The 71,136-nt window shown below is 37.8% G+C and overlaps 5 protein-coding genes and 1 pseudogene across 7 annotated transcripts; 3 read left to right on the forward strand and 3 right to left on the reverse strand.

Annotated features, from left to right (window-relative positions):
• Nucleotides 1-9,841: 9,841 nt before the first annotated feature.
• LOC142640032 (uncharacterized) lies at nt 9,842-12,361 on the reverse strand. Its single transcript, XM_075814143.1, has 4 exons — nt 11,915-12,361; nt 11,305-11,569; nt 10,965-11,115; nt 9,842-10,289 (listed from the first exon to the last, which is right to left on the reverse strand). Exons 1-4 carry the CDS (start codon nt 12,359-12,361, stop codon nt 9,842-9,844), a joined length of 1,311 nt encoding a protein of 436 aa, XP_075670258.1.
• A 5,433-nt stretch (nt 12,362-17,794) lies between these two features.
• LOC142638671 (phosphoglucan phosphatase LSF2, chloroplastic) lies at nt 17,795-21,580 on the forward strand. 2 transcript variants are annotated; one of them, XR_012845040.1, is made up of 6 exons: nt 17,795-18,164; nt 19,291-19,496; nt 19,726-19,896; nt 20,173-20,384; nt 20,470-20,541; nt 21,236-21,580. XR_012845040.1 is itself a non-coding variant. In XM_075812727.1 (5 exons), exons 1-4 carry the CDS (start codon nt 17,879-17,881, stop codon nt 20,374-20,376), a joined length of 867 nt encoding a protein of 288 aa, XP_075668842.1. In that variant the 5' UTR covers nt 17,796-17,878; the 3' UTR covers nt 20,377-20,384; nt 21,236-21,580. The 2 variants fall into 2 exon arrangements, 1 of the variants encoding a protein (XP_075668842.1); XM_075812727.1 differs by lacking the exon at nt 20,470-20,541 and having other exon boundaries at nt 17,796-18,164.
• A 516-nt stretch (nt 21,581-22,096) lies between these two features.
• On the reverse strand, nt 22,097-28,599 carry LOC142637997 (uncharacterized). Of its 2 annotated transcripts, XM_075811982.1 has the most exons (13): nt 28,379-28,599; nt 28,095-28,259; nt 27,602-27,700; nt 27,361-27,486; nt 27,182-27,250; nt 27,012-27,108; nt 26,800-26,911; nt 25,518-25,734; nt 24,807-24,920; nt 23,246-23,377; nt 22,949-23,029; nt 22,540-22,656; nt 22,097-22,432 (listed from the first exon to the last, which is right to left on the reverse strand). In XM_075811982.1, exons 1-13 carry the CDS (start codon nt 28,553-28,555, stop codon nt 22,346-22,348), a joined length of 1,593 nt encoding a protein of 530 aa, XP_075668097.1. In that variant the 5' UTR covers nt 28,556-28,599; the 3' UTR covers nt 22,097-22,345. The 2 variants fall into 2 exon arrangements, with proteins under 2 accessions (XP_075668097.1, XP_075668098.1); XM_075811983.1 differs by lacking the exon at nt 28,379-28,599 and having other exon boundaries at nt 27,602-27,680; nt 28,095-28,133.
• Nucleotides 28,600-33,695: 5,096 nt separating this feature from the next.
• On the forward strand, nt 33,696-36,555 carry LOC142637864 (uncharacterized). Its single transcript, XM_075811815.1, has 7 exons — nt 33,696-34,121; nt 34,884-34,932; nt 35,025-35,127; nt 35,234-35,329; nt 35,419-35,493; nt 35,920-35,989; nt 36,140-36,555. Exons 1-7 carry the CDS (start codon nt 33,807-33,809, stop codon nt 36,212-36,214), a joined length of 783 nt encoding a protein of 260 aa, XP_075667930.1. The 5' UTR covers nt 33,696-33,806; the 3' UTR covers nt 36,215-36,555.
• A 12,130-nt stretch (nt 36,556-48,685) lies between these two features.
• On the forward strand, nt 48,686-50,116 carry LOC142640033 (uncharacterized; annotated as a pseudogene).
• Nucleotides 50,117-65,712: 15,596 nt separating this feature from the next.
• Nucleotides 65,713-66,403, reverse strand: LOC142640034 (uncharacterized). Its single transcript, XM_075814145.1, has 2 exons — nt 66,227-66,403; nt 65,713-66,042 (listed from the first exon to the last, which is right to left on the reverse strand). Exons 1-2 carry the CDS (start codon nt 66,401-66,403, stop codon nt 65,713-65,715), a joined length of 507 nt encoding a protein of 168 aa, XP_075670260.1.
• Nucleotides 66,404-71,136: the final 4,733 nt, after the last annotated feature.

Genomic DNA, 71,136 nt, shown 5'->3' on the forward strand with positions numbered 1-71,136 from the left:
TTGTGGCCCAAATTCGTCCTTACCTCCCTGAGTTGGTCTCTCCTCTTCAAACAGCCTTTGTTTTGGGGAGACAAGTCGTGTACAACGCAATCATTGTTCAAGAGTTGGTCCATACTATATCCAAGAAAAAGGAGAAAGGAGGGATTATGGCTATTAAGTTGGATTTGGAAAAAGCTTATGACCGTTTGGAGTGGGGCTTTATCCGAGATACTCTAAAGCTTTTCAAATTCCCTGACCGGCTAGTTTCTCTGATCATGAGCTGTGTTTCTACTACCTCCATCTATGTTTTATTCAACAAAAGGACCCTTGATCCTTTCCAGCCCTCAAGAGGGATTCAGCAAGGTGACCCGCTGTCCCCTTACCTTTTTATCTTGTGTATGGAAGTTCTTGGGGCTTTAATCGCTGAGAATGCCAAGCCAATCTTTGGAATCCGATTAAAGCATCTCAGGGTGGTCCCTCTTTCTCACACCTTTTCTTTGCTGATGATCTTATGCTGTTTGCAAAAGCTGACTACAAGAATTGTATTGCCATAAAGGAGGTGTTAGAGTCTTTTTGTGAGTTGTCTGGTCAAAAAATCAGTGAGGAAAAGTCTCGGGTATTTTTCTCCCCTAATATAGACTCTTGTTCTAGAGAGGAGATGTGTGGTATCTTGGGATTTCGATCTACCCAGTCTTTGGGCAAATACTTGGGGTTTCCTATTAAACACATGGGTTCCCTTCAAGATTTTGGATTCATTATTAATCGTGTTTAGAACAAATTGGCAGGGTGGAAGGCCAACCTTTTGTCGTTTGCAGGAAGAGTAATTCATACCCATTCAGTGACATTTACCATCCCCAATTATGTTATGTAGTGTACTACCCTCCCTGCAAAAATTCTTCAAGGGGTTGATAGACTTAGTTGTAATTTCCTTTGAGGTTCGTTTGAAAATAAGAAAAGAGTGAACCTTATAGGTTGGGATAAGATTACTAAGCCAAAAGAAGAGGGTGGTCTAGGCATTCATACGGCTAAGCACAAAAACATAGCTCTTCTCACCAAACTCAATTAGAGATTTAATTCGGAAAAATCCTCTCTCTGGGCTCGTGTTCTATCCCATAAGTATCATCCCTGGAGGAGGAATGCCCGCTCCCCTTTTAAGTCCTACTCTTCCTCCCCTTGTTGGGCAGCCTTACGGAAGGGAAAAGCCACCTTTATTAAGGGTACAAAATGGATAGCGGGTAGTTCCAGTGGGTCGTCCTTTTGGGAAGATAAGTGGCTGAATAGGGGACCCCTTCGAAGCCTCATTTCTGGCCCTCTTAATAGAGGTGAGGAAAATATTAAACTTGCAGATGTTGGTAATTTCTTCGGCTGGAAGTTGGAGCTTATCTCTTTCTCCTTCCCTAAGCAAATTGTGTTGGAAATGAAGGCAACTCCTTTCCCTCTCCTAGACCGTGGAGTTGATCGTCTCTGTTGGCAGTCCTCCACTAGTGGTGAGTTTAAGTTTAAAGATGCTTATCGTATTGTGTTAGAGGAGGAGCATGGCAGGAGCTCTTCTCTATTTAAAGGAGGTTGGGTGTGGATGGTTCACTCGATTTCGAAGGTGCAATGTTTCCTTTGGAAATGGTGTCACTTGAGCATCCCAGTCCGAGCCACCCTTAGAGATAGAGGCATGCAATTAGATCCAGTCTGCCCTGTGTGTAAGGCTGGAAATGAGTCCATTGAGCATGCATTGAGGGACTGCCCAGCAGTTCAGAGTTTTTGGAATTCATTTTCTCCTCCATTCCACCCTTTGCTTTTCTATGAAGCTAACATCATTGATTGGCTTCGTCTGAATTGTCAAAGCACTCGCAAATGTGGGGTTTCTGAGATAGATTGGGGTATTATCTTCCCTATGGCTGTGTGGTCTATTTGGCTTCGCCAAAACAACTTGGCTTTTGAAAGGGTAGGCAACCATAGAGATATGCAAAGTCAGACCTTAATGAAAGCTACAAAGGTGGCTTATTTGGGTATTAATGGGAAGACTGTATCAGGCCGAGTAAGAATCCAGGTAAAATGGACTCCCCCTCCTCTTCATTGGTTCAAGCTAAACTCTGATGGGTCTTCTTTGGGTAACGCGAGCCTAGTAGGAGGAGGAGGAATCATTAGAGATAGCGCTGGAAACTGGGTGAAAGGATATGCTCAGGATATTGGGGTCACCACGAGTGTGGCAGCGGAACTATGGGCTTTAAGGGATGGAATCCGTTTGTGTATTGCCCTCAACCTGCCTGCTGTGGAAATAAAGTTGGATGCTAAAGTTGTGGTTGATCTGGTCTCAAGTAATAGCAGCAGATTAAGTAGCACAGATGTCATTGTGACTGATTGCAAAGAAGGCCTTAAGAAAATTCCCTTGGTCCATATCAAACATTGTTTTAGAGAGGCTAACAAGTGCGCCGATGCTTTAGCTCGTCGTGGCGCTTTACTTCCTCAAAATTTTATCATCTTTTTAAGACCCCCCCGCCCACCCCCTGATGTTGTAATGCTTCTTAGTTTAGATGCTGCTTGTTGTTTGTTTGACAGATTTGTATCCTCGGCTGTAGAGGCTTTTTAGTTCAATGAATTTCTCCTTTTGACCAAAAAAAAAAGAAGTGTTGTTAAGTAAGTGGCGTACATTGCGAATTACCAATGGGGCAAAAGAAAAGCCAATGCCCTGCCAATTCTCAGTTGGTGCGTGCAATTTCTTTGTGGCTCACTCATGGAAGAATCAATAAACCAAAATAAGCAAAGAAGAGAGGAATTCGGTGTTCAGTTCAGTTTATAAAGGAGCAAAGTGGAAAGAAAAATACTCAATGCAGTACTAACTAAAGAGCTTTTTCTTTTCAATAATTCTTGTGATAGAAAATTCCACAAATTTGAGGTGGTTTGTATTGATTAGTGTATAATAAAAATGTGGAGTTGGAAAATAAATAAATAAAAACAGCACCTTCTCATGCAAGCATTAGTCAAAAGTTCAGTCCGTTCAAGCAACAATAGGCCAAGCATTAGAAGTTTAAGAACACTAAACAAGAGAGCGTGCATCAGTTAAGAACTTTAATCAATATGTACAACACAAATCCACAAAACGGTTCTCTTGTGTGTGTGTGTGTGTGTGTGTGTATATCTATATATATATCAACAAAACAAATAGAAATCCCTAGTTTACTGGTCATTGGCATCATCAGGCCTGGTCAGGTGGCATCTAGGACAAATGCATTGAGCTCAACCTAGAGAAAAGTGTCTCCATCATAAAGCTACTATCTCCAAATAGATTGCTGACAAATATCAGTAGGCCTAGAAGACTGGTAATATGTAATAGCTTGAGCTTAAAAGGATAAACAGCAGGCTGTGAGCTTTGAATATCAAAAATTTTCAAAATAGATGACTGGCAAAGATCTTGCAGGCGACGCTCTATGCTCTGTCTCTGCTTAATAAGATTGCAGCATCTAAAGCGTTTTTAAGAGACGCTATCTTAATCTGTAAAGTTGCGAACTCTTGAGCGAACATGTCACTTGTCTTGGTGATTTCAAACACATCACACGGCCTCTTGTGCTCTCTTTGATGTTCTTGCAGCAATGGCGGCGCCACGTGCATCTCAGGGTGTTCCCAGGAACACCCTGACCTAAAAAAAAAAAATTTATATATAATAATTAAAAATGTTTATATTTGATCTGAATAAGAACACCCTCAATAACAAAATTAGAACACCCTCAAATTAAAAAATATATATATTTGTTCTACTTTCAAGCAAAAAAAAGCCCAAAAAAATTTTTGAACTAAAAAAAAAAAAAAAAACCAAATCCCAATAGAGAGCAAATCACCACTAAATCACTTCTAAATCAGAAATCACTAAAGGCCTAAAGCAAACCTAAAGACAAAGCAATGCATCAGCTCGCTCGTCGTCGGAGATTAGTCTAGTCCAGAGCACATCGTCGCTCACTCGCCCCTCTTCATCGTCGCTTGTTGCTTGCCCCTCATCACAAATCGCAGACCGCAGATCGCTTGGCTGCTCTGGTGCTCGGTGCTCCCTCCCTTAAGGTATTTCTCTCTCTTTTTTTACCGAGTCTCTCTCAATCTCTCACTGAAATGAAAACTATGAAAATATGAAATGAAATTAATGAATGAGAGTCTTAGTCTCTCTCTCTCTCTTTATTCTTTAAGAGTCTAACTCTCTCTTTTGAACTGTGAGTCTGTGATTGGCTCATTAGCTGACCGAATCTTTAGCTTTATTAATATTTTGCTTTTTGCCTGTTTTTTGACTTTTTGAATTTAGTTTTATCTAATCCGTTGGTGTTGGTGTGTGTGTTGTTGTTGGTGTTGATGTTGGTGAGATATTGTCTTTTAGTGTAATGTGTGTTGTGATTTGTGATTGTGAAATATTCTGATTGGCAGTTGGCTCTTGTGATTGGGGCATCAGGCATGAGGCTTGTGTTTGTCTGTTGAGTGGGGTGGGGGTAGATGAGCACATGGGGCCAGATAAACAACTAATAAACAATAATTAATCATTTAATTAACCAATACATTATAAAAGACAAACAAATTAAATTATGTTAGGCTAAACAACAATTAATAATTTAATAATTAAAGAAATAATAATATAATAAATTATAGTTTATAAAAGACAAACAAATTAATGAAACAACTAAACAACAATACATTTGGGAAAAATTTCTGAAGTCGCCACTGAGAAAAATTATACTTCTTAAGGAACACATTGGGAAAAATTTTTGGAGCCGCCAGTGTCTTGCAGGCGACACTCTATGCTCTGTCTCTCTTCAGTCAAGGCTTGGCTTGCGAGATCAAAAGCAATTTTAAGAGAGGCAGTCTGAGTCTGGATGAACTTGATGATTTCAAACACAACACACGGCATCTTGTGCTCTATTTGATGATCTTGCAAGTGATGCTCAATGCTCTGTCTCTCCACAATCAAAGCTTGGCCTGCAACATCCAAAGCATTTTTAAGAGAGGCTATCTGATTCTGGGTGAGCTTGATGATTTTAAACACATCACAAGGCCTCTTGTGCTCTCTTTGATGATCTTGCAGGCAACGCTCAGTGCTCTCTCTCTCCTCAATCAAAGCCTGGCTTGCCGCATCCAAAGTATTTTGAAGAGGGGTTAGCTGACTCTGAGTGAGCTTGAGGATTTCAATCAAATCACAAAGCCTAGTGAGTCTAACAGTAACAGTCTCTACATCACTACCCAACGGATGATCAATGAGCTTTCTCTTACCTACCAACTTGGACCCTGCCGTCCTAATGAAGAAGAAGCCTTTGATGCGAACTTGATTTGGGAAGGGGGTATTGATGACACAATGAGCAGAATACATGAATTTATTGTGAATAATCCATGGGCATGCTCATCATCACAGCCATTCTTCACTCCATATGTCTTCCCGAGTGCCTGAAAAATTACAATACTAATAGCACGTTTTTTGTCATCTGCGACAGGATAATTATGCATACAGGGAAAGTTATCACTAGGCAGCTCAGGATTCCAGGACACAAGAAAACAAAAGATTCCATTCCCCAAGTGAAGCAAGCTTGATGAAGTGGAGGAGTCAACCAGTGGAAGAAGATTATGGTAGATAGCATCCATACCCAACTCCTTGGAGGGATGATAAAGAGCTCCCTCCTCAGCTAATAGGTCAGCTAATGGGTCTTTTATTGCAGCTACAATGTTGTGTTGACATCCATAAAGGGTACTGATGAAGCCGAATAAATCACCAGTAAGCTGCGAGTACTCCTCAAATCAAAGCAACGCCTGCAAAAAAAGAAAATAGAGGACCTCCAAGAGAGCACCGGTGTGGTGCCGGCCAAAAACCCTCCGAAGGTCAAGTTAGTCTCCTTTTTCAACCCTAGAGTGCCAGAGTTGAGATAATTGTGCGTACCTTGATGCTAGGGTTTCTGGGATATTTATATTGGCGTAGGGTGTCCTTTCCTTTTAGGATTCTACTTCCTTCTTGAGTTATTTTCCATATAGAAGTCTTCTTATTATGGTCAAACATGTAACGCAAGAACTCCAGGTATACACGCTTGTGTGGAGATAAGGCAAAGCCGAGTCAAACACTTCGTGTGACAAACAACTAAGGAGTTATAATCAATCAAATATCGGACAGGTTCTTAATGATCGACACCGTCCTATATACACTGCAACAACATTAATTCGTCTACTTCCACTCCATCCACCTAGGATGGAGGAAAGATCCGTCTCATGTTTTTCATCCTCTTCAGTTGCCCCCTTCACTCCTTGGATCCGTCTTTCGACACTAGATGGATTCATGGAGTGATGCATATGTCAATCTACTGAGATAGGACAGATCCAGCTTACGAAGAACACGTGGCTTGTATTTATGACGAAAGACACGTGGCCTTTATTGATTAGTTGTTCCCCTGAATCAAGGCGACTCTTCGTATTCTGTGCCCTTCGTTCTATAAAAGCCTCCCTTCTTTTCCTTCATTCTTCTCTTCCTACAAAAAATTTGCAATCAGAGCGCCTCCGTCATCTCGATCCGGTATGTACTTTAAACCCTTCTTTTGTCTTTCTCTTTATTTTATTATTTTGTATATATGCACTTTCTTTAGATCCGTCAGTGTCTTAGGTTACACCGTCATAAATGTAGGTAATGTCTAGTGCGTCAAGTAAACAATCGTTTGTCCGCGACGGGGCGGGCTACGATGAGAGATTCCCGTCAGGTCCAAGAGATCCTGACACTTCAAGTGAAGAAAGGAATCCGTCCAGTACCTCTTCTTCCCTAGATGATGCAGGTCTGGAGACGGAGAGTTCAAAGTCATCAAGTAGTAGCTTAGATGGTGTGGATCCCCCCGTTCAATCTGTGATTGGTCCGGATGGCCTTAGAGAGTTCTTCATGCTACCCCTCTGGACGATGAATGATTTTAATTCTTCAATCACTGAGTCCCACCTCAAAACACTTAGGTCCAAGTATCAAATACTCGATAACATCTGTCTGCGTCTCCCCCACAAGTCCGAGAAATGTTACTACAGGGGGGTCGACGGTGTTGGGATCTATGAGCAAGCCCTAAAGGCAGGGCTCAGATTCCCTTTGAGTTCTCTCCACCGTCGGATGCTCCAATACCTTGGCCTGTCCGTCACTCAGATCTCACCAAACGCCTGGAGAGTATTCATTGGCGTAGAAGTCTTATATGGGGCCATGTCTGACGGTGCTCGAAGGTTGACAGTGGAAGAATTCTTCCACTGTTACCGTCCGACGGAGATCGTCAAGTCAAAAGGAATGTACAGTTTCATACCCCGGAGCCCGTTGTTGAGGCTCGTCAGTGATACACCGGACTCCAATAGGGATTGGAAGAGTAGGTATTTCTTTTTGGAAGGGGACGAATGGATGTGTCATCCAAGGGGTGACACGTATATGCCCGTTGACATTACATGGGGCATAATGCCTCCGTCGGGTATGCTATTGCTTTAGTTTCTGTCTAATCGAACTTTGAAAGTCATTTTATTTTTTCATAGTCTAATCGTCTTTTTTGCAGCTAGGGACCGTTCGCAAGTTACCTTAGAGCAGTGGAGTTTCCTAGAGAGAATTTTCAACAAGATGAAGCTTCAAGAGAGGACGTGGGCACAACTTGTCACTCTTGATACTCTGCATTGGTATTGTGACGGTCCTGCACCTTTATCTGCCTCCCGTCACTACGATAACAGAGTTCGCAAACGTAAGTCCGTCGTAAATATCTCTGTCATCTTTTATCGTGATTATATTTTACTCTTGCCTTTCTCACCGTCTTTGATTTGCAGAGATGGACGCTGCCAAGAGAAGGGCCTTCATTAAACAACAAGCAGCGAAGAAAAAACAAGAGGTTGGTCAAGCCAAGGGGACGGCTCCATCTCTTCCGTCAAAACGGAATCAACCGGAGAAGGTGGACCGTCTGCCTAAGAAGCAGAAGACCACCCCAGAGCCCGTCGTGGCGTTGGAAGCTAAGAATACACCCGTCAGGCATGGCAAGGGTAAGGGCCTGATGAAGGGTCCAATTCCCACCGGGGGGAAACCGCCCGTTCTCTTTCGAGAAGACTCAAGTTATGCCCTAGAGAAACTCTCATCCATCCTGACGGCTGACGATTATGAGGACCTTGGCAACCACGCGACGGAGGCGATGGGAGAGACGGGCCTCTTTAATATTGCACAGGTACTTTCGAACCCATCATCTTAGCTTTTGCAAACTTCCTTTTCATCCGTCGTTTACATAGTGTTGTATTTCTCGTTTTTAGGCCATGCTTATGATGAAAGGGCTGATGGGCCGTTGTCTCAATCACGAGACAACAATGGACCGTCTCAGGAAGACGAATAAGACGATGGAGGACGAGCTTCATGACCTAAAAACCTGGAAAATCAACACGGATAGGAAGCTCAAGTGCTCGGAGCAGGTTAGGAGTGAGCTGGAGAAGGAGAATGAGCAGTTACGTCAAATTTTGAAAGACAAGGAGAAAGAACTGACGGAGACTAAGGCTCAACTCCACGATGCAAAAGAAGTTGTTGTCCAGGAGTATCGTGACTCCGAACTTCTCTTGACAGAGCTTGGGAGCTCCTTTGCTGACGGATTCGACGACGCCATCCGCCAGGTGAAGTCGTCGTATCCCGATCTGGATGTCTCCCATGTCTCCATCGACGCTCAAGGGCAAACACTCGCGCAATCTGTCCGTTCAGAAAGCACAAACGATGTGTTTGCCGTCACCGCTCCAGCCGATGAAGGTCAAACTCTCCCTCCTAGTCAACCAGACGACGGTCAAAAGATTGAAAACACTTCGCCTAAGCATCAATAGTAGTTTTTTTTTTCTTTTTTTCGGTCAAAAACTTAACCATTGTAATTATTTTGTCGAACCGTCGTTTTGTAATTGTGCACATTTCATATCAAATCTTGTTAGCGTATTTGCTCGCTTTTTATCCGTCGAGTATTTTTTATTTATTGCTCTATGCAAGTTTAATCATGTCGCAGAGGTCCGTCCAATTGTGAGTTGATTGTAATGAAGACATTTTTCATTTATGATGTCAATCCGTCTCACAATTGGTACGTTCAACCCTTCAGGGATCATTCCGTCCATTTTATTAGACGGTACCCTATGTGAAGTTACATGATAACAAGGTGCTCTTTAATAGATATCCGTCCCTTATACTAACAAAATAGGGACCCATCCACCATGGGGACCTAATTTTTATCCACTTGGATGATCCGTCCACTATATGGACCTGGTAGATCCTTATAATCCGTCCACTCTATATGGACTTATTAGGTCCGTCTACTATGTGGACTTGGTAGATTCTTATCCATTTTGGATAATCCCGTCCACTGTGTGGACGCAGTAGATGTCCATCCACTATGTGGACTTTGTAGATTTTTTCCATCTTGGATGGTCCCCGTCCATCGTGTGGACTTAGTAGATGTCCGTCCACTATGTGGACTAAATTTTTATCCATTTCTTGGTAATCCATCCACTGTGGATTTAGTAGATGTCCGTCCACTATGTGAACTAGATTTTTGTGCATTATGGAGGACCCGTCCACTTTGTGGATTTCGTGGGTCGTCACTATTTGGGGTTGTCCGTCCACCTTGTGGACTTGGCGGTTCTTCATCCTTTAGGATGATCCGTCCACTATATGGACTTCGTAGGTCTTCATCCTTTTGATGATTCGTCCACTTTGTGGACTTTCTAAATTTTGAGCACCATACATTTCATATGTTCTAAATAAAAATCCTTCTCATTATGTCAGATCAGCCGACCATATTGTTCATGGAAAAGAAAACTTAGGTTCTAATTAAGTAAAAACTACAACTGTTTAAAAATGAACTAGAAACAAGAAGGTAGATGTTGTCTTATGCCCGCTACACTACTGGTAGTACTTCTTCAGGTGCTCTGTGTTCCACGGATGGCTCAATTTCCTTCCGTCTAACGTCTCCAAGTAGTACGTTCTTTTCCTATGCCATGAAATAATTCTGTACGGCCCTTCCCAGTTAGGACCCAGTTTTCCTTGGGAGGCATCGTTTGTAGCACCGAGTACTTTTCGCAATACCAGATCTCCCACCTGGAAATCCTTGTGCTTGACCTTGGAGTTGTAATGTTTTGCCATCATGTCTTGGTATCGCGCCAGTCTTTGTGCAACTACTGCCCTGATCTCGTCTACAAGGTCAAGTTCTAAATGCGATGCTTCATTATTCTTGCTCTCCTCGTAGCTCTCCACACGGTAGGTTACTAATCCCACCTCTGCCGGTATGAGGGCCTCGGTACCATACACCAATCGAAACGGCGTCTCTCCTGTTGGTGTTCTCGCCGTTGTCCTGTACGCCCATAAAACACTTGGTAGTTCATCCGGCCATATGCCCTTTGCCCCCTCGAGCCGGGTCTTGATAATCTTCAACAAAGACCGGTTCGTAACTTCAACTTGTCCGTTGGCCTGTGGGTGGGTGGGCGACGAGTAGTGATTTTTGATTCCCAACTGAGAACAGAAGTCCCTGAACGTGTTGTTGTCGAATTGCTTCCCGTTGTCTGATACGAGCACCCTTGGAATTCCATATCTGCAAATAATACTTTTCCATACGAAGTTACGGATGTTTTTCTCCGTGATAGTAGCTAGAGCTTCTACTTCCACTCATTTAGTGAAGTAATCAATACCAACCACCAAGAACTTCAGCTGCCTTACCGCTGTAAGGAATGGACCCATGATGTCCAACCCCCATTGTGCGAACGGCCATGGAGCCGTCATAGGGGTGAGTTCTTCCGTTGGCTGCCTAATGAGATTGCCAAACCGTTGACACTTGTCGCAAGCTCTAACGTACGTATTGGCATCCTTTTGCATTATTGGCCAGTAGTATCCTATTCGGAGTAGCTTGTGCACTAGAGACCTTGATCCTGAATGGTTCCCACAAATTCCCTCATGGATTTCCCTCATCACGTAGTCTGCTTCTTCACGGTCGAGACATCTTAGATATGGTCGGGAGAATCCTCTTTTGTACAGGACGTTTTTAACCAGGACAAATTGGGCAGCTTTAACCTTCAACTTCCTTGCGTCGTCTTTGTTATCTGGCAGCTTGCCGTCTTTGAGGTATGCCAAAATCGGAATCTTCCAACCATTCTCAGTGCTTACCTCCTGCATTCTAATATCATCTAATAGTGATGAAAATTGGACAAAGGACAATACCTGTTCCGGCGTGATCATTGGCTCGGCCGAAGCAGCCTTTGCGAGTCGATCCGCTTCTTGGTTCTCCTCTCTTGGGATTTAAACAATCGTAAATTAGAGGTCATTCGTTCGACTCTTCATTTCCCCGAGGTACCTTCTCATCCTCTCATTCTTACAATCATAACTCCCATTAACTTGACTAGCAACAACTTTAGAATCGGAGTAGACAACCGCCTTCCTAGCCCCTGCTGCTATCGCAAGCTCCAGTCCCGCAACTAGGGCCTCGTACTCCGCTTCGTTGTTAGTAGTGGCAAAATCCAAACGGATCATGCATTCAATTTTGTCTCCTTCCGAGGTGTAGAGTACAACCCCGACACCCCCAGTGTTCTTATTGGAGGATTCGTCTATGTGAACTTTCCATGTGGGCATCTCATCTGCCCCCTGCTCCTCAGCGGTTGTGAATTCCGCAATGAAGTCTGCCAGTATTTATCCTTTCACAGCCGTTTGCGGCTGGTATTGTATATCGTACTCACTTAGCTCGATTGCCCACAGAGCCATCCGTCCAGCAGTTTTAGGATTGCTCATTGCCTTCCGTAAGGGCTGATCCGTCAGGACATTTATGGTATGTGCTTGAAAATAGGGCTTGAGCTTTCGAGCTGCAGTCACAAGGGCGAATGCAAGTTTTTCCATCCTCGGGTATCTTTCTTCTGCTCCTCTTAGTGCCCGGCTTATAAAGTACATGGGCTTTTGTATCTTTCCTTCTTCTCTGATGAGAGCAGCACTGACCGCTGCTGATGAGACGACAAGGTATAGGAACAATTCCTCTCCCGGCGCAGATGGGCTAAGCAGTGGCGGAGCGGAGAGATATGCCTTCAATTCTTCAAATACCCTTTGGCACTCATCCATCCATTCGAAAGACCTTCTTAGTGTTCGTAAGAAAGGAAGACATCTGCCCGTTGCTCTAGATACGAACCTGTTTAAGGCTGCTATCTTCCTTGTCAAGCTTTGTACTTCCTTTACCGTTCTTGGAGGAGATAGTTCCATAATCGCCTTTACTTTCTCCGGGTGGACTTCAATGCCCCTCTGGGATACCATGAATCCCAAGAATTTCCCAGCGGTGACTCCAAACACGCATTTGTTTGGATTCAACTTCATTTTGTACATCCGAAGAGTATCGAAAGTCTCTTGGAGGTCCCTCAGATGTTCAGACACCTTTGCGCTCTTTACCAGCATATCGTCCACGTAAACCTGCACGTTTCTGCCAATTTGGTACGCGAACATTTTGTTCATCAATCTCTGATACGTGGCTCCCGCGTTTTTAAGCCCAAAAGGCATTACTTTGTAGCAAAAAAGTCCCTGGCTTGTCACGAACGAGGTTTTTTCCTGATCAGCTTTATCCAATTTGATTTGATTGTAACCGGAGAAAGCGTCCATGAAGCTCAAAAGTTCATGTCTTGCGGTGGAGTCTACAAGGGTGTCGATGCGTGGGAGTGGGTAATTGTCCTTGGGACAGGCTCTATTCAGATCCGTGAAGTCGACGCACATCCTCCATTTCCCATTGAACTTCTTGACCATTACTACATTCGCCAACCAATCAGGGTAGTACACCTCGTGTATGAAGTCTGCTTCTTGTAGCTTCTGCACCTCTTCTGTTATGGCTCGATCTCGTTCTGGGGCAAACACTCGCTTTTTCTGTCGGATTGGAGAGAATGAGGGTGATACGTTCAATTTGTGAACTATGACTGTTGGATCTATTCCTGGCATGTCCTCGTGACTCCATGCAAAAACATCTTGATTTTTTTGGAGGAATAATACGAGCGCCTGTTGGACTGTTTGGTCGGCGAGGGTGCCGATTCTGGTTGTTCGATCGGGCCTAGAGTCATCCAGTTGAACTTCTTCCAACTCTTCCACCGGTTCCGTTGTTGTTCTCGGTTCCTCGATGTTCATCGCTTGTAGGTGATTATCCATTTCCATCATGGCAACGTAACACTCTCGTGCAGCCACCTGATTTCCCCGCAGTTCTCCAACTCCGTATTCGGTAGGAAATTTGATCATTAGATGGTAGGTAGAGGTTACAGCCTTCCATGCATTGAGAGTGGGTCGTCCGAGGATGGCGTTATACGCTGAAGAGCAATCAACCACCAGAAAAGAGACATCCCTGGTTATCTGCTGTGGGTAGTCTCCAACCGTCACAGACAACACAACGACTCCTAAAGGATAGACCCTTGTTCCTCCAAAGCCCACAAGAGGTGCATTCGTTGGGACCAGTCGCTATTTAGCAATCCTCATCTGCTGGAATGCGGGGTAATAGAGGATATCTGCTGAGCTTCCGTTGTCCACCAAAACTCGATGCATGTTGTAGTCCCCTACCCGTACGCTAACCACGAGCGCGTCGTCATGTGTGTGGTGAAGGCGTCGTGCATCTTCTTCCGAGAACTCGATGTTGGGGTTATCTTGTCGTGTCGCCTTTGGTGGGGCACCTGTTGACTAGACGCTTTGAATCGTCCGCAAGTATGTTTTTCGGGCCTTTTTGGATGACCCTGCCGAAGTATTGCCCCCTACAATCATCCGTATATCTCCTACGGGTGGCCTGGGACGCTCATTTTCCCGTCTGGGATTCTGCTCTTGGGGTTGATCCATTCTCTCCTTCCTCACGAACCTTTGTAACCTTCCTTGCCTGATGAGGGCCTCAATCTGTTGCTTCAAGTCATAATAGTCCGTCGTATCGTGGCCATGATCGCGGTGAAAACGGCAATATCTGTCTCTCGACCTCTTGTTCGGATCTCCCTTCAACTTGCCCGGGAACGTCAAGATTCCTTCATCTTTGATCTGCATCAACACTTGGTCAATTGGGGCTGTGAGGGGGGTGAAGCTAGTAAATCTTCCCGAAGGCGGTTTGGGACGCCGGTCTTCTCATCGCTCTCTGGTTCTTGCCATTTTTCGTCCTTTGTCCTGTTGCGCATCTTCCAATCTTTCCCTTTTTCTGGGCTTATTGTCTTCTCGGGCTAGCAAGGCATCCTCTGCGTTCATATACTTCGTCGCCCTGTAAAACACGTCGGACATAGTCTTTGGGTCATTCTTGCATAGAGAGAACAGGAACTTACCCTTTCGTAGCCCGTTTGTGAATGCTGCCACAAGTATCTTGTCATCTGCCTCGTCTATCGAGAGGGATTCCTTGTTAAAACGGGCTATGTATGATCTTAATGTCTCGTCTTCTCGCTGCTTAATACCCAATATACACGCAGTAGACCTCTTATGCCGATGACTTCCGATAAAGTGTGATACGAACTATGCGCCTAATTCCTTAAACGTGTCGATGGAATTAGGCGTCAGTCTACTGTACCAATTCCTCGCAGGCCCTTTCAAAGTGGTGAGAAAAGCCCTGCACATAATTTCATCGAGTACGCCTAGAAGATGCATTAGGGTTCTGAAGGATTCCAAGTGATCCAATGGGTCCTTAATCGTAATTCTCCACATGAGGCATGTGAAACTTTGGAGGAAGAGGGCATGAATTCATAAGCGCTGTGAAAGGTGAATCCGTCCTATGGACTAGGTCGTCCAGGTCGCTGGATACTCGCCCTCTAAGGGCGTTCATCATCAAATCCATTCGCTCCCTCATCTCCTGCATCTCAGCAGCGATGTGGGTCGGCAAGGTGTCCGAGGCGGATGGTCGGTTGGTCTCTTGCCGCTTCGGTCTAGTTGGAGCGTTGCTGCCCTCAGGTCCTTCCGCGTTCCTTCCTTCCGGACTAGCACCCTCCTGGTCTTCCTCTGGTGCGCTTGGGTGTGCAGTCATTTGTCGCAACTGTTCTTCCAAATCTTGATTCTGCTTGGTGAGGCGCTCAACCGCCGCCGTAAGCGTTTGGACCTACCTCTCTAGAGCTGTTGCGTGCGGTTCGTCGCCTTGATTCTTGTTTGTTGCCATCGATCGAGTGAGTACCATGCAACTTTTTGTCTCAGGAATAGAACAAGGCTTAAATACCCGAAAATTCCCACAGACGGCGCCAACTGATGAAGTCGAATAAATCACCAGTAAGCTGCGAGCACTCCTCAAATCAAAGCAACGCCTGCAAAAAAAGAAAATAGAGGACCTCAAAGAGAGCACCGGTGTGGTGCTGGCCAAAAACCCTACGAATGTCAAGTTAGTCTCCTTTTTCAACCCTAGAGTGCCAGAGTTGAGATAATTGTGCGTACCTTGATGCTAGGGTTTCTGGGATATTTATATTGGCGTAGGGTGTCCTTTCCTTTTAGGATTCTACTTCCTTCTCGAGTTATTTTTCATATAAGAGTCTTCTTATTATGGTCAAACGTGTAACGCAAGAACTCCAGGTGTACACGCTTGTGTGGAGATAAGGCAAAGCCGAGTCAAACACTTCGTGTGACAAACGACTAAGGAGTTATAATCAATCAAATATCGGACAGGTTCTTAATGATTGACACCGTCCTACATACACTGCAACAGCATTAATTCGTCTACTTCCACTCCGTCCACCTAGGATGGAGGAAAGATCCGTCTCATGTTTTTCATCCTCTTCAGGTACCCTCTACAATCTCAGTCCCGCCAAAGAAGGATAGACGCGGGAAGAAAGGGTGGTTTAGATAATTTACCCATTGATTTGTATCGAGATCAAAACAATAGAGGCAGTATCTGCCAACCTCCCAAGCTACAAGAAGAACCTTTGTTCCCACAATAGAATGCCAGCTCCATACAGTGTTGCTGTGCCTAATTGGAGGTTGAATAATCAACTACAGGATCATAGACTTCAAACAAAACATGGGTGGGATTCTATGTCATTCTTGATATATGGTTTTCGGGGTGGTTTTTTTTGGTACAGTAAGTCAAAATGGGGTCGGTCTGGCAATGCGGAAGTGCTTCCAAGCACGTAAATCTTGTGATCGATCACAAAGGCCAAGGGGTGAGCCTTTCCAGTGTTCATGGGTGTACCATTTATCAACTTTTTGGTGGTGGGATAAAAAATGTAGAGGTCTAGCGGATATGTGAAGCGTTTGACATGCTTGTATTTTCTATCGACATCTTGATCAACAGATGGGGGATCCAATTCATGGTATTTGCCACCAAACAAGTAAAACTTAGAACCCAACTGAACGCAACACATGTCATTAGGGTATTCTACCCTTTTGAGTTGGAGGATTGGGTTTGGGGCGGGAAGTGGATTGGGGTTATTTATTATTGCTTCGGATTTGGATTTGGATTTGGTTGGGGGAGGAAGAGGGAGAGGGTTTGGTATAGCAATCTCATACAGTGATTATGCCACTGGGCCATAAATATGGCTTAAATATATGTACAGTTTTGTTGCACAGTCCTCTGCTTCCCTCTTTTCCTTTTCCGAAGCCATCATCGTGATGAAAAACCAGAGTTTTGATTCTACTTTGCTATTGCGAGTTGCGAGCGCTAGAATCCAACTCGAATACCCTTTTTTTTTTTTCTTTTTTTTTTTTTCTTTTTTCTTTTTTAACTGCCTGCTTGCCGACCTAAAACGAATATGGGCTAAGTTTTTAGCTTCCAAAGTCCCAACAAAATGGGCCCTTTTAATTCTCACTCGTTTCACCAACACTAGGCCAACGGAGAAGATAAGAGCTTTAGCCCATTTCGACTTAATCTAAGTTCGTGTATCTTGGAATGACCCAATCGTATACAATTGTCTTCAACGAAGATGAGCCTAAGATGAAAAACCTTGAAGAAAATCTTATTTTCTTTATATAAAAGCCTTAGACTTGATTGATTTATATATATATATATATATATATATATATATATATATATATAAGAATAAATTAAAAGGAAATAAATGAGGGTCTACGTTAGTGAAGCAGAATCTTCCACGAAACCTGGTTGGACAAATAATAGAGATAACAAACTTTTATTAAAAAACACCTAATAACAGTCCACCTATATAGGAATAAAAATTTTCCTAATCCTTTAGGAAAATAAATAAAAAATCAACTTCTACTTAAAAAGGAAAAACAATTTAATTAGAAAAATAAAAACAATTAAAATCTTAATTCACCTAGGAAAAGAATTTTAATTGAACTTGAAAAAGCAAATAAATCCTAATTCCATGAGAAAAGAGATAACAACATAAAATATTAAAATATTTTTTCTCCCTTGACCAATATGCATTACTATCCACAACTTCTAGGACTCGGACTTAAAAAAGAAAAGAGGAGATGGAGATAGACTCATCCCAATTACAATAAGCAGCCATCGAGCCACATTGTGAGACAAAAAATTTACATTATGAACAAAAAAGAAATCACATGTAAACCAGCTAAGCTTCAAATTGGGTTGTTAGCAAATCAATTCGATCAAGTTGGCGGTTTCCGGTCAGGTTTTGGACAGCCCTAAACAAGGAGTGAATGGCTAGAATCTGACCTTCATATATGTACCAGCAATATTGTCACCATTTCTCCCCCAAAAAATAATAATAATAATAGTAATAATAATAATAAAAATAATAAAAATAAATTAAAAACCAAAATAAATAATAAATATAGAAAGGAAATGTCTTCCAAAAAAAAAAAAAAAAAAGGAAATGGAAATGGAAGATATCACCAAAGTCCTACATAAAATCTAGCACTCGACAAGGTCATTATAGTCAAATCATCTGAAACAAGTTGAATCCTACATAAATCTCGCACCCCAATCTCCCGTGAGTAAGAGAAACAAAGTTCAAGAACTATTGAACTAAAGAGGTACAGTAGTAGCTTGGAAGTTATAGTAGAGCGTGTAAAATGGGAAGTGTCGGTAACAGTTTGCTTTCTTATTCAGTCCTCAAAGCTCCTCTTGAAAACAAGAAGATATTGATGAACTCTGCATGCTATTCCTTTGTGTCCATTTCCACGAGTAGCTCAAGGTTGAGAAAGATTAATTGCAAACTACCTGAGACTCAGAGTGGGATTGAGCAGCACAACCACACAAGCAAAAAAGCCTCCAATTCAAAGACCAACAAGATGGAAGAGTACAACATTGCTATGAAGGGGATGATGAGGAACCCTTATGAGTATCACCATGATCTTGGTCAGCTCTCTTCTATTCCCTATTTGTTCTTCTTGATAATAATTCACACTTCATTGTCATATAGGATTGTGGTCCACCTATATGTGTGGCTGTATAGTTATCTTCTTTCAAGTTCATCAAATAAAGAATTTGGATTTGAAACTCGTTAGTATGTTGACTAATAATTAATAGAAATCATTATAAATTTCAAATCACATCGTGCATATATATAAAAGAAAAGGTTCTAATATTGGTAAGTTTGTTATCAGGAAATGAAAAAATTAACGGGGTAGTGGCATGGTGGGTTCAATTTATGGAACAGACAGACTGGTTTATGAATTTTGTTATATTGGCATATAGTAGCTATGTGTCTTCTATTAATTGTTTGGTTTTACAGCTATTAGCAAATGTTTCATTCGTGTCTTTAATAACTCAATTCGAATCGGCATTATGAGAGTCTTTTCTTTTTCCCCTTTTTCGATTTGGCCTTTCTATGCTAGTTTATAGTTGAGCTTTAAGATAATGATACCTTTTAGAGAAGTAGATAAAAGTAATGGTGTTAATTGACTCTTTTACTCTTGCTTCTTCTCCTTCCCCACCCTACAAAAGATAAAGGTGCCAGAAGAGCAACTTTTTTAAGTATTTGTCATGCCAGTTTGACAGGACAATATAGTTTTCTTGACCAACAAAAACAGTTTGAAAAGGTACCAATGAAAAAGTTCTGCATTGCACTATTGTCATTTTTTTTTTCTTCACCCAAAAAAAAAAAAAGATTCTTTTTTCCTTTTCTTTTCAGCAAAGGAATTTTTCTGTTTGAACAACTTATGATGCAATCATATTCATTCATAAATAGCATACTCATATATGCAGCAGCTGACATAGCCATTTTGCTGGACGTTATTGATAATATAGGTTCTGAGATCTGTTCATTTGAGTAAAAGTATCTAATTAGAGCAATATCTCTTTGTCAGAATAACAATGACAATGATTTGAGGAGAGAGAGAGTGAGAGAGGTTTGATTTATGGTATCTGGGTTTTGCCTTGATATAAATGACCATGTGGATAACTAATTTGAATGAACATCTCAGATGGAGAAAAAACGAGTTCCATGTTTTTTATTCAGGTTTCCTTACTGACCAATGTGCAGGCATGAACTATACTCTGATAACTGAAAATATGATAGTGGGCTCCCAGCCACAGAAACTTGAAGATATTAATCACCTAAAACAGGAAGAGAACGTGGCATATATTTTGAACTTGCAGCAGGACAAGGATGTTGAATATTGGGGAATTGACTTGCAGTCGATAATAAAAAGATGTCAAGAACTTGGAATCCGTCACATGAGGAGGCCTGTAAGTAAAATTTTCTTGTAGCACTACTTCTTAAAAGATAATAGATACAAGTCATTGGGCATAAACTGAAGTCCTACTCTGGAAATTCTTTGGGATGAATGATTTGTTGAGTTTTTACTATAGTATTGGTGGAAACCCATAAATAAATTGATTAATCAATCACATTGAGATCTGAGAGATCTATGGTGTTTTGAGTAATTGCATTACTGTATTTGTCTATGAATTGTAGGCAAGAGACTTTGATCCAGATTCATTGAGAAGTGGATTACCTAAAGCTGTTTCATCACTGGAATGGGCCATTTTTGAGGGGAAAGGAAAAGTGTATGTGCACTGCACTGCTGGATTGGGGAGGGCACCAGCTGTTGCAATCTCTTACATGTTCTGGTTTTGTGGGATGAGTGTGAGTCTTTCACTCTTTTGTATACTGTCATACCTTTTTCATGAAAAGATTCATGCATAATCTCTATGTTCATTCCTTCGCATGCTCTGGAAAATACAGCACTTTCTACATTTATAGCAACTTAGTTTTGAGGCTGAGTTGAAGTTTAAACTGTTACATGAAACTGATTTGAATTCGGAAGTATGCGTATTGAACTGAGTATAGAGATGTTTAAAAGGTTTCTTAGATAGACTATTAAAAAGTTGCAACATTTTTTGATTTGCGGCTATGTGACAGCTGAATACAGCATATGATACACTAACTGCAAAAAGGCCTTGTGGCCCCAATAAGGGAGCAATACGTGGAGCCACTTATGATCTAGCTAAGAATGACCCATGGAAAGAGCCTTTTGAGAATCTTCCAGAATATGCATTTGAGGGTATAGCAGAATGGGAGAGGAACTTGATTCAAGACCGTGTCCGTTCCCTCCGTGGAAGTTGAGCACTTAGGTAAGTGCTTCTCTTTTTAATTTTTTTATATCAAAATTCTCCCTTTAAAATTAAAATTACTTCAGCCTAATCTGAAATTTCACAGCTGTGCTCTCAATATATTGGAGCTGGTCTTTCCAAGGATTATATGTTTGAGTAATAAGCAGATATACTTGATGTGAGCATGACTTCTCTACTACCTTCTAAAGACAGTGAAACATGTCTTTTGTAAAAATTTAGTTTAAGCTGCTGCGACATTTGGCCTTTGATATTCAACATGCTTACTGGCTTTCCTCAAACACCTGCAAAACATATGTATGACCTAAATAAAACTAAAAAATAATAATAATAATAAGAGAGACTCATGGAATTTAATTCAATTCCATATGTTATGTTTTTTCAAACCAAAGCATGACTTACCTGCTTATGACCCAATTGTTGGGCCAATTTTAGGCTAATAATTCCAGATGGGATGGCTTGCTGAACTCCCTTAACCTTTGTCTTGCAACCTTTTCATGTGTTCATTATTGCTACATCTTATATTTGCCAGCAACACCAAGATCCTTGTAGCTTAGTAGCATTTTTCTGGTCTCCTTTATGAGGAGAACCAAGGTTTGAACCCCCTTCTCCCACTTGTTGTAGCAGTCACAAGTACAGTAACCAATGCAGTATTGTCTCTATGATGTAGTATTCTTTGCATGGATGATTGAAATGTTTTTCTACTTCTCTTAACTCATTTGAGTTTGCTGAGTCATCATTTTACCAGAGCCAAACTAAATGAAGTTGTTATTTTCATCCAAAAAAATTAGTCGTGTGCTTGGCTTAAGTTTCCAACCATATTGATATTTTTGATACAATGTTCATGCCTACAGGTTTCCATGTCATTAGAAATTCTCGGCATCTTAACAATGATAAATATCAAGATTATGAAACATAGAGTGGGCACAGGGGCAATTTCATGGCTGCACTCAAAGCTGGAGCTTTTCAAGTATACTTTACCAGCCTCTCTTCGAAAGAATTAGAATCTAGCTTCAATTGTGTACGTATGATTTAAGATTCAAATAATGTATTTAAGAAGCAAATAAAATTGAGCTGCCAAGATGGCACTGGGGGTTTAGCAGTTGCAGTAGCTTTTGATATTTGGTCATCTGACCAGTTATTATCTATATAATCTATAAAAGCCAAAAACATTTGAGCTTTTTTGGACTTCAGAAAAATTTGCCACCTTGCTTTGGAGGCTTCACAATTTTCCACGTCAGTGTTAATAATTTATTAATACTGACAAATCATAATTATCTATCCATCAAAACAAATCACAATTATGTACCATAGTCAAGGTAGAGTCCATGCTGGTATTTAAATCCTGTACGATTATAAGAACTAGGCTAAGCTCGACCTATGCATCTATATAAGAAGCAACAACCCTCCAAAAAATTAATGTCTTAGAACTTAATAACAAGTAATGTTAAATTTTCTCTTTTTGAGCAAAATAAAATAAATAAATGGATGAGTTTGGATTCATTAAATATGTGTAACGTGTAACAAATTTGAGATTAAATTGCTAAAATTTAGTAGAATTTGGAACAAGATTGAGATAAAAAAAATTTTATAATTAATTCAGATTTAGAATAAGTACTCTCTCATTCTTAGGTACACTTAAGTGGACCAAATGGACTGAAGTGCAAGAATCTATTCGCTTTTTTGTTTCCCCTTCTACTAGCCAGCTAGCAATGAGAGCGTTCAATGGAGGTGTTAGATGGCGCGAATCAAGAGTGTGTACATGCATCACGTATCTTAGTACAAATTGGCCTTTTTGTGCCAATCATTGATGAATTAATAACCATCATTATTTCCAGTGAAAAGAAATGAAAGAAAAAAAGTGGACATCTATGAATCTGCTTGTAGAACATTTCAAAACTTTTAAAATTTTATATTTGTAGCCTATATCCTGCAACTAATGTACATTAAAATTTTACAACATTTTAGGAAGTGGGGGAAGTTTGTAGCTTTGAAAGCTGTGCTTGACGGCGTCCTAAATGGAATGCGGTGACTATCCACAATAAGCACACCTGAGTAGTGGAAACAAAGGTGAATAAATTCTCCAGAATCTAACCTTAACCAAAAAGAATATAAGGAACAAAAAAGAAGAGAGAGGTATAGTTAACTATACACATACAGGTAAGGCATATATTGAGACAGTTGATGTTCTCCCATCGAGAGTACTAGAAAGTAGCTTGTACATCCCCGCAGCGGTAGCATCTCCAAGTCTTTGAACAACTACATCTATACACACCTGCAGTAGCATATACTCAGAGAGTGTATTGATGAGCTTTGCTATTAACCCTTTATGTGTGTGGCATCCAATTAATGTAGTATAAGTCACACACTGAAACAATGTATTCCAATAACAGATGGCATGTTCTGAAGCCATGTTTTCTCTTTAGATCAAAGCCCTATCTCAACTTGAGGAATCTCTAAAACTAAATTCAGGACTTCTGAATTTACATAAACATAACCAGCTGCCAATAGTTTCTATGTGATTAAAACAGAAACAAAAATAAATTCCGGGAAAAAAAGGGTCATGCCTTTGCTTTGTATTTCTCATCCTGTGAGACAACTGTAAATAGGAGTTCTCTTCCAGGCCTGGTCACAACATAAGTGACAACCTGCACAATAATAAAGTTGGAATTTTTAAACCTACTTAACAATCATATATCGACCTTCAACTTCAGCCATCTTTCTTCCTAAACACAACATAATTTCCCTTTAAGAATGTATATGTGGAGTGAAATTTAATCAACAATAAAACCAGAGGATGACTGCAGAACGAGTAAAAATGGGTCTAAGAAGGAAAACACAAGTCGCATTTACACAAGACATACCTTTCGCAAGGTCTCAGACACAGCAACGGCTACCCAAGTTGGCCAAACGGCAATAGCAATCAAATTTAAGAATGAAACAAAAGGAGCAGAGCAAATAGCTATAGTAACTCCAGCAACAGTAAGAATGCGCCCCTGTATTTTAACAAATGAAAGCAACATAAATAATAAAAGTTAAATAGATGATGATACATTTATTTCATTAACTTGCAGGACATATATAATACTTGGAGATATTGATCCTATATCCTATCGAATTTTAAAAATGCAACATCAGGGCACAATACACGAAAAAGCAGAAAATTTATACCACTTTAAGATGATAAAGGCTCCTAGGAAAAATGTCTTTGTTTTTCCTCCAAAGAGTTACGTATTTTTTCTCAAAGATGCCTTATAATGCATAGAAACTTATTACATGTCTAGAAATAGGAACAGGAATCACAATTCCAATATATTTAACAAAAATTAGTACGTGTACAACTGCAGTTGACAAAATGAGTTTTGCATAAAACAATAATTAAATTGCTAAGGAAATTGATATATGGCACTTCCTAGATCTCCAAGGGAACTGCCACCTCTCAAGGTTAGAAGTCTTGATTTTGTACTAGAGTCAATCATTATGGATATTCAAAACTACTAACAGAAAATCAACAATACATTAAAAGCTTGAAGAATTTTAAGTCTAGAAGAATATAGGTACCATCTAGATTTACCACACCTGGGCCCCTCCGAATTACCACCCAAACTAAAAATAAAGAAGACATTGAAGGATTAGGGTCATCATTCATATGGTTGTGTACTTTGGAAGGCAATTAGACTTGGATGGGATTCTTCTCTACATTTGGGGGGCTTGGTTTAGGTGATGGCAGAAGAATTAGTTCTGGGAGGATTTTTGGTGCTCGGATAGGAGTGTAGCATCCTTATATCCTATATCCTATGTTGTTTCACTTAGTAGTTAGCAAAGAGGCCATGATGTTGGATTACATTGAGATGAGAAATGGAGGAATCCAGTGGATCCCCATGTTTGTGAGATGTACTCATGATTGGAGTAAAAAATTTTGCTCATTTTTTTTCCCATAGTCTCCATTCGTTCCAGCTCCAAATAGGAGGGGAGGACAAAATGCTATGCTTATGTAATTCTAAAAAAAAAAAGGGTATACAAATTGAATACTCCTTAGATTCTTCTTTTGTAGATTTGTTTCTTTGTTACCTTTATAAAAAAGGGAGGAGGGGTGGAGAAAGAGAGAAGTTTCATTTAAGAGGTTTACAGCTTATAAAAATAGATTCCATGATATATATCCATCAGCTGCCAACCCAATACTTGTCTTTTTTCAGGCCTTAAATGAGCTATATTTTATAATGTTACTCAAAAGGCCTATTAGTTTCATTATTGGAGACAAAAACCTGAAATTCAGATATAAGCATAAAACTAACCATGAGGCATGCACCCTCAGGAGGCAAAGATCTTAGTAGGTTCTTTAGACAGTATTTCTCATATTCTCTGTTGTAACACCATAACATAACATCTAAATGACAGCCCAAATTCATCTTATAAATAACATACCGTCAAGGTAAGTTGTCCGGCAAGAATAAAAGCAGCAATGAAACTATTTATCTGGGCAAACAATCTTCTTCTCTCAACAGAGCTAGTAATGGCTGCAGCAATTATGCTCACTTTCTGCAGAAGCAGAAAATGAATACAAATTCAAATTAATAATTACAAGCACAACGGTGGTTGACAAATTAAGCACAGCAAACTCAACCCAACTTAATTCAACCAAGGTGTAGATCCCAACTGAAAATCAAGCACTAAAAACACGACTTTGGATATGGACAGGAATTTCTGTACAGACACACATCCATATCTGGGGTGGGTTGCTTGTGCATGAAAGAAGACATGTCTTCTTTTTAACAGATTAATATAATATGTGCTAGCTATTATAATGTATGGTAATCAATACCAATAATAGAGAAAAAATTAAAAAAAAAATGTAAATGGAATGAGAAAAGATTTAGTCTGATCCCAAAAAGAGGACAGCAAACAAAGTTGGCAAGGAAAATATCAAATGAGTAAGCCATTTCTTATGCTTCCTTTCCCTTTCCTCATTCTTCCTAAGAATCAGAGGAAGGTAAAGATGGCAAAGGAAATTTTTTTTTGTATTTTAGCTTTATAAGCACACAAAGAAAAATTCATGTGAGTCCAAATCACACAACATATATTGAGAGGTTTATTCTAGAATCAAAGTATATTTTTTGCGACTGAGAAATATCTTACTTGGAAATAGAAGAATGAAGAGACAACTGCACTAAGCCACAGGAACAAAGACACGTACAACAAATAAGTTGAAGACAATATGAGCCGGAGTCCATCTAAGATGGTCCAAAGCTGAGGCTTTGCCATGGAACTCGGAAACTTGGGAGAAGAATTTTTGAGAGGTTGTGCTGTCTGCCGATCACCATGAACCTCGTTTTGCTGATCAGGATCAGCTTCCCTAGAAATATAAAGAAACCAAGTCAAGAAATATGAGGTTTAGCCCTTACATCCCTGATCCAACCCATGGTGCTTTCCAATAAACTATAACAGATCAGTTTGAACCTTCTTTGAGAAAGCTTCTTAAACAGTTACCCAGAAACTGAGTTGATTTTTTTTTTTTTTTTTTTTTTTTGGGGGCATGGGTTGGGTATCAAAATCAGAAGGGCACAGAATCTTGTCATTTATATATTTATTATGCAGATTACATAAACCACATGTCAGCATATAGATTCAAGGCCGTTGAACTACATTGAGGCTAGGACTGATATGATAGGAAATACACAAGGGAAGGGGGTTGGCATCAACCATACACCTAAAAACTCTATAAGGATTACTTCCATGATTTTCAAAGTTTGAACCAAACCACAGTCATTGTCAATATCACATTTCAAATGATAATAACACAACATGGAGCCATAGAGACCAGTTCTTTGAAGATTGATATTGAACAATGTCTAGGTCCTATAACAGATTAAACTGATGAAACCCCCCTAGGACTGATATGATAGGAAATACGCAAGGGAAGGGGGTTGGCATCAACCATACACCTAAAAACTCTATAAGGATTACTTCCATGATTTTCAAAGTTTGAACCAAACCAAAGTCATTGTCAATATCACATTTCAAATGATAATAACACAACATAGAGTCATAGAGACCAGTTCTTTGAAGATTGATATTGAACAATGTCTGGGTCCTATAACAGATTAAACTGATGAAACCCCCCTAGGACTGATATGATAGGAAATACGCAAGGGAAGGGGGTTGGCATCAACCATACACCTAAAAACTCTATAAGGATTACTTCCATGATTTTCAAAGTTTGAACCAAACCACAGTCATTGTCAATATCACATTTCAAATGATAATAACACAACATAGAGTCATTGAGACCAGTTCTTTGAAGATTGATATTGAACAATGTCTGGGTCCTATAACAGATAGAGAAATTATGAACATAACCTAGAGAATTTTACCATCTTTTAGTCACTTATGCAATCAAAAAATTAGATATATAGCTGACCTGATGGGAGTTAATTCCTCAGGAAGATGGGAATTATGGGATACATCCTTGTTTATCCCTTTTGATGACTGTGCAGCAAATTCCATTAGCAAAGCAGCAAAAAGGAGTAGAACTGCAAGGAATCAATCCTTGGATTAAAACCCACCAAAAACAAGAAGGAAAGAGAGTTAAGAAAATTTACAATTTCCAAGGAGCTGAACAAGCAATCTTACATGGCCCCAACCAAGCCATTCCGGTGGCAAACAATGACCCAAAAAGCTGGCCAAGTGTGGCACCAGCACCAATGAACCCAAACAATCTTGAACCTGACTGAATACGGAACAAGTTAAATATGTATCAAAATATTAACTTGTTATCAGATATCTTGTGGCAACAAACAGACCTCGCTGTCCATGACATCAATCACTCTTGCCCAAGTTGAAGAAATTGTTATTAGATTAAGCAGAGCAACCTTCAAAAAAGCAAAAATTCCCATGAAGATCTAAATTTTGGGAATACTCTACAATATCTAAAAGTAAAAAAATAATAAATAGACATTAAAAAATATGATCAATTTCATACCCAAAGGAAGAATGCAACTCTCACTAAAATATAAAACCATCCATGGTTATCCCATTCTACAGAGTATGTAGAATTAGCATCAGCCTTTTGTTCCCCTTTTGAAGTAGAGGATGTAGCCACTGATCCCTAGACAGGGGGGGAAAAAGAGCAAATTAGTGCGGAATGAAAACAGAATCAAATTTGGGGAGTGAGCAAGTAGCTCAATAAAAAACAATTATTTTATCATAAGATCTAATCTTACCTTTAATTTGGATATTGAATATCCAGCCGATGAGGAAAGCCAAAGAATGAAGAATAAAACAAGTGATATGCTAAAAAACCTGTGTATCAAAACCAACGCCTGGAATTTCAAGAAGCAACTATTACAGGAGGATATGTGAAGAAACATAACTTGAAACTAAAGGGAAAACCAAAACAATAAAATAATCTGCTGACTTCAAAATGAATTTTCCATTTTTTTACTTCTATAAATGAAAATTAATTCACGAAGATAACCAGATGCAGAACAATCAGGTACCACCAAAACTAATGATTTCACACACTTTATTTGGTTATAGGTGAATTTGAATGACTATTGGCTACCCCAAAAGAAGTGATTATTGTTCAACTAATGAGAAAACTACACTACTCATGACCATTGTGGGCAGTGAAAATAATGGGGCATGGACGGTATGTAATCAATGACCACACCTATGTGCTCTTATGATCAGAGTTTAAGATCAATTCATACATACCTTGCCTTTGGAAAGATTAGGCAAAGAGAAAATGAAAGTGGAAAGAGGCGCGGCAATCAAAGTAAGCACCAAGGACCCCACAAAGAGACCCGGCAGGTTTGATATGCCCAATGAGATTGCACCATCGTCACGCAAAGGAAGCACCACGAAGTAGGCGCTCAAGATCTAAAGCTCAAAAAATAACAAAGACCCAGTTGAGTGAAAATTGAGAATAATATATATAATATGTGATAAAGGTGAATGAATGAATCAGAGTGGTATGAGATGGGAGGGGGGAGGCTTACGAAGAAGAAGCAAGAGGAGGAGTGGAGCAATATGGAGGTCTCGTGAGGGTGCACTGTAACGAATATGGAGAGGATCGCGTCTAAGCGGGGCCTGCTTATCAGGTTCATCGTGTTTGGTTCATTGGTTGTCGCTGTAAAGACAAATAATGGTGGAACTTTGGGAGTTTTGTTGAACATTTACTCCAGCTCCATGGTCAAAGGTCTCAGAGCAGACGTGACTTTGTATAATATAAAGTCTTTGTCCCTACCAATTTTTTTTTCGGTAACGTTATAAATATAATGTTTTTTAACTTTTATTTGTTTGGAAAAGCTTTTTTTTTTTTTTGGAAAAGCTTTTAATATAATGAGAAACAAAAAATAACAACTAACAACTCTTGAACAAACTCTTTTAATCTTTGCCTACACCAAAAGTTGATTGGTTTAGTTTAATGATAAAAAATTATCATCAGAGTGGACGGCATAAGTTTAAACTCTCTTAAAAAACAAAAAACTCATAAACAAACTCCAAATTATATGATAATGAAATGAAGAAAAATTAAGTGTACATCACCATTGTTTGGTGATGAACTCAATCTTAAATTGTGTTCAAATTAAAATTAAATAAATAATTTTATTTTAATACTGACATTGTTTGACGATGAACTCAAGGGATTTTGGTTGAAAATGTTATAACATGAGTTCAAAAAAGATCCAAGCCTATTTTTTTTTTTTTTTAATAATATTTATAGTGGTGTTCTAGGCTCTTTTTTTCAAACTATTTCATTTCCTACTCAAAACATTCTCAAAAATCTTATGAACTTATAGTATGGTGGGTTTTTTTTTTATTTTTTATTTATAAGAAACTTATAACTTTTATTAAAACAAAGATAACATTGCTACATCATGAGCCACAGCAGACTCAACAATAGGAGGTGTTCTCTCTATCCAAGTTACATAATCAACGATATGCCTAGCATATTGCGCTAATAAATAGGCAGGGCGATTACCCTATCGATGAACATGAGATACTTGTGCCTGTCGATCTTGCAATTTGTATCGAATGCCTTCAGTTATGTTGTTTATTATCGAAGGAGGATCACTACATCCAGTCACAGCATCATAGACAATCTTGGAGTCATATTCAAATAGAACATCCTGAACTCCCACATCCCAAGCAAATAGTAAACTCTCCTCCAATGCCTTAGCTTCAGCCTCTAGTGACCCCAACGGTAACAGAAGTGATTTACTAAGAGCTACTTCAACACGCCCATCATGGTCTCGAATAATAGCTCCCAATCTGGTTGAGCTGGTACTAGTAAAAATTGCAGCATCACTATTGACCTTGTACCATGGTGTAACTCGATTCTCCCATCGAACCTCATCCTTATTTCTGACCTCAAATAACTCCAAATTAGCCGTTTGGAATTCTTCCAACATGTATTGTGCCTTTTGCAAAATAGCTAGGCCAGTTTGTCTAGCTTTCCCTTGTCGCACTTCATTACGGTTGAACTAGATGGCCCAAGATACCATAACGACAAGTTCCAGCAAATCATTCCCTATTCTTTGTCTGAACTTCAAATACCAGATCAGGTCCTCAAATTCTAGGAAGTTAACTTTGTGTGCTTCAAAAGGAATAGCTGATAGTGCCCACATTTCTCGTGCTTTCTTACAACCCCAGAATACTTGTCCACTACTTTCTGGTTCCAACCTGCATGCCTCACAGATGGAATTATCAATCACCTTCTGTCGACACAAGTTAGCCTTCATTGGAATAATATTTCTACATGCTCGCCATGCGAATGACTTTATTTTATTAGGAACGTTGAGACCCCAGAGTGTCATCCAAAATATATTACGATTCTGGTTGTTTGATGCTTCCCCCAGGTTTCCATTAATCACCTCATCCATCCAACGCAATCTATAAGCACTGTGAACAGTAAAATCCCCTTTCGGAGTATAAGCCCATATCATCCAATCACTTGGAAACTGAAAACTAAGGGGAATGCTTAAAATAGCAGAGGCATCCGAAGAGGAGAAGATCTGTGTAACCATGTCAGCCTTCCCTTCCAAGCCCTAGTGTAAGGATCAATAAGCAGAGACACATGAGCATCGAATGGGACACTAACCGATCGGGATGTGAGTTTAAATGTAGATGGTTCATTAAGCCATTTATCTCTCAAAATATTTAGTGAATGGTCATTCCCAACCTGCTAGTAATGCCCTCTTTGTACAATGGGTTGTGTTGCTAATATACAATGCCAAGCAAACGACGGATGGTTGTCAAGTTCAGCTGATAGAAAGTCCCCATTGGGGAAATATCGTGCCTTGAAGACCCTATGAACGAGTCATGTAGTATTAGTTTGTAAGCACCAGCCTTGCTTTACTAGTAAAGTGAGATTGAAGGCATTGAGATCGCGAAAACCTAAGCCACCCTCCTCCTTTGGTAAACGCATTTTATCACAACTCAACCATGCCATTTTGCTTCTCTCATTGGTTTGGCCCCGCCAAAACTTGTGAATCATACTAGTCATTTCATCACGTAAAGCATTTGGGAGTTTAAATACACTCATAGTGTAACTTGGTATTGCCTGTGCCACTGTTTTTATCAATATCTCCTTTCTCGCATTAGACAATAGCTTCTCTTTCCACCCAGATAGTTTGTTATCCACTCTCTCAATTAATTGATGGAAGGTGTTACACTTATTCTTCCCTACCAATGATGGAAGCCCTAGATACTTTTCATGTTGTTTAATGATCTCTGCCTCAAATCTATTCTTGATCTCATATTGGATATTTTGTGGTGTGTTAAGACTAAAGAAGAGAGAAGTCTTCTCTTTGTTCAGCTGTTGGCTTGAAGCTAACTCATATTTTTCCAAGATATCAACTAAGTTAGAGCATTCTTCTCCTGTGGCATGACAAATAATCAAGCTATCATCAGCAAAGAATAAGTGGGAGATCAATGGTCCTCTTGCGTAGGCGGCAATCCCCTTAATGGCACCACGCTCCATTGATTTTCTAATTAGGGCTGACAAACCTTCTGCACAAAACAAGAAAAGGTAAGGAGAGAGGGGGTCCACTTGGCGTAATTCTCGAGTTGGGATAATAATGCCTCGGAGTTTTCCATTGATTTTAATAGCATAAGTGACAAAGCGCACACACCTCATTATAAGATCAACCCAATTTGTATTGAAGCCCATCTTGAGCATAATTTTTTCTAGGCATCCCTATTCCACTCTGTCGTAAGCCTTGCTCATGTCTAATTTTAGAGCCATCTCTCTCACCTTCCCATTTCTTTTGGCTTATGTGATGCATTGTTTCAAAAACAACCAATACATTATCAATGATAAGACGCTTGGACATAAAAGCACTTTGATTCTCGCTAATAATATTTGGAAGGAAATTTTTTAATCTATTAGCAAGAACCTTTGAAGCAAGCCTAGACACAACATTGCTAAGACTAATAGGTCTATATTGGGTAATCTTAGTTGGATTTTTCACCTTGGGGACTAGGATAATATGGATTTCATTAAATTTGGGTGGGATAGTTCCATGATTTAGAAAATCCAAAATAGGTTGTGTAACACAGTTTCCAACTAAAGATCAGTAATGTTGATAAAAAAAAGGAGGCATACCATCATGTCCTAGTGCTTTTTTTGGGTGCATCTATTTAAGGGCTCTTGTAACCTTTTCGACCTTGAACTCTAAGCTTAGGGTGCTATTCATTGAACTTGAGACTACTGGTTGAATGAATTCCACAACCTTAGTTGCATCACATTGTTCATTTGATTGGAAAATTGAATTGAAATAACCCACAACAATAATCTCCACCATTACGTCCTCATGCCATGCTCCAGCTTCATCACATAAGCCTTTGATAGTATTTCTTTGAAACCGATTTGAGGCCTTCGCATGGAAGAAACCAGTGTTTCAATCCCCACTAACCAGCGATGTATTGATAGACCATTGATTCCACATTGTACTTTTTGCATCTAGCCAAATATTCAGGTCCTTTCGACATTGAAGAATTTCAACTTCACCTTGTCTTGTTGTTCTCCGGAGTACCAGCTCATGTAATCGCTTCTGTAGCTTTGCAATTTTCCTTCCCACATGACCAAATTTCACCTTGTTCCAGACTTTTAGTCTCTCACTACACTTAGTGATGCAATTTATAAATTGGTTGCCCCCGATTTTATTTAAGCCTTCCTGCCAAGATTCGGTGACAATCTCATCACACCTAGGATCCTGAAGCCACATAGCCTCAAACCGAAAAAGTTTGTTGTGTTTCCTTTGCTAATATCTCCCTGTTGAAGCTATTTGGAGTGCAAGAAAAGAGTGGTTTGAAGCCGAGTTTTCAATATGATTGATAGTAGCTTCAGGGAATTTCTGTCTCCATGCACTAATTGCCAACCCCTAGTCCAATCGAATCTTCAAACGACCTTCACCTGAGTGATTTTTAAACCGCGTATATGGTGCTTCATAGAAGCCAAGATCAACAAATCTGCAATGGTGCATCAAACTTCGAAATCTGGCCATTTGGTGAGGTGGTCGTTCATTGCCCCCTTCCTTCTCAGCAACTTTTGTGATTTCGTTTGTAGTCCCCAATGCACAACCATGGTAATGAACTAATTGAGGCAAGATATTCTAGCAGTGTCCATGTCTCAACCTTAGATTCTAGTTAAACTAGGGGAAGCAACAACCCTAGCTTTTTTTTTTTTTAAATCCTTTATAATATTTATAACTATTAAGCATTTTTAAAGATATAGTCTCTAGGTTTATGTCACGGCCAAACCAATAAACCCACCACTTTAGTATCCCTATGGGGGTGACCTAATTAATTTGAATTCAAAAAATACTCTAGTACATTTGGTGAACATATATATTTTAGCAAAAAAAATAGAAGGGCCAAAAGATACACGGTTCATGAAAAAATGGGCGCTATTAGTTTAGATGTTATATAGATCATGTATACTTTTATAATATTAAAAATGACAATTTTGTCTATACTTTCCAATACATTATACAACAATTTATAAGATTATCTACCTATATCATTTAAACAAATCAAACAACTTATTAAAAAAGCTATGTGACTAAAATTACATATAGATGATCTTTTCAACCTAGTGTGTAAATAAAATTTGAGTTAAAGATAGAGAAACCATAGTGTATTTTGGTAAAATAAATAAAGAGTAAATTGTAAATTTTAAAACGTCAGGAGTAAAATTTAAATTCTAAACCTTCAAACCCTAAAATCTAAATAAAACCTTTAAATTTAAGGTGTAATTTTTACCCCTAAATAAAAAAGAGAAATAAAAATGGTAACAAACAAGCAGGTGACACGTAGGCAATAGTAGAGAGGTGAGGGCAAGAAGATTGGTCAATTCCTGGAAGTGCTGAGAGACCAAAAGAAAAGAAAGTATCGAAGCTTCCCGAACCCACCCTCCTCCTGATGAGTAGTAGCACTTGGTGTAGAGGACGATCACTACTCGTAGCTTCCCGAACCCTCAAAACAACCAAAACTATCATCACTTCTTCTTCAACGCTGAACCCGAATCCTACTTCTACAACAACATTCCACTATCGAACCCGTCTCACTCATTCTTCACCACCCTTTTTAATGGCTGCCGCTACATCTTCTACTGCTAGGGTTTCCAATGAAGGAGGAGACGGCGTCGTTCGCTTCCCTCTGTCTCCTTCCGCAGCTCTCGTTATTCAGAAGGGGGATATCACCAAATGGTTCGTTGACTCCAAAACCGATGCCATTGTCAGTGCCTCTCTCTCTCTCTCTTTCTCTCTCTTTGCATTTACAACATTGTTTATGTATATGGTATATGACTGAGCAAATTGATATTACTCTCTCTCATTGAGGCGTGGATTATATTAAAACTGTCCAATGAGCAAATCGATTGAGTTCTCGTTATTTATAATGGCCAAACAAGTTGTTGATTAATCTGTGTTTAACTGCGTATTGATTGATATTGTCGATCTTAGTGAACAGCCTAAAATATCATGACCCATCTTCTATTTTCATCATTAAACTTTATACAGTTAAATTTTCGTCCCTGAAATTTTGAAATGTACTACATTTCGACACACACATACACATACCCAAAAAAAAAAACACTAACAGAATTGGATGGAAGGAAGAAATGGAATGTGTATTGTATTTTGATTTTGAATTGTGATTTCATGTTACCAGTTATGCTATCAATTTAAGGGTTGTGTTTCTTTAAAATGATGGAACCATTGAATACCAACGAGTGTCCGATGGTATCTCATGCATCAGATACATGTATCCTTTTTCTTGTAGCATGTGGGACCTACATGGTCGTGGAACTCACTTGCTGTGAGAGGAAGGATGCATATATCGGATGTATGAGGTAATTATTGCTGTGGGTGCCAGTGTTACCTGATTGCATAATTAGGGATTCAGAAGCTACTTTATGTAGCTTCTTATTTGCAATGAATTATCAATTACTATGAGTTCCAGTGCGTCTTTCTTCATTTTGAGGGACATGTTCTGCAGGTTAATCCAGCAAATGAGCAAATGCTTGGAGGTGGTGGTGCAGATGGGGGTAATACATTAATCTCTTATGGGTATTTGTTGTAATAGCAATAAGTCAACGACCATAACTTTGATGCTTCTGTGTTTTTTTTTTTTTTTCAGCTATACATAGAGCTGCTGGTCCAGACCTCCTTCAAGCATGTTATAAAGTTCCAGAAGTCAGGCCAGGAGTTCGTTGCCCCACAGGAGAGGCAAGGATTACCCCGTAAGCTCTTATGGCCTAAGTTCTGTTTTTTACTTACGGCATCATTTTAACTTGTATGTCCGAAACACATATGAATAGACTAACTAGTTGTATCATAACTATGCAGAGGTTTTAAATTGCCTGCATCTCATGTAATTCACACCGTTGGACCCATCTACAATGCTGATAGTAACCCTCAAGCCTCTCTGAGAAATGCATATAGGTACTTATTGTGTATGTTGCTGCTATTATAGTTAGCATGTTGTATTTGTCACTGTTAAAGATGATTTATTTTTTCCAAATCAATTACAGGAACAGCTTGAGTGTTGCCAAAGAAAACAGCATTCAATATATTGCATTTCCTGCCATATCCTGCGGTGTGTATGGGTAAGCTGAACAGCTGTTACTAACATGGTGTTTCAAGCACAGGATTTCACATATTTCTTATAACCTAGAAAAACGGCTTATCTTCTTGGTTGCTTGTATTGAATCCTAACATCTGTTGCCCTTAATGACGAGAATTTCGAATGGGGAATTCATTTACCTAAGTGATGTGGACTGACTCAATTAAATTTTTGGCCTTTCAATAACTAATGCTTTAACGTGCTCTTAATTCAGTTCTAATCAATAACATGAGGAAAATTACCAATGTTCTTCATAATTTTGGCCACAAAAACATTATGAAAATGACTTGCTCAGTAGAAGTTATAAATGACTGAGGTATAGTTATGGATTCTAATTTCTCCTCTTTAGATGTCCATAAAAAGTGTATGACAATTATAGCTTCTTTATATTCCTTATCATATCTTTCAGATATCCTTTCGATGAAGCTGCGACGATAGCTATATCTACAGTTAAAGAGTCCTCAAATGACTTTAAAGAGGTATTCCTCTATTGTTTTCTTCTTCTTTTTTTATTTGCTTTGGACTCCACGTTTCCAATATCTTCACTTATTTTATGTGGCAAAGTTGTTTGGTTCTTATAAATGTGCAATTTCTTGTGAACTGGCATTTGCATGATGTATCGTTTGCAGGTACACTTTGTTCTATTCTCTCCAGATATTTACAATGTGTGGTTGAACAAGGCAAACGAAGTGCTGAAAGATTAGTCTGTTCTATCAGCTAGCTATGGAGAGAATTATGGGCACTTGCCTATCCTATCTATATGTGCAGCTGTTCTAATTTGAAGTTTTTTTTTGAGAAGGGTTCTACTTTGAAGTTGATGGTGGCTTGTGTATGGAATTACCATATATTAAACTTAAATATCTAAGGTTGATAAAATTTAAGTGACAACTACTTTTGAGAGGATGTCCTTTCTCTTGGAAAATCAGATCATGCTAATTATGTGTCATTGTAAATGATACCTGTTTGAATGCTATTTGAACTTCTATCTCCATAATGCCCCGATTATGTGCATCTAATAATAAGAAAACAGATTCTCAAATCTTAATACATTGTGTTGCTTTTGTTCCATAGCATTAGTGTCGATTTTCTGATCTTGTTATTTTGAACAAACAAACATCAAATCTATACCATTACTGAAAATTCTGTAAGTAGTTGATTATCATGCAGGCATATCTGACAGCTTCCTTTCATGTTAAATAGGTTTTTCTGGTCAAGATCATAACCAACTATATTAATTCAATCTGATTGTGAACTTGAAACTCAGGTTGTCTTTCTAGCTTCTAGCCTACTTGACAGTAAAGGGTTAGCATTCCTGATTATTGAACAGATAATTAGCGTTCTGCTTTCTGGCTTCTTGCTTACTCAATCCTGATTTTTCAACAAAGAATTAGGGCCCGTTTGATAATGTTGTTCTAGTAAGGTTATTTAAGTGTTGTGAAAATATGTGTGAGTGAAAAAGTATTGTAGAAATACATGTTGCGTTATTTAAATAACGAAAATTATTGTTTAAACAACACAACCAAACAGGCCCTAACTTTCTTTAATAAATTATGAGCAAGCCATGAAAAACATCCCATGAGGTTCATGGAAAACCAGAATTATTGCAATAGCTGGTAACCATAAAGTCGATAATCTTTGCCCAGTGGACTGATTTTGTTATGATAATAGGTCACATGGCCAAAGCCATTTGTTTTGGGGTTTTCACAAAATAAAGTTTAGGCCTCTGAGCTGCTTCAAGAACTTGTAACAGAAGAAAAGCTGGCTATTCAAAACTTCCAAATCTACACGGCTGTGCCAAGCTCACAAATTTTCTTAATCAATTCTAATGAAAGAGAATGGGCATTCCACCCATTATGTACAGAGAGAACCAGGGATTTCGGCCTTGGTCCACAAACAAATAACAAACATACAGATAACTTGAGAACAGCAACTGCAACTCCAAAACAGCCCACTTTGTTACTCATTACCGAAACTAGAATTTCAGAACCATGAATCCTTGTTCTCAGAAAAACTCCGGGGGAGTCTGCTAAAAACACCATCATCCACTATTTTATAGTGCTTTGAAAATTGTCGGTGGATTATTCCTCAATACCTATCAACAGGCTCCTCATATTTGCTGTACAAGGCAGGAACTGTAATTGATATGATGGTTCCTGTTGCCATCGATTTAGAGAAAAGTGTAAGTAGAGCATCAAAAACTGAGTAACTTATTTGTAAATCAACCCCTCTCTCTCTCTCTCTCTCTCTCTCAAGAAAAAGAAAAAGAAACAAAAAACATTTTTTTGATTAGTGTTTTACGTACCTGATTCCGTGGGTATAAGAAAAAAGCAGTTGGCTGGAAAGTTTTTGGCAAGCTAAAGTCAGAAAAATAGTTTACTTAAGTTAAGTGGGAGCTCATTTTGTTGCCAAGACATGATGGATGTCTTATGCTAACCATGCAAGAATGGTTAATTTCAAATTGGCCTCAAGTTTGAAAAAAAAATCCGGATTGTCACATGTGATCTACAGTAGCACACACTAGCGGGGGCAAGCAAAACATCCCATGACATGGCAAGACAGATATATTGCTAAAGGTTGAAAATCTAAGGTCAATTGGCAGATATACATACGACAGAAAGCCACAGTGCATCTTTTTAAGACAAAGGAAGAACAAGGGCGTGAAAAAGAAAACAATAAGCAGCACACACGCACACAGAGGAACGAGTTACACAACATCAGCCGCTGCACTTAAGTGACAGACTAAGGATGAATTTGCATACTAATACATGCGAGAGTGAAGAAAGAGAAGTAGCTAACGATTACAGACAAGACACAAGAGCCACATACAGACCACCGCCTGTAATACATAATAGTATGTGAGAGAATTCCTTAAATGAATCAGCAAGGTACACAATGCACAATTAAAGGAAAATTCCCATGGTTTCAGTGGGATCAATAATAGATCCCAAGAACCTATTTGAATAGCAGAGAGCCCCATAAATCATGCAGGGGATTGGAACCCAAATACAGTGGTTTGCACTACCAGCCCTGCAAACCAAATAGAACAAACATTGATACCAAATTGCTATCTAAGAGAAAATTAAACACAGTTGAGTCGCAGAGCAGTTTCTGAAACAGAAAATTCTCGTCTTTCTTCTGGAAAGGCTCTGCACAGGTACTCATGGTCACCCCTGCCCATTTTTGGACATTTCCCCACATCTCTGCCCACTTTTGGCATATTTAAACCATTTTTTTGGGGCACCAATAAATGTAGGTTGATTATCATTTTGACAATGGATGAATAATTGTCATCTACAAATCATGATTGCCTCATATTTGCCCCACTATGGTTGCAACACCTCAGCCATACAGCTTAGCATGTTTGAATAACTATACTGTAAATCTAGACTGACCTTGAAAAAAAGTCTATAATCCTTGCCAAGAGTGATGTCGTGAGCCAACAGTTCCATTGTGTTGTAACTAGTTAAAACCATTTGGGAAGAGGAAGGCGTTAGATAAGGGGCTTACAACATTTGTCTTGCTGGAGTTCAGGTGCTTGGTTTGGGCAGGGAATGGGAATGACCATTCAAATGAGGAAATAGAATTTTACACCAAAAGTGGGATGCTCATCCCCATGCCTGTTCGAATAAGAAATTATTATCACCACCACCTTGCCTCTGTCACAGGATGAACTACATTCATTGCATTTGGCATTAAAAGGGGGAATGGAATATAAATTTCTATTCCTTACCTTCTCATATAAGTCTCATTTCATTCATTCCCAACAAACCAAATTTAGCTTTAAAATCACTAGATGCATGAGCCATATACCCCTACATTCACATTTGATACAAAATTATGACTATTATGAGATACAGAAACTTGTGTGTGTGTGAAATAGACTTTAACTAATGCTCGTAACAGAATATGGGTAAGAAGTTGATATGTTGGTTAGTCCAATATGTAATACAAACATTAAGGAAAGGCAAGATGCTTTAATATGGAATATTCAAAAGCCTTGTGCTTTGTATAGGGGAAAATTTACTGTCTCAGACAATATGGTGTATTTTAAGAACAGCTTCAGGATTTCAGTTACTGTTGTATTTCCCTCTAGGTTGCTAAATTTACTCTCATTTTTCAGATGAAGCTGTTAGAGCTTTACACCTTGCTGGGGCTATCTCAGTTATCAGGTCTGCCTCACATTCCGTTGAGGATGCAGATGTTGAAAAATACAAGTCAAGCTTGCTGAAGAGATTCCAAGACCTGAGATATGATGTTCATCTTGAGATGTGACCAGGGTATTTGCCTTTAACTTAAGGCTTCAAACGCCAATAGTAAAATAAAAAAGGTATGTCTGCATGTGCAAGGAACTCTGCTTTGTAAAAGATAAGGTAGAATGCCTCCTCTATCTTTTTGTTTAATCTAATAAGAAGAGTTTCAAAATTTTGTTCTTTTAAAATTGGCTTTGTTTCTCGGCTAAACGATTCTTTTTATTCACTTTATTTTCTGTGCTTTATTTATGTTGTGGGTGATTCCTTGTAGAAAACTCTGACAACAGGCCATAATGGCATTAGTGCATGTTCATAAATCTCAAATTTTAGAGGCCAACTTGTTTGATATATGCTTACATTATACAGCTTAGTTCTTTATCTGGGTAGTTTAAAATGTGTTTGATTCAGACTTCTTTCACAGAGATGCACATAATTTACAAGTAGTTCTGCACGCAACCACCCCTAGATTCTTTCTGTGCGCCTGTGCACGAGCACAATATACAATTATCTTCTTATCAAAATTTATTATGAGCATCCGTAGCAGATGTTACAAAATAAAAATGTCATTTTGCCATACCAAAAGCATACTTTATTATTTTACCACGTTATTTTACAACATCCCATTTACCAGATATTTTATCCTTCAATTCTATACATTAAAATAATATTTACTACACATTAAAATAATATATTCTCTCCTCCCTATTATCATCAACAACAGCAACAACAACAACGCCGATCAACAACAGCAAGAACATCAACAGCAACAAACCAACAACATCAACAGAAACAACACCAACAACACCAGCAAATTCCAAATCCAAAAACCTCAAAAAAATAGGAAAAAAAAAAAAAAAACTCAACCACATCGAAAACGCTGGAGCATCGAAACCCATCCCAAACGCCGATCCAAAACGCCTATCCAAAACACTGGAGCATCGAAAATACCGATCCAAAACGCCGACCCAAAACCCACATCGAAACCCATCCCAAATCTCACACCCACAACCCGATTAAGAGAGATCTGAAGGTTGACGGTGAGAGCTGTGGGTGTTAGTGGCGAGCGTTGGAGCATGAGGCGGTGAGATCGGCGGCGAGCTGTGGAGAATGAGGCGGCGAGATCAGCGGTGAGGACTAGTGAGATCGACGGTGAGGACTGGAAAGTGAGGCGGCGAGATCAGCGGCGAGGACTGGCAAGTGAGGCGGCGAGATCGACGGCAACTTTCTTGAGCAGAGAGGAGAGGGAAGAGATAGAGAGTGACAGAGAGAGAAGAGATGAGATAGAGTCGATGGAGAGACCAAGAGAGATATGAGGTATTAGTGGAAGAGGAGAGAGAAAAATGCAATAAAATAATAATTTCTGAGATTTGCAATTGTTGTCCGTACCGTGGCAAATTGCCATGGTACTATAGATATGTGGTATAAGTTTTGAGATTTGCAACATCTGATAAAGCTCCGTTTTTGTGTTTGGTGTGCCAAATATGCCAAATATTTGGCATTTGGCACATTTGGCATATCTGCTATGGATGCTCTAATGTTGTTATTCGGTTAAGATAGCTTGACCCCAATTCAATTACCCAAATTGATTATTAGGTTCAATTGTATGCATATCGTAAAGATACTAACAAATTACCAGATAAACTAAATGCAGCAGAAAATAAATTGACATGGTGATTTGTTAGCAAATGGGGAAAAACTTACAAGGCAAAAACTCCACTGAGTGATTTTAAGGTCATCTGATACCGTGGCAAATTGCAATGGTACTATAGATATGTGGTATAAGTTTTGAGATTTGCAACATCTGATAAAGCTCCGTTTTTGTGTTTGGTGTGCCAAATATGCCAAATATTTGGCATTTGGCACATTTGGCATATCTGCTATGGATGCTCTAATGTTGTTATTCGGTTTAGATAGCTTGACCCCAATTCAATTACCCAAATTGATTATTAGGTTCAATTGTATGCATATCGTAAAGATACTAACAAATTACCAGATAAACTAAATGCAGCAGAAAATAAATTGACATGGTGATTTGTTAGCAAATGGGGAAAAACTTACAAGGCAAAAACTCCACTGAGTGATTTTAAGGTCATCTGATACCGTGGCAAATTGCAATGGTACTATAGATATGTGGTATAAGTTTTGAGATTTGCAACATCTGATAAAGCTCCGTTTTTGTGTTTGGTGTGCCAAATATGCCAAATATTTGGCATTTGGCACATTTGGCATATCTGCTATGGATGCTCTAATGTTGTTATTCGGTTAAGATAGCTTGACCCCAATTCAATTACCCAAATTGATTATTAGGTTCAATTGTATGCATATCGTAAAGATACTAACAAATTACCAGATAAACTAAATGCAGCAGAAAATAAATTGACATGGTGATTTGTTAGCAAATGGGGAAAAACTTACAAGGCAAAAACTCCACTGAGTGATTTTAAGGTCATCTGATACCGTGGCAAATTGCCATGGTACTATAGATATGTGGTATAAGTTTTGAGATTTGCAACATCTGATAAAGCTCCGTTTTTGTGTTTGGTGTGCCAAAAATGCCAAATATTTGGCATTTGGCACATTTGGCATATCTGCTATGGATGCTCTAATGTTGTTATTCGGTTAAGATAGCTTGACCCCAATTCAATTACCCAAATTGATTATTAGGTTCAATTGTATGCATATCGTAAAGATACTAACAAATTACCAGATAAACTAAATGCAGCAGAAAATAAATTGACATGGTGATTTATTAGCAAATGGGGAAAAACTTACAAGGCAAAACCTCCACTGAGTGATTTTAAGGTCATTTGATACTGTGGCAAATTGCCATGGTACTATAGATATGTGGTATAAGTTTTGAGATTTGCAACATCTGATAAAGCTCCGTTTTTGTGTTTGGTGTGCCAAATATGCCAAATATTTGGCATTTGGCACATTTGGCATATCTGCTATGGATGCTCTAATGTTGTTATTCGGTTAAGATAGCTTGACCCCAATTCAATTACCCAAATTGATTATTAGGTTCAATTGTATGCATATCGTAAAGATACTAACAAATTACCAGATAAACTAAATGCAGCAGAAAATAAATTGACATGGTGATTTGTTAGCAAATGGGGAAAAACTTACAAGGCAAAAACTCCACTGAGTGATTTTAAGGTCATCACTCCTATGAATCAACTAATCAACAATCAAGCAGTTACAAGTATAAAGAATCTTACCAACTACCATGGTCTATTCCGAAATACCAACCTACAGTTGAACATTTGCTCTAATACCCAATTAGACTTGATTTTGCAGTAGCCTTCTTTCCTTTGATGCACAAATCTCCAATATATGACTAATGCCTTTTGCACAGATCCTAGTACGTAACTAACTCCACAATCTGATGAATTCCTAAGCAGCCTGTATTTGTGTCCATCCTAAGATGAAGGATAAGATACAGTATAAAAAGGATAATCAATTGACCTACTGCTCTTGACTGTTGGGATAATCAATCCTCTTTTTTCCAGGATCTTATATCGGTCCTTTGCAAGCGTGCAACAAGCCTTAAGACAAATAAGAAATCAGGAATGCTTTTAATGCACATCTAAACCGTAAACTGAATCGCAGATTTAAATGTGACATGGGATGTTTTGGAAACTACAAGGAAATTATCATTGTGCCTTCAACTTGCGAAGTGATCCAGTTATTTCTTCCAATAATAGTACCTAAACTGGGGCAGGCTCAAATCTGAGATGAAGATGACCAGTTAATTCTGCTGTATTCACAGTATTTAAGTCCGAGTTCATCTAAGTTTTTTCCATAAAAATCAATTAAGTGCCGTCAATAAATATAGCATGCAAACTTTATGTTGAGACTCAACCAAAACACACATCTATATCTAAAAGCTGAAATGTAGTATTTATTGTTGTTACGCTCTAGTGGAACCATATCAGCGTCTACTTCATTATCATTTTTCTTTCCAATTTTTTTTAATAATTTTTTTAACATTTACTCTTTTCATTTTTAATATTTACACTTTCTCCGTTTCTTACATTTTCATCTCCCCACTACCCTCTACCTTACATTTTCATCTCTCCGCTACCCTTTACCTTAATATCACTTCGTTTTTTCCTTCATCTTCCTTTTTTTTGTCTTTTCTTATTCACACTCTTACTATAAATTTGTCATTCCCTCTTCCATTCTTTACATACTTTTCCCTCACAAAAAAATGCTCTCTCTCTCTCTCTCTCTCTCTCTCTCTCTCTCTCAGTTTTATGGTGAATTTTTTATTTTTCGTGCATTTCTGCTTTAGGTTGATAAATTGTTGTGTTCTTTAGAACTTTTTATTAAGCTGATGCACTTTAGTTTTGTAATTTAAGTTTTTTATTGTTAAGTTTATTACATGTGTTTTTTTTTCTTTAAATTCTTAGTTTGGGTTGCTTTGAATTCACCTATTTAGTTGTTCTATATATGTTATTTTTGTACAACATGAAATTTGTTCTATGAAATTCCCTTTAGACTTGATATGTTATCTTTTCATTTGATTTTTTTTTTTCTCTTCTCATGTGCAGGGACAGCCCTAGACATTTTGGGTCCTTAGGCGAAAACTAAAATGGGGCCTTATATATTTATGTATTAATTAAATTAATATTTGTTTAATATATTTATATTATAATCTATTTTATTCAAAATCTATTTTTCTTACTTTTTGAGATGCAAATTGACTAATTTTGTGTTGTATTTTGTTTAAAATTTATTTTAATCTAAATTTTGTGTTGTATTTTGTTTATTACTAATAACAAATTTATTCATTTTGGGGCCTTAGGCGAGAACTAAAATGGGGCATTTTTATATTTATGTATTAATTAAATTAATATTTATTTAATATTTTTATATTATAATATATTTTATTTAAAATCTATTTTTCTTGTCTTTTGAGATGCAAATTGACTAATTTTGTGTTGTATTTTGTTTAAAATCTATTTTCATCTAAATTTTGTGTTGTATTTTGTTGAACTAGTGGAGAGAAAGAATGAGAGAGGCGGAGAGCAAGAGTGAGAGAGAGAAAGGTATGAGTGAAAATTTTTTATTTGTTTTGATTTGAGATTGTTTTGTGGGTAAATTTTTAGATCGGAATTGCTCTTTATCCAATTGAATTTTGATTTTTCTAGAGGTTAAGAATGATATTTTTAGGACAATTGATGTTGTTTATGAAGGAAAAACTGGTTTTGTATCTCATACAAAACACATAGCGGAAGCAACAAAAAAGAATCTATTTCATTCATGATTGATAACGTGCACTATGTAAATTTCAAAATTTAAGAACAAGATGGCGTACCTTGGTGTGGAGAAATTCAAAACAATGATTAGAAGCACTTGGGAACACTTTTAATCTTCACTCCAATTCCACTTTACGCCCAAGATGTGTGGTCTCTCAATCAGTTTTCAAGGGAGAATGAAAGGTGTCTCACACTCTCTCACACACCGTATCTTATTTCTTTTTCACTAACTAAAAATTCTGTATGTTTCTCCCTTTATAACTAACTGATTATCTAATTGGGCTGGCCTATTGGGCCTTTCCAATTGGGCTTTAGTGTGTGGCTTGGAGTGAGACCAAAAGGGACCAATAAGACACTAGCTCCAATGGGCCTTGGGCTTTTCCGTCAACTCTTGACAAGTCCAAAGTTACTATTAATTATATTTAATACCACTATATAAATATAATTGCACTCTAGGCCTTATTAATAAATTATATCCCAAGACTTTATTATACATGTAACCCCTTCATAAAATATTCGTAGTAACACAAAGTCATAAATGTAGACTCCCACTTTGTAAATTACTACATATTATCCTTGAGTACCCGGTTTAATTCTTTAAAGTTATTCATTATATATTTATGAAATCCAATTTCATAAATATATACTTTAGTAATTTCTTACTAAAGTGGTTAGGCCTAACTCTCTGAATAACTGAACCCATTAAACTTATCTCAAGGGAATATTTTATATCTCCATCAATAGACTATGAATTCCATCTTGAGAATATATGTTCCATCAACACTAAATGTGGCTGCCCAACATACTGAGGTTTTGACCATCACTTTAGATTTCACTCATAATATATCAAAGCAACCTACACCTCATGATCAGGTCTATTATTCTCTCAGGATTAAGAGTTCATGCAAATAGAAGTCGTGAGATTTATTATTCATTTGACAGTCATTAGGAGAATAATAAATCTCACAGCGTCACAGAAGATGTAAATCACAAGTTCTTTGTAAACTCATAATTTATAGTTCGTAGTCGGTGATGAAATTGGGTATTTCATCTGCGAAGACTATAACGTATCAACTAAGATGATTTGTCTTGATCATAGAAGTGGAAACTTCTAGTTGATATGTTGATATATTTTAAGAGTTAAGACATATTGAACAGGACCGCTGTGAGATTTATTATTCTCCTAACGACTGTCAAATGAATAATAAATCTCACAACTTCTATTGAAATTTTAGAATAAAAGAAAAACATTTTCTTGATGATATCGGGTTCTTACCATGGATGTGATTTCTCTTGGTTTGTTCGTAATGCCCAATTTCATCAAGTAATGATGTTATGTCTTAATGATATGGATTAAAAGGCACTGTTACGGGATAACAATTTTATGGCCTTATATCATTTCCAGGGCAATTATTGCATGCAGGGCCGGCTGAAGCTATAGGCAGTTTAGGCCCCCGCCTAAGGCCCCACTTGTAACAGGGGCCCCAAAATAATAATATATTATATAGTATTAGTTTTTCATCTTAAAAAAAAAAAAAACCCGTTTCTCACAAACCCAAAAAGACTGAAGTGACTTGAAGATCACCACACCATCACCAAATCTCAGTTCTCATCTGAATAAAAAAAAAAAAAAAAAAGTCCCGTTGCTCTGAAGTGACATGTAAGGCAAGCTAATCCTATCACAAAATCTCTAGCTTGCAGGAGAAAAGATTACAAAAGATAGCTTGCATAAGAAAAAATTACAAAAGGCAAAAAATTGAAAGAAGATACAAATAAGAAAAGGCAGAAAAAAAATACTCTTCACTTTCTGAGTTCTGACTCTCCATCTTCCTTCATTCTTAAAAAAAAAAAAAAAAAAACCCTTAACTTACTCATCAATTGGTGTTCACAGATCTTCATTTCAGGTTCGTTTATTATTTTCTCTTCCTTTGCCTCTTTGTCTTCTTCATGGTTTGCAGTTTGTTGTTGGATGTCTGGTTTTTTTTTTTTTTTTTGAAGAGGAGTTTGCTGCTGCTGCCGCTGCCTGCTGGGTTTTTTTTGAAGAGAAGTTTGCTGCTTCTATTGTTTTTTTGGTTTGTTCTCTTAAGTTATTTCTCTAGAATGCTATAGATTTCAGAATAGTCATTGGTCAGTGGGTGCACTTAAGAGTCAAAGGCTTTAGTCTTTAGATTTCTCTAGAACTCCTCTTACATGTTTTGTTTTGTTTTGTTTTTGTTTTTGTTTTTTTTTTTTTTTTTGTTTTGTTTTTTTTTTTTAAGAAATCCGATTTAGTGGGCTGGTCTTAGCTTTGTGGTTCAAGTTGACTCCTTGCTTAAAAAAAAAGAAGGGTTTACTGCTACTTAGAATAAATTACTTATTTACTTTGTATTAATATTAATTTTAATTTTTTGTGCAGGTTTAAAGTGTAAAGTGATCATATTAAGTAAAGCTACAATTGTGCTTTTGATAAACCAGGTTCTATTGTTTTATACATTAAATTTATATTATTCTAATTAAATTGTAATTTTTTAATTATAAATTGTGCTTCATTTATTCATAAATAGTTTTTAATTACAAATGTCTACTAGAAAATATCTATCTGGATATGAAAAACTAAAAAAAAAAAAGGCAAAGAGAAGAACTAATTGAATCTCAAAAAGGAGCTATGGACAAATTTATTACTAGTAAAAAACAAAATCTTGCAGAAAATTTGAGTGAAGGTTTTATAAATGAACAAGAAATTCATCAAAAAGAGTTAGAAGATAATGAAAATATACAACAAGATGATAATAACGAAGGTGGTCATGATAATGTTCAAACATGTAATGTCACCATTCTTGATAATGAAGCTCAAAATAATTTAGAGGAGAGAGAAAATATTAATGATCAACCTAACTATATTCCTACAAATATTTTTGATCCAAGTCAATGGAAAACTATTGATATAAAATTAAGAGATTTGTTAGTAGAAAATGGTCCAATAAGAGTTGATGATCTAAAATTTCCTATAGATAAGAACTCTAGACATTTTTCTACTACGCATTATATTCGAAAATTGCCAAATGGGGAGAAACATGATAGAAAATGGTTAGTGTATTCAAAAGACCTAGATAAAGTATTTTGTTTTTGTTGCAAGTTGTTTAATTCAAAATCTAATACAAATCAACTAGCTAATGGAGGAACTAAGGATTGGAAAAATATTAGTTCTATTCTTAAAAATCACGAAACAACCAATGAGCATATTACTAATATGAATACTTGGATTGATTTAGAACTAAGATTATTGAAGAATAAAACAATTGATAGAAATGTCCAAGAACAAATTAAGAAAGAGAAAGATCATTGGAAAAAAGTGTTATTAAGAATAATAGCGGTGGTAAAAAATCTTGGTAAAAATAATTTGGCATTCCGAGGAAAAAATGAAAAGATCTATCAAGAAAATAACGGAAATTTTTTAAGTATAATTGAAATGATTGCAGAATTTGATCCAGTAATGCAAGAACATGTTCAACGTATTCAACATGGTGCAATCCATAATCATTATCTTGGACATAATATACAAAATGAAGTGATATAATTATTAGCAAATGAAATTAAAGGTAAAATTATAAAAAAGATTAAAGAAGCAAAATACTTTTCAATTATACTTGATTGTACCCCTGATGTAAGTCATCAAGAACAAATGACTCTCATACTAAGATGTGTGGATATTTCAATAAGTCCGATAAAAATAGATGAACATTTTGTGGAATTTTTAAAGGTAGATAATACTTCTGGAAAAGGTCTTTTCAATGAAATTATAAATGCAATAAAAAATCTTGAACTTGATATTAATGATGTACGTGGACAAGGATATGATAATGGGTCTAATATGAAAGGGAAAAAACAAGGGGTACAAAAAAGAATTCTTGATTTAAATTCTAAAGCATTTTACACACCATGTGGTTGTCATAATCTCAACCTTGTCCTATGTGATATGGCTAATTCTTGTCCTAAAGCTATATCTTTTTTTGGCGTAGTACAACGTATATACACACTATTTTCTTCTTCCACAAAGCGATGGAAAATTTTACAAGATAATGTGACAGGTTTAACTCTTAAGCCATTGTCACAAACACGTTGGGAAAGTCGAATTGAAAGTGTGAAAGCAATAAAATTTCAAATTCTAGAAATAAGAGATGCTTTGTTACAACTGGCAAAAACAAGTGAAGATCCCAAAACAAAAAGTGAAGCTGATTGTTTAGCAACATATGAGATTGAAAGTTTTGAGTTTTTGCTAGCTATGACTATTTGGTATGACATATTATTTGCTATAAACTCTGTTAGTAAAAATTTACAATCGAAAAACATGCATATTGATGTTGCTATAGATCAATTAAAAGGTCTCATGTCTTTTTTAAAAAAATATAGAGAAGATGAATTTACATCTGCTATGAATTCATTTATAGAAATTGCAACCAAAATGGAAATAGAGCCTATATTTCGTGAAAAACATATAATTCATATGAAAAAACAGTTTGATGAGAATGTCAATGATGAGACAACACAATCCGCTGAAGAATATTTTAGAATTAATTATTTTTTATATATAGTAGATCAAGCTATTTCTTCAATTGAAAGTAGGTTTGAACAATTTCAAATATATGAAAATATTTTTGGTTTTTTATTTAATTTTGAAAAACTAAAATCACTAGATGATGATAGTTTGAAAAAAAATTGTCTTAATCTTGAATGTTCTCTCACACATGAAACTTATTCCGATATAGATGGCTTAGATTTATATTCAGAACTAAAAATTTTAAGAGAAGTTTTGCAAACAAATGAAAACTCTCCAATTAGTGTACTAAATTATATAAAGAGGTTAGAATCTTTTCCGAATGCATGTATTGCTTACAGAATATTACTAACTATACCTGTTACAGTTGCTTCTACAGAAAGAAGTTTTTCAAAATTAAAATTAATAAAATCCTATTTAAGATCAACTATGTCGCAAGAAAGATTAAGTTAATTAGCTATATTATCAATTGAAAAGGAAATGTTGGTGAAACTTGAATGTAAAAATTTAATTAGTAATTTTGCCTCTCAAAAAGCAAGAAAAATAAATTTTAATTGAAAAAAAAATAAAAATATATAATTACATATAATAAAAGGCTCCATATAAAGCTCTCGCCTAGGGCCCCCAAATTCGTTGAGCCGGCACTGATTGCATGTTTATAAGATGGTCTTGAATTGTTGACCGATAGCCTTATATTACTTCCAAGGAAATAACTGTCATGTACGAACCATTAATGCACCGCTTGGTTTCCTTTTTGGCACGGCTTGCATTCAATTGCTTTGCATGGTTAGTTATTTTTAGGGAAGTGATATTAAGTTTCAACGTCTAACTTCCTGGATTGGCTTAAGTGGAAATCCTTGATGGCATGCGATTGGTTATTCAAGGATTCCTTTTGCACCTTTTGGATTATAAATGCATGGTTTGACTCTTGCATGGTTTTTGGTTTATATATTAGTAATGGTCATGCTTGCCTTGTACGTGACTTTGTTATTGTGTCTTTTGGCATTCAATGCATGGCTTTAATATTATATGCATCTTTTGTCCTTTATGGCCATGGAAAAATATAGAATCCATATATAGAATTCCATCATCTGAAAGTACAATAGTTATATATATAATATAATATAATAATCATATATATTATGTATTGTATTATATATATATATATATATATATATATAATATAATATAGTTTTGTAATATATGAGTTTATATTACGTTATATATATATTTATATATGTTAATGCTAGTTTAATGAAATTTATTCCTAATGAGATTATGATTATATTTTTAACGTGTCTAGTATTATTATGGTTCTTCATCTTAAAAACCTTTAATTTAAAATATCTAGTGGGAGAGAGATACAAGGGTTGGATCTCACGGCCTCCATTGTTGATTCATTGTAGTGTGAGATAGATACTTTGTCTTTGCCTCGAGCTTAGCATTCCATGCGGAGAGTATTTATTTCATGGTCCTACAAGATTGAATTTCCTGGTTTATAGTGGTTTGATAAACACCTTGTCTTAGCTTCGAGCTTTGCATTCTATGCGGAGAGTGTTTTATCATTGTACTACAAAATAAGCCTGTTAAAGGGATGAAATGTGGTTACACATGATTCTAGACAATGGTATACACTAGACTAAGTATTATAGTATCCTCTATGCTGAGTTTTTACTATTATTACTTAGAGGCTAAATGTAAAACGGCATATTATTGGTGTTTGATAAGAGTTATCATAATAGTACTAATAATGAGAATAGTTCTCAATCAATCATAGTATTTTATGTTCACTCTATGCTGAGGGATATTGAATATGAGATTGGGTTGTCATTGCATATATTATTTTATGGTTTTATTAAGGTTCCATATTATATGCTTATATGCTAAATTGATAATGTCCAGTTTACTTATTATATTCATGTTTATTATTTTCAGATTTTATCATGGCATCATTTAGCCCACTTGTTTCTATTCTTAACCAAAACAAACTGACTGGATCCAACTATGTTGACTGGAAAAGAAATTTGGACATTGTTCTTACTGCTGAAGAGCACAAATATGTGCTTACTCAACCATGTCCTACCTTTCCTTCATTAGATGCTCCTCTTGAGGAAAAACAGCGATATGATCGTTGGCAGAAATCTAATGAGATGGCCAAGTGCTATATCCTAGCATTTATCTCAAATGTTCTACAGCATCAAATGCAGGATGTAGAACTTGTTTCGGACATAATGCATAGTCTGAAGAACATAATGCTTGTACTCATTTTTTTTAACATTCTTCAACATTTCTCATTCCTTTCACATTTTCATCTCCTCACTACTGTCTACCTTGATATCACTCTTCATTTTTCCCTTTATCTTCAATTATTTTGTTTCTTCTTATTCTTATCCTCTAATTATAAAATTTTCATTATCTTTTCTGTTCTATATTTCTATGCATAATTTTCCCTCATAATAAAGGTTATTTCTCTCTCTCAATTTGTTGTTGAATTTTTTTTTCTTGCATCTCTGCTTTAGGTTAATAATTTTTTGTATTTTTAAGAATTCTACTTTGAGGTGATACAATTTACTTTTTGTGTTTTAATTTATTTTTTGTTCTCTCTAATTGTTAAATGTTATCCTATTGCATTATAAAAAATATAATATTATTCTATTACATAGCATGATTTGGATAAGAATTTTATATAAGTTACATAGACAAAAGTAATATATATAAATGAGTTCAAGTTACACCTTTTTTAAACCGTTACATCTAAGTAGATCCAACGGTTCAAAAAAGACCCTTATTAATTCTAATATTCTTAATACTATCTCATTAATTATCCCTTATTTATTGCATCTCTTGACCCCAAAAAAAAAAAAATACACGTCTGACACACACACACACTCTCTCTCTCTCTCTCTCTACGTTTGGTCTCACGTTTGTCTCTCCGTTAGTCTCTCTCTCTCTCTCTCTCTTTTCTAAACCTGTGTTTCTCTCTCTCTATCTCCTTCTACATTGCTCCTCCACTTCCACCTCTACATTTTGCCGGCAGAAAAAAAAAAAAAAAAAACCAAGCTAAACTGTTTCTATTTGTGAGTACTCTGTTTCTATTTTTCCTTTCTTTTCTATTGTGAGTGCTCTGTTTTTTTTTCTTTTCTGGTCTGACTTTATGTGCTCTATGTGAATGCGTTTAGAAGTTCTGACTCTATGTGTTCTATGTGAAGCCAAACCCTATTGAGAGAAAATTCACAATTGTCTTCGATGGGTTGTGGGTCATTTTCCCCCAATGCCAAACAAGATGTTTTTTTGCCGAAGTTGGGTCATCATCTCTGACTTCCCACTCGGTAGCAACGGAGACTTGGGCACTACCCACTCATCGCCGCACGAGGTGAGTCCACTTTCCCTTTCTTTTTGGCCAAATGAAATTCTAGGATTTTCTTGCCCCATAAAATAAAATGTTCTGCCATAGGTCTTCTTGATTTTTTAATTATTTGATTTTCTTTGATTCCCTTTGATAATCATGTTGATCTATTGGATAATTATAATTAAGTCCTTGATAAAATGGTGTATCTTGAGTGATTTTTGTACTGGGTAATTAGGAATTCATGGCCAATTGATTTCACAACTTGGGCTCATTCCTATTGTGCTCCAACTGTTTGATTAAATGCCCCAATGAATTTTTTTTTTTCCATTTTAAAAATTTTGAGTATGGTCTTATCATGAAACTTGCCTATTTCCCTGAGAAAAGCTTACTTTAATCATCAAGACTCATTCCTGGACATGCGATTGTTATCATGTAAATTCTTTAAGTATCAGGAACAAGGCATAAACATGTAACTTTGATTCGTAAGTCATTTTAGTTTCTAGATCATGCTAGAAGTTATACTTTTTGCTTAGATATGATCAAGATTAGTGGTATGATCATTTTGGCAGCTGTGTATACATGCACTATAATGTGCAAAGTGAATCTGAGATATATGTGGTGAGGACAACATTTGGTTAGATGATTTTGTGTTTGTTTTTTAGGCTTGTTTTGATGTTAAAGAGGTGGTAAATGTGTGATTGGTGGCTGTTTATTATTGTATTTTGAAGTGTTCTTTATATTTATGGATGTAGTATTTTCGCCCATCCACATATGATGGGAAATCCATTTCCTTTATGCTGCACCCTAAAAACCCGGAGCCTTTCTAATTCCTAAACTGACCAAAAAAAAAAAAAGTTTTAAAATATAACGAAAAGGAGGCATCTTGCTCTTAACATTACCATTACGCAATGGCTTTTGAATCACCAATAAAAGGTCACTTGTCAAGAGAGAGTTTTTTTTAATGAATATAGTAAAGAGATTCCTTTAAATTATATTATGAAAGTTACTAATATGCATACTCAATTTAAACTTGTTCTTTTGTAAATTAAACGAAATTCTCTCTTTTTTGGCTAAGCAAATGCATGTCTACAGTCTACACATATAAAAGCCAACATTTTTGGCTGACAAATTTCCTTGTGTACTGGGAATTTTACCAGTATTTGGCTAAGTACAGGATGTGATTCAAAAACAGAAATTTTATGAAAACAAGAATCACAACAAAACAACCAAATCTTCACGTTTAAATACATATCAATCTAGCAGCAACAACAACAACAACAATGACAACAACTGGTAATTAATTAATAAATCATGCACTAAAATTTTTTTTTTTTTTTTTTTAAATGTTTAAAATTCAAGTTCACTAAACCTAATCATGCAAAAAATTTAGCTAATCAAGTATATGTAATCTAGTAATCATTATTCTTGCATAAATGAATTTTGGGTCTGTTTGGAATGGAGGGAGACAAAGGGAGAGGACTCCCTCTAGCCAAACACTGGGTTTCAAGACAAACAGAACTAACATTCCACAAGTAAAAATGGACAACATATTTGTGGATTACTCTTTTTGGTTGCTAGGAGAATATTAACCTATAAGTAATGGCTTTTTTTTTTTTTTTTTAATGTTTACTGAATATCTTGGGGGTAAAAATGAATGTTGAGTTCAATGAAGATAAATTGTGAATTTTTTTTTTCTACAAAAACATGAGGGAGAGAGTGTGGAAAGCCCAAATATATCAAAATCAAGTCACATCTTAATTTATCTCATCTCCAAATAGTTGAATGATCTGAACTTTACAAGATTTAAAAAGTCTCACTTTGCCCACTTAGCTTAATAATTGGTTAATTGGCACAATCATAGTCTAAATTTCCCAACATTTACAAAATCAGATACTTCTTCAAGGGCAACTAAGCGCTTAAGATCTTAATAGTAGTCCACTAGTAACAAAACAATCCTTATAACCTTTTGTCCTTAACAATTAATCTAGAAAAAATGAAGTAACAAGGAGTAATGAACAAAAAACTCAATACATGGTACTTCACATATTAACAATGGGGTCTAACAAAGGCACCAGGTTAACAGATGAGACAAGAAGTGAATAGAATATCAATGAGACAAGAAGTGAATAGAAATCACAAACAGTTGACTGAAGTAGTGCTTGCTCACAAAAAATAAAAGGTATACCTTTAATGCGTAATGCTCACAAAAATAGTGCTTGCACTTGGTTACAACAACATTGACAAAAGGCTGCTTACAAATGAAATAGAGCACTCACAAACCAGAAATGAAATAGAAACAGAGCACTCACAACAGAAAAGAAAGGGGAAAAAAAAATAGAGCACTCACAACAGTTCGGCTTCACATAGAACGCATAGAATGCATTCAAGACCATTTAGCTTGGCTTCACATAGAACACATAGAGTCAAAACTTCTAAACGAATTCACATAGAGCACGTAGAGTCAGACCAGAAAAGAAAAAAAAACAGAGCACTCACAACAGAAAAGAAAGGAAAAATAAAAATAGAGTACTCACAAATAGAAATAGTTCAGCTTGGTTTTTTTTTTTTTTTTTTTTCCTGCCGGCAACATGTAGAGGTGGAAGTGGAGGAGCAATGGAGGAGGAGATAGAGAGAGAGAAACGTAGGTTTAGAAAAGAGAGAAAGAGAGACTAATGGAGAGACAAACATGAGACCAAACGTAGAGAGAGAGAGAGAGAGAGAGAGAGAGAGAGAGAGTGTGTGTGTGTGTCAGACGTGTATTTTTTTTTTTTTTTTGGGTTTAGAGATGCAATAAATAAGGGATAATTAATGAGATACTATTAAGGATATTAGAATTAATGAGGGTCCTTTTTTAACCGTTGGGTCTACTTAGATCTAACGGTTTAAAAAAGGTGTAACTCTTTAGAGTTACATCAAGTGTAACTTGAACCCATCTCTATATCCAAAAGCTAAAACGTAGTATTTATTGTTGCTATGCTCATGTTGCACCACCTGATCTGCCATGTCATTAGCCATACAATTATTCTTTTTCTTATTTATTTTTTATTTCTAAATTTTATTGACAATATTAAATATATAAATAGATTGACTTTGTTAAGGTTTTGGACTCCAATTGAATAAGATTTTATCAAATCTTAGCCAAATAATTAATTAAATTAATTATGCAATAAATACGATTTAAACAAACATCAAACATTTACAAATCTCATGAACATCAAGAATGATGACCCAAAAAAACTTTTGAAACTGTGGTTTCAAAGTAAAAAATCTAGGGAGGATTTAACCTCCTCAAGGCAACATTTCACTAATAGAATGGAAGTTTGTACAATAGACTTAACTCTAAATCTACTACTACCTCATGTAGTACTTACTCACGTGACTATATGCAGCTTCGAATCCACAGACTCTTCTACTGTGAAACTGTAGCACACAAACTCTCCAGTTTGTGACTTTGAGATCACTACTCAAAGGTTTAGATCATCAAATGTGATTGATTTGATGCAGCAACTTTACTCCATAACTGGATCTGTTGTTTTCACAAGGTCTCCAGTTGTAGCTCCAAAAGGGTTTGGAAAATATCTAGATTTGTGTACAAAACATTTCCCTCTTAAAATGTGTAAAAACGTGCTCTAGGGTTTTTATTTAAATATCCTTAATTTCCATCAAAACCCTAGATCCAATGGCTGAGAAAGAAAGTGAGATTTCAGATCTACACAAATCTCGATCGGTCAAGATAAGTGAGTCTTTTTCTGCACTTATCTTTTCCTGATTTCTTGAGTCTTCTTTTGTGTAGAACTTCAATTGTCTTGTTTCAGAATATTTCTAGACTAAACCACTAGACAAAACTAAGTTCTAAAGGTTACAATTTGTTCATGGTTGTCAACCTAAAAATATAGACTTTACAACTTTACACATTCATCTTGGGCGGTTTTAACTTTACATATAATTTTGTTTTTACATATTCATCTACTTTAATTTAGATATTTATGAGTAAAAAATAAAATCAATGGATAATCAAAAGCCAAAAACAATGTCTATACAGATCTGTAAGGGCGCAGTTTGGTGCCTAAGTCTAAAAAGAAAAGGATCTAGGCCCAAAGAGTCCAATACAATGAATTTGTAGAGAGTGGGTTAGAAAACTAGGCTTTAATGAATTAGATAGTAATTACAATGAGCCCATATGATAAGAAAACAAGAATAAACTGGTTTTTCCCAAAGAAAATCGTCCTCGGCACGGTTCGAGGAGACTAGTTCTTATATATATAAATCTTTTGAATTTGGTTACAAGTCCAGTTCTTGTTGCTACAATGTTTTTTCTCTTAAATCTCTAATCCCCCTTGTAAGGGGCTTCTTTCTTTATCATATACCCCTCTCTTCTTCATCTTCATCATCCATGTGTAGGTCAAGTTGTTGACTTTGATCCTTGTCTCATCAACACTTTCCTGAAGTCTTTGGGAGTAGCTGTAAGGCTGTTGACCACTATTCAGGTATCACCTCCACATTAATGTAGCTAGAGGGTTAACTACAAAGCATTCATTGCGGTGGTAGCAGTTTTCTTTTAGATATTTCTTAACTTTCCTTTGTCCTATGCTTCCCTGATGTTTATCCTTATCAGTAGGACCTTTCAAAGTGTTGCCCTCGAGGGCGGACCAATCCTTCTGACCTCTACTTTGCTTAGCCGAAGAGGCATTCCTCCTCAGACTATCTTCCCAAACCTTCGCGGTCATAATTTGTTCATGGCGTTATAACTCTTATGTTTTCCCTATAGTTTATCTGTCCTCGAACCACCAAGCGTCCTCTGACAAGACCCACGACCCAATATATACTCTCGGGCCTTTCATCCCTACAATAGCCCTTCAAAATTTCCTTCTTTTGCTCCTCGGAAAAGAGAGGGATTTTGATACCATAATCCCAATTTTGCTTTTCTCTCACATCATTCCTGTCTGTGTAGGCATCTTTTCAACTGCCTAGAAGCATGCTCCTGACGCTTCGACATTCGAAACGCGCCTGTAATTAATTCCTGTGGCTCCATGTTCGCTACGTTCTACGGTACGATGGGGATCTAACGGCTGGAAATTTTTACGGGAACTTGAGTAGGAATTTTCCCACTTGCTTTTCTCTCTCATATATATACTGTTCAAAAGCTTCATTTAATTCACTTTTTGCACTCTAAAAATTCAAGAGCTAGTCCGAGGAGCCCTTCTTCCTTCTCGTAAGTTGTTCTTAGCAATCTTTTATTCCTTTCCTCTCTTTGGTCCTTCCCCCTCTTTTTTTTATTTTTTTATTTAGATCTCTTTCTTCCTCGGCCTATCCACTTTCATCTCGTCTCTCTAGTTTCTTTAATTTTCTTGGCACACATGGGGAGATTCACCTACCTAGTAGACACCCCAGAGGGTCTAGAGAGTTTCAAAACTCTATACCGAATCCCATCAGGGGTTTCCATTAGGTACTACAAACAAGGAGAATGGTATACCCTGAGGCAGGAGGGAGAAGTTGTAATCCCTATGATTGCCTTTATAGAAGGAGGGATGAGAATCCCCATGGGCAAAGTCATGAGGGATTACTTAATAGCTCATAGGCTTTCCCCCACCTAGTGTGCCCCCAATATGTTTAGGATTTTAGGTAGCGTAGACTCCCGTAACTAAAAAATGGGCTTAAACCTCACCCATCATGATGTCAACTGGATTTATAACCTTCAGCACTTAAAAGGGCAGGGATATTACCTAAAATGAGGTTAGGCTCATCTCATGCCTCCCTGAATCCAACAAAGGCATGAATAAAAATTTTCTAATCATCTCAAGGGAATGGCACGATGGCCTTCATTGCCCGACGAGAGATGGGATACCAGGTGGGGTTCTTAGGTCTAGGTTTATTACTCTAAAGTCACCCCCCCCCTTTCCCTTTGACATTCTCTACACCCATTTCTCTTTGTTTTTTTTTGCAATGGAATTTTTCTTTGATTCATGCCATTTTTATGATAATGTTTTTTTTTTTCCTAATAGTCTTGTAAATAAGCACGCCGCCGTTCCAAACCTAAATCTTGTCAACCAGCCCGACCTAGACAAAATACTTAAAGCCGAGGTCTTCGTTCATAGTGACGATCAATTAAGAGCTACCCACCTCATCCTCGGCTACAACTCTCTTTCATCTAGTTTCCAAGCGCCGAAGTGTGTGATCAAGGAGAAAGACCCGCGCTTGCACCAGATAAACATTGCTGCCCCAGGTTTCCTCAACACCGGCCCTACTCTAGGAGGTGTACTTGAAGTAATCCTGCCGTTTCAGTATACAGCCGGAGAAGCCACCTCTTCCCAGCCTACCATCAAAGAAGAAGAGGAGGAAGAGATAGTTGAAGTCTCGGATTCTGAAGATGACTTTGAAGTTTTCAACCTACCTTCCTCCTCGGAAAGCCCAGTTGGTGATCTCAGCCTTCTTCCCCAAGCACAAGTAAGCCACTCCCAAGAAGATTTCGCCATCTTGGACGCTATGGTAATCCAGCGCAAGACCAGATAAAGTCTTCGGGACCTGATGGAGTCCCAAGCAAGAGGCCATGAGCCAGAGCAAGCTGCCCAGACCAAATCTCCCACCCCTCCATCCACCCAAGCTCACCGACCTGACCCCGCTGATCTTAAGAGGAAGAGGAATCAAAGGGGAAAAAAAGTGGTGGAAGGGGGAAAAAGCCACTCTTCCAAGGAGGCCGAGCCCCAAAAAGGGAGCCAAACAGGCCAGAATAACGCAGACGGTGGTGGTGAAGAGAGGTGACTCTCAGGTCGTTGTTCCAGCTTGGTTTCCTGCCTTGGTGTTGGACAGAGCTGCCCTAACCGCTGATGCCTCCATCAGGGATTTCCAACAAGGGAGGGCTGGATATGTGGTCGACGCCATGGAGCAGGCCTTATTGCTGTCGGGGGACATGGCCAACCTAAGGTCGATGAGAAAACATGAGGTGTTCCTCAGCCTGAAAAGGGACCTCGCTCTAGTAAGTCCACCAACTGCCCCCTCTATCTTATTGTATATTATTTTTTATACTCGTACTTATACTTGATTTCTCTAACCTTCGTATATTTTATAATTTTTTTTAAAGGCTGCCCAAGCTACGCATAGAGCCGAGAAAATAGTCACCAGCTCCCATAAATTAATGAAGGAGGAGGAGGCTAGGCACATTGCTGCCGTGGAGGCTTTCAAGTTAGCGGAGAGAAATATACAAGAGCATACTACTAAGCTAACTGAAGCTAAACGGGAAAAGAAAAGCGTCGAGGCCACTTTAAACAGGACGGAGAAGCAGGCGGAGGCTCAGCGCAAGCAGCTTCGTTAGGCTAAGGAAGAGCTCACCACAGCCAAAAGCCAAATAAAAGTCCTGACAAAGAAACTAGAGGAGGCCGAGAAGGCCAAGGACCAATCTGAGCAGGACGGATATGAAGCGGGAGTGGTAGAGACCAATTAGGCCCTCAAGGCTGAGGTCTCGGAGGTGTGTAGGTACTACTACCTCCAAGTGTGGAATGAGACCCTCAACCAAGTTGGGGTTGAGGCCTCCTCTACCCTTAGGAGTGCAGAGAGTGTATACTATCCTCTTGCCATTTGTGCTTCTAACTCCCTAGGCTCCAAAGCTAACACTGCCTCCAAGGAGGCAGATTCTAGCAAGGACAGCCCAGCTAAGGTCCTTCCTTCTTCTAACAGCCCTTCTAAGGAGGCAGAGAAGCCTAAGGCTGTTGAAAAGGAAGCTGATACAATCATGGAAGTGGCCTATGATGTCACCCAGACTCTAGCTGCCCCTAAGGACCCCTCCAAGGAGAAAGAGGCCCCCCACAATATGGAGCTTGTCCTGACAACTCTGCCTGTGCTAACCAAGGAGGACCTTAAGGGTAAAGGCCCAGCATCTTCAACAACAGCCCTTACCCAGTTCGTCAAGGCCTCAGTAAAAGACAAAATTGTACTTAAATTAAGTAGTTCTTAGAATTTTTTTTTTTTTTTTTTTGGTAATTGTTGTTTTTGCCTTCCAACTTTGTAATCAAGTTGCCTCTTTTCAAGGCTTGGTTTAATGACAGTTATAAAGTTTTTATTATACATGTTTTGTGCAAGTTCTGACATATCATGTACTTTGTTTTACACTTAACTGATATAAGAATAGGGGATAACAATATCTGAATTAACACATGCCTATATATATTTAGCTTTAATGATCATTTGTGCAAGTGACAACATCATTGCCCTCCTTCGTATAACTAATCACAGAATAAGTGAAGCTTTCCAAGTATACATTTTTCAACAAAAAGTTACTTTAACTAAGAAATTATATCTTAAGCATAACTAATTTAAAGGACCCTGCATATCACTAGACCTTTTACTAATCTCAGAGAATGGTGGAGTATTCATCCATCCATGGTTCCACATAATTCTCCCCTCAGTAGTAGATTTAAGGAATTGTAGACGACAATTAGCTTATGAACTGACTATGGACATACTTGCAAATGCTTTAAATGATGCACAAGTGTTTCCCTTCCCTTAAATTACCACAATGAGAATCCTTATTATGCATCATAGCTAGACTGGTTAATAATTTTCCCAAGGACTGTGATTTAGGGAATCTAACATGGTCGAGATTCTATTTAATACTTAGACAAATGATAAGAAGTATTAATTTACCCAAGGTATGTGGTTTAAGGAGCTAGGCATGACCAATGTTCTGTTTAATATTTAAACAAGTAATAAGAAGTATTAATTTACCCAAGGTATGTGGTCTGAGGAGCCAGGCATGACCAAGATTCTGTTTAATACTTAAACAGGTAATAAGAAGTATTAATTTACCCAAGGTATGTGGTCTGAGGAGCCAGGTCTGACCAAGGTTCTGTTTAATACTTACTCAGGTAATAAGAAATTTTAATTTACCCAAGGTATGTGGTCCGAGGAGCCAGACATGACCAAGGTTCTGTTTAATACTTAAACTGGTAATAAGAAGTATTAATTTACCCAATGTATCTGGTCCGAGGAACCAGGCATGACCAAGGTTCTGTTTAATACTTAAACGAGTAATAAATGCAACAAATAATGTTATAAGTAAAACATGGCAGAAATGCCTTTCATTAATAGTAATACCTTCACAGGTTATTTATATTCCAAGGGCGTGGTACAACTTTTTCATCTAATTCTTCCAGGAAATATGCTCCTATATTAGCCACCAAGGTGATACAGTATGACCCTTCCCATTTGGGTCCTAACTTCCCCCTTGCTGTGTTCTTTGTAGTACCCAAAACCTTTCGCAATACCAAGTCTCCAGGAGCTAGTGGTCTTAACTTCACATTTGAGTCATATCCCTGCTTGAGCTTCTGCTGATAATACGCCAATTGAACCATGACATTTTCCCTTCACTCTTCAATCAAAACCAAGCTCCTCTCCAATAACCCGTCATTACTATTTGGGGTAAACAAGCTCATCCTCAGTGTGGGGAATCTAGTCTCTAGAGGAATCACAGCATCGACCCCATAAGTCAACGAAAAGGGGGTTTCCCCTGTGGACCTACGAAGGGTAGTCTGATATGTCCAAAGAACATGTGACAACTCTTCCACCCATTTGCCCTTGGCATCGTTCAACCTCTTTTTAAGCCCATTTACTATAACTTTGTTCACAACCTCGGCATGTCCATTTCCCTGGGGATAAGCCGAAGTTGAATATCTGTTCTTAATACCAATTTCACAACAATACCTCCTAAAGGCCTTACTATCAAACTGAAGCCCATTGTCCGAGATGAGGGTGTGAGGAATTCCAAACCGAGTGACAATATTTTTTGACACAAATCTCTTAGCATCCACATCTCTAATGTTCGCTAAGGGCTCAGCTTCAACCCATTTGGTGAAGTAATCAATGCCAACCAAAAGCCATTTCTTGTTTCCTGCTACTTTAGGGAAAGGTCCCACAATATCCAAGTCCCATTGAGCAAATGGCCAGGGACTAGAGAGAGGATTAAGAATACCCCCAGGTTAATGAATGTTTGGGGCAAACTTCTGGCATTGATCACATTTCTTCACATATTCCTGTACTCCCTTTTGCATACCTGACCACTAATATCCCTGAGTGAGGGCCCTGTGAGACAGTGATCTACCTCCTGTATGACTTCCATAAATCCCCTCATGTAATTCCTCTAGGAGGGGCTCTATCGCCTCAAGATGGACACACAACAGATATGACCCAGAAAAAGAGCTTCTGTACAATTTTTGTCCTCGGACAACAAAAAAGAGGAGATTTTCTTTGCATTTTATCAGCCTCTCCTTTCTCCTTGGGCAAGATGTCATCTTTAAGGAACATAACAATGAGATCCATCCAACTAGGTCTCACTCTAATCTAATGAATCTGCACCCTCTCTTTCTCTACCTCAGCAGGTTTGCACAAATCCTCAACCAGGATAACCTGAGGTAAACTCTAGGTTGAGGAGGTTGCGAGCATGACAAGAGAGTCAGCATGAGTATTTTTGCTTCTAGGGATTTGTTGTAAGGCGAAAGACTTGAACCCTAATTGTAAATGTTTGACCTAACTTAAATACTCTTGCATTCTCGAATCCCTAGCTTCCAATTCTCCCCTTACCTGTCCAACAACCAACTTGAAATCTGAAAATACTTATACCACCCTTCCTCCCATTTTCTGAACCATAGTCATCCCTACCGATAAAGCTTCATATTCTGCCTCATTGTTCGTAGCCGAGAAACCCAACCTCAAGGATTTCTCAATAATAATCCCTTCAGGAGATACCATGACTAGTCCCACCCTATATCCTCTTTGATTAGCAGCATCATTAATATATACCCTCCAAGACAAAGGTTCTTGTAAGGAGACCATTCCAACTGATTTTCCATCCATGTTCTACTTTTCTCCTTTTTCTTCTAAGGGAGGTTCAGCAAATTCGGCCACCAGATCCGCAAGGACTTGGCCCTGAATAGAGGTGTGAGGCATATGCTTGATATCGAAAGCCCTTAAAATTGTACCCCATTTGGCAACCCTTCTTGTATAATCAGCTCTCCGAAGTAGGTATTGAAGAGGAAGTTTAGTCAACACTACCACTATGTGGGCTTGGAAGTAATAAAGGAGCTTGCGCGTAGCATGCACCACTGCCAATATGGCATTTTCTAATGGTAGGTGCCGAACCTCTGCTTCATGTAAGGACTTGCTCACATAATAGACTGGCTTCTACACCCCGCCATCAACCTGTATCAGTACCAAGCTAACTGCATGGGGAGCCATAACAATGTAAGCAAACAGAACCTCGTCCTCCTCAGGCTTGGACATGATGGGTGGCCGAGAAAGGTATTCCTTCAACTGTTGAAAGGCCAAGACACACACCTCGGTCCATTCAAATCTTTTCCACTTATTCAACAACTGGAAGAAAGGTCTGCACCTATCTGCTGACCGAAAGGTAAATCGGTTCAAGGCGACAGTCATTCCTGTTAGTTTCTGGACTTCTTTTGGGTTTCGAGGAGGCTGCAGACTGTTAATTGCTTTAATCTGGTTAGGATTGACTTCAATTCCGCGATGAGTGACCAGGTATCCCAAAAACTTTCCTAAACCAACCCCAAAAGAGCACTTAGAAGCGTTATGGCGGAGCTTGTGTTTCCTCAATATTCCAAAGATATTTCCTAGGTCACCAACGTGCTCAGATTCTAACTTACTCTTCACCACCATATCATTTATATAAATCTCAATATTTTTTCCTAGTTATGGCTCAAACATCTTAGTCATCATTCTCTGATAAGTGGATCCTGCATTCTTTAAACCAAAGGGCATCACATTGTAATGGTAATTTCCAGTAAGAGTAACAAAAGTTGTCTTCTCTTGATCATCCAAAGCTAAAGGTATCTAATGGTACCCTTGGAAGACATCTAAGAAATTCATCCAAGAATGGCCTACAATGCCATCCACCAACTGATCTATCTGGGGCATAGGAAAGGGGTCCTTGGGGCAAGTTTTGTTCAAATCTGTGAAATCTACACATACTCGCCATTTCCCATTTTTCTTTTTCACCACCACCGTGTTGGCCAACCACACTGGGTAGAATACCTTTTTAATAGCCCTAGCTTGCTTGAGCTTGATCACCTCCTCCTTGACAACCTCAGAATGCTATTTAGATAAGCGCCGAGGTGGTTGCTTTTTGGGGATGATGGCTGGATTGGAATTTAAATGATGGGAAATGAAATTTGGATCCACCCCAAGAGCTTCGTAAGCACTCCATGCAAACATATCAATATTCTTCCTAAGAAACATTATCAGCTCCTCCTTCTCACGAGGAGGCAGCCGAGCTCCGACCTGGAAAAACTTTTCTATATCATCATTATAACAATTTTTTCTAACTTCTCGCACTTTACCCTTTCCGTTGCCACATCCCTAGATAACACCGACACTTTTGATTGCTATAAGCCCTCTCTAGCAGAGGCCGAGGACTCTGTCCTAGTCTGATGCCTAATTGCAACCACCAAGCACTGCCTAGCCATAGATTGGCTTCTAACCACTTCCTCTACCCTGTCCCCTGATGGGTACTTCACCTTGAGATGCAGAGTGGAAGAAACGGCCCCCATGGCATGAAGCCAAGGTCTCGCCACAATGACGGTATAGGTGGAGTAAGCATCCACAACAATGAAGTCCACCTCGACCACCTCTGAACCTGCTTGGACTGGTAGTCTAATTTGACCCATTGGGACAATAAATTTTTCATCAAAACCTACCAAAGGTGAATTATAACATGCCAAATCCTCCAGTTTCAACTTTAGCCCCTTGTACAAATCAGAGTACATGATTTCTACTTCACTGCCTTGATCCACCAACACCTTCTCTACATCATAGCCCATATTCTAAGAGTGAACACCAGGCCATCATCGTGTGGTTGCACGGTTTCAACCTTATCTTCATCAGAAAAACTCAATGCTAATCGAACCTCCATCCTACTCCTCTTTGGCTCAGGGGATGAGTCCTCTGTGAGTGGCTGAGCTATGGACAGTACCTTAGAGGGGTGGGAACCAGTTCTTCCCAGAGTGACAAGAATAACGCTAGTTGTGCCCAGAGGTGGCTTTGAGGAAGCATCTCTCTGAGATCCTGACCCTGCCTTGTCTCCTTGCCCATTGGGGTGATATAAAAATTGCATTAACCTGCCACCTCGGACTAGCTGTTCCAGGTGATTCCATAAAGTTTTGCAGTCCTTCGTAGTATGCCCTCGCTCCTGGTGGTATTAGCAATGAAGGCTTTGGTTACGCCTCATGAGATCCCCTCCCATCTTATTTAGCCACTGAAAATATGGTTCATTCTTAATTTTTTTTATTTAGGATTTGATGCACTGGCTCTTGGAATACAGTGTTAACCACTTGACCAGCAGCAATTCCAGATTGCCCAGTGAAATCCCGCTGAGGACAATTATTATTATACTTGTCCGACCTGAAGTCCCTTATATCTTGAAGGACCACCTTAGCCTTACCTTTACCCAGCTGTTGGTCCTCCTCAACCCGTTTATACTTGTCAATGAGGTCCATGAATTAACACACATTTTTTACAGGTTTTCCAGTTAAAGACTTCCTCAAACCGTGCTTGGCAGGTAGGCCGACCTTGAATGTCCTTATAGCCACGTCGTCAAAAATTCCATCTATTTCGTTGAACATTTCTTAGTATTGGTCAGAGTACATCGTCAGGGTTTCCCCCTCTCGCATAATCATAGACAACAGGGAGTCCAGAGGTCAAGGAACTCTGCTGCAAGTGACAAAACAAGAACCAAAGGCTCTTGTAAGCTCTTTAAAGGAGGCAATGAAGCCTTCCTCCAGACCATTGAACCATCTCATCGCAACGGGCCCCAAATTGGATGGGAACACTTTGTACATCAAGGTTTCATTTTTGGAGTGAACAACCATCCTTTGGTTGAAGTGGCTCACATGCTCCACAGGGTCTGTCCTGCCATTGTAGATAGTGAACGTTGGTTGAGTAAACCGTCGAGGAAGCTTCCCCCTTTCGATCCTTTGAGTAAGAGGTGACTTAGAAATCTGATTCAGGGCTCTGCTCATAGCATCGTTGCTTAGGTCCCTATGAGACAAAATTTTCTCTCTCCGCCTATAATGGCGCTCCTCGACACATGAAAAAGACTCACTGGGGGGAGTCCTTGACCTAGTCCGGTAGCTATTGTCATTATCACCGCCAGAAGAATGGTCAGAACTAGAGGGAGTCCTCCTACGTCGCTTGTGACGTAACCTCCTACGCAACGGGTCAATCTCCTGCAGCATGCTTCTAGTATTTTCTTCATGGGAGATGTGACTCCCACTACGAGACTGGCTCCTACCAGTATGTGCGGTGTGCACACTAACCTCTCGGTCCCTTCTCCGCTCAAGATTGACAAAATGATCTTGACATTAAGACCTAACAGACTCCTCCCGGTTTGGCCCCGAGCCTACCATAACTGAACACTAATCTCAACAAAGTTAAGTAATTCCCACAGACGACGCCAATTGTAAGGGCGCAGTTTGGAGCCTAAGTCCAAAAGGAAAAGATCTAGGCCCAAAGAGCCCAATACAATTAATTTGTAAAGAGTGGGCTAGAAAACTAGGCTTTAATGAATTAGATAGTAATTACAGTGAGCCCATATGATAAGAAAAATAAAATAAACTGGTTTTTTCCAAAGAAAATCGTCCTCAGCACGGTCCGAGGAGACTAGTTCTTGTATATATAAATCTTTTGAATTTGGTTACAAGTCCAGTTCTTGTTGCTACAGTGTTTTTTCTCTCAAATCTCTGATCCCCCTTGTAAGGGGCTTCTTTCTTTATTATATACCCCTCTCTTCTTCATCTCTATCGTCCACGTATAGGTCAAGTTGTTGGTTTTGATACTTGTCCAATTAGCACATTCTTGAAGTTTTTGGGAGTAGCTGTAAGGCTGCTGGCCACTGTTTATGTATCACCTCCATATTAATGTGGCCAGAGGGTTAGTTGCAGAGCATTCAATGCGGTGGTAGCAGCTTTCTCTTAGTATTTCTTAGCTTCCTTTTGTCCTATACTTCCCTTTGTCTCATACTTCCCTGATGTTTATCCTTATCAGTAGAACCTTTTGAAGTGTTGCCCTCGAGGGCGGACCAATCCTCCTAACCTCTGATTTGCTTAGTCGAGGAGGCATTCCTCCTCGGGCAATCTTCCTAAACCTTCGCAATCATAATTTGTTCGTGGCGTTCTGACTCTTACGTTTAGTCTATCTGTCCTCGGACCACCAAGCGTCCTCGGACAAGGCCCACGGCCCAATATATACTCTCGAGCCTTTCATCTCTACAATATCTATCTATGCTATATATAATATGGAAACTTTGCAATAAATTTTACAAATCACTTTTTGCACCATGTCATTAGCATCCTTTCTTATTTTTTATTTTTTGCAATTTTTATTTTATTCAACATTTCATCTTCTTCAACCGTTGTCTTCTTAGTTCAATCTTTTATCTCCTCCAATCAATATTTTAAAAAAAAAAAATTTCATTTGACTCCTTTATAAATTTTTAATTTTTCTTCATCTTCTTAAATTCTACCGTTTCCAAATTTTCTCAATCATTGTCTTTTTAAATTTTCAACCTTTCATCTACTTCAACACTTCCTCTTACATCTTAATTTTCTTATAAATTTATTTTTACTTCATTTCCGCATTACTCCCCTATTCCTTCCAAGTTGTTCATGGCAAAAAAGGCCAATACTCTCTCTCTCTCTCTCTCTCTCTCTCTCTCTCTCTCTCTCTCTCTCTCTCTCTCTCTCCAATTTTGTTTCTCTTTTGGTGGATTCTTTTATTGTTTCAAAAAATATTTCCCGCTAATGGTGCTTTTTGTTATTATTGTTTTAATTATCACATCACATTTGTTTCTTTGTATCGAGTTTTATGCATATTTATGCATTTTGGTATTCCAATTTACGATCACAAGTTCTTTTTCTTTATCCCACTGGTCTGATTTGATTTGGGTTAATAATTAGTTGTCTTGCAAATTAGAATTTGATTTTTTTAGTAATCTATTTAAATGTTAAACTATGAGACTTTACTAAGTTTTATTTTTTATTTTTTAATCTTTTTGGGTGGACAAATTTGTTGTTTTGCAGAGAAAATACTCTTAATAGTTGTATTCAAATTACCCTATATTGCCACTTATTTCGACAAAAGCAAAGATTAGTCAAACAAAAATAATTGGATGAGTGATATATTTTTGTTTTTGCACTTGTATTATTATTATTATTATTATTATTATTATTATTATTATTATTATTATATAAGGATGCATATAGAAACTTAATTAGGAGATTTTGCTAATAATTGTTTATTTTTTAATATTTTTGGGTGGACAATTTTACAGTTTCTGTGGTGAAAATTGATGGTGAACTAAAAATCGAACCATCTCCAATTCATCCATAAGAGTCGTCCAGAGTTAGAAAGGTTAGCCCAATATAAAAAGGTCGTCCATCATCAGAAGGTCGTCCATGGGAATAAGGGTCATCCATCAAGAAAGCACCTGGACGACCCCTCAACACTTAGAAAATCCTCAGAATGGATTTATGTACAAAAGCTTGAAATTCGGACCAAGTTCTACTATTTTGAAGCATGAGAAAAATCCTTGTTAATCATTGTAACTTCCCACTAAGTGCTTAACTTCCAATGGCAGTTGTAGAATATAAGATTGAACATTTTAATTTCTATAGTAGTTGTGGAAATTAAGTCTGAACATTCTGACTTCCACACACGTTGAGGAAGTTACTGAACAAGTAACCACTCCAAAGCTCATTATATAAGGACTTATCCACATAAAATGAAAGTAAGTTTCCACTACTCCTAAAGTTAGATTTCTTGAGTTCTAGAGAGAAAAACTAACTTAAGCATCGGAGGGTTCTTGGCCGATTCACCCTGGTCACCTTTGATTTTGTGTCTATTTTCTTTTCAGGTCTTCCAAGCAATCACAAGTCCATTGAAGCATAGAGCATTCAGCCTACTGATTTTCTGTGCATCATCAAAAATAATCACAATAAATTATCAACAACAAATTGTTTTCCTAATTGGTCCAATTAATTATTATTAAATGATGATTGATATGACATTTTGTTTGCTTGCAAAGCATCTTCATAGGTTTGCTTTGATTCAATATATATTTAAGAATGTATTGAGATAAGCACTGTATTCAAGAAGAGAGATCATGATTCTACTTTTTATACTTCAAAAGAGATAGATTGGTTTGGGAATAAAGATAAGTTAAAATTTTTTTAATGGTGGGAAAATTCTATTTTTATCATTCATTTCTAACTATCATTATTGGAAAAACTTAAATCCCCCTTTGCACTATATCATTAGCACATTAGCTCATAATATGAGTAGATGCAAATTTTAATATAAAAAGAAAGTAAAAAATATATAATTTTTTATTTATAGAGAATGCAAAATTCATTATTTAAAAAAAATCAATATGACATTGTTTATTTTAGAAAAAAAAAAAAAAAAAAACTCTTGCCCTTTATTGGTTTGGTAAAGGGTTATTAAAAAAACATTTCTTAATTAATAGTTGAATACATCTAAATTAAATTCTCTTATGAGAAAAACGCTTTATTACAAATTACTAATCCTAATATATGATTTTATGAATATTTTAGAAAATAAATTATATGTTATATTTCATTATAAAATAATTAGATATTCTCGCGCATCACACGAAGTTGCGACTAATATATTATATATTTAAAAGCTAAAGCGTAATATTTATTGTTGCTACGCTCCTGTTGAGCCACATCATCCACTTATTTCCATCTCTCTCTCTCTCTCTCTCTCTCTCTCTCTCTCTCTCTCTTATTTTTAACTCTTCTTATTAATTCCCAAATTATTGTTACACTTTTTCTAATATTTCTCCTCCCTTTTACCTTTCATCTCCTCACTACTATCTACATTAATATCATTCTTCCTCTAACATTTTATCTTTCTTTATTTTTTTCTTCTTCTTATTCTCATCATTTTACGATAAATTTGCAATTCTCTCTTATTCTATGCATTGCTTTCCCAATTCCCACATTAAAAGGTTATCCATCTCTCTCTCTCTCCCTATTTTTTTTCCATTCTTTGGTAGTTTTTTTTTAAAAAAAAAATTATCTTGCATCTCTATTTTAGGTTGATTATAAACTTTTGTGTTCTTTAGAACTCTGCTTTGGGTTTATGTGATTTAGTTTTGTGATTTTTAAGTTGTTGTCTTTTTCGTTAATTTTATTTAATTTCGTAGATG

Source organism: Castanea sativa, chromosome 6, assembly GCF_040712315.1.
Source record: "Castanea sativa cultivar Marrone di Chiusa Pesio chromosome 6, ASM4071231v1".
NCBI lineage: Eukaryota > Viridiplantae > Streptophyta > Magnoliopsida > Fagales > Fagaceae > Castanea > Castanea sativa.

Excerpts from the sequence above, each read along its gene's own strand:
- LOC142640032 (XM_075814143.1), bottom strand. The coding sequence starts at position 12,361 with ATGCTGGTAAAGAGCGCAAAGGTGTCTGAACATCTGAGGGACCTCCAA. Across the intron at positions 11,116-11,304 it reads AGTTAATGGGAGTTATGATT|ATGATATTAGAATGCAGGAG; the intron begins GTAAGAATGAGA and ends CATCACTATTAG. Across the intron at positions 10,290-10,964 it reads GTCCTGGTTAAAAACGTCCT|GACAACGGCGAGAACACCAA; the intron begins GTACAAAAGAGG and ends ATGGGCGTACAG.
- LOC142638671 (XM_075812727.1), top strand. The coding sequence starts at position 17,879 with ATGGGAAGTGTCGGTAACAGTTTGCTTTCTTATTCAGTCCTCAAAGCT. Across the intron at positions 19,497-19,725 it reads TCCGTCACATGAGGAGGCCT|GCAAGAGACTTTGATCCAGA; the intron begins GTAAGTAAAATT and ends TATGAATTGTAG. Across the intron at positions 19,897-20,172 it reads TCTGGTTTTGTGGGATGAGT|CTGAATACAGCATATGATAC; the intron begins GTGAGTCTTTCA and ends GCTATGTGACAG.
- LOC142637997 (XM_075811982.1), bottom strand. The coding sequence starts at position 28,555 with ATGTTCAACAAAACTCCCAAAGTTCCACCATTATTTGTCTTTACAGCG. Across the intron at positions 23,030-23,245 it reads TGTCTGAGACCTTGCGAAAG|GTTGTCACTTATGTTGTGAC; the intron begins GTATGTCTTGTG and ends ATTATTGTGCAG. Across the intron at positions 22,657-22,948 it reads ATGAGAAATACAAAGCAAAG|GTGTGTATAGATGTAGTTGT; the intron begins GCATGACCCTTT and ends ATGCTACTGCAG.
- LOC142637864 (XM_075811815.1), top strand. The coding sequence starts at position 33,807 with ATGAGTAGTAGCACTTGGTGTAGAGGACGATCACTACTCGTAGCTTCC. Across the intron at positions 35,128-35,233 it reads GGAGAGGCAAGGATTACCCC|AGGTTTTAAATTGCCTGCAT; the intron begins GTAAGCTCTTAT and ends ATAACTATGCAG. Across the intron at positions 35,494-35,919 it reads ATATCCTGCGGTGTGTATGG|ATATCCTTTCGATGAAGCTG; the intron begins GTAAGCTGAACA and ends CATATCTTTCAG.
- LOC142640034 (XM_075814145.1), bottom strand. The coding sequence starts at position 66,403 with ATGGACCTCATTGACAAGTATAAACGGGTTGAGGAGGACCAACAGCTG. Across the intron at positions 66,043-66,226 it reads CTGGTCAAGTGGTTAACACT|CTAGTCCGAGGTGGCAGGTT; the intron begins GTATTCCAAGAG and ends CACCTGGAACAG.